The sequence below is a fragment of the Bombina bombina genome, chromosome 3 (genome assembly GCF_027579735.1).
Source record: "Bombina bombina isolate aBomBom1 chromosome 3, aBomBom1.pri, whole genome shotgun sequence".
NCBI lineage: Eukaryota > Metazoa > Chordata > Amphibia > Anura > Bombinatoridae > Bombina > Bombina bombina.
In genome coordinates this window covers 543636203-543708291 of record NC_069501.1, presented here as the reverse complement: position 1 = coordinate 543708291, position 72089 = coordinate 543636203, and positions in this window count along the sequence as shown.

Genomic DNA, 72089 nt, shown 5'->3' with positions numbered 1-72089 from the left:
TTCATTTAATCCTAATGACAGCTAAATGAATATCCCAGGTATTCTTGAAGTAGATTCCTGTTATTATCCCTACTACATCTATTGAAAGTCTATTCTATGGGGTATATTTACTAAGCAGCAGATGCTGTTTTTTCCGTGCGAGACTTCTGCCTGTCTTAAGACTGCTGCTCCTTAACTCGTTCCGCCACCTTTTAGGTGGTGGACGCCAATCATCCCGATCCGATCTCTGCTAGCGTGAATGTGCAGGGGGCGGCATTGCACAAGCATTTATTGTGACAATGGGGTTAATGCTACTGACACTGGGAACACTGTCTGCATGCCTTCAGGGCCTCTGGAACAGTATCGGCTGCTGGAATTTAAGATTGCATGAGCAATCACTCATGCAACCCCGCCCCCTGCTCTTGCGCAACCAATTGCACAAGAGCAGGGCTTGTCAGTAATGCTGGACAAATTAGTCTAGGTTGTTTGACATTTGCAACCTCTGAAGTTGCAGACATGTTAAAAAGCAAAGCAGTGGTCGTACAAGCGGGCCTGCACCAAAACAGCCCAAAGCTTCTTAAGCAGGGTTCTGTCAAAATCTAGTCACACAAATGTGTCGTGTATTCAATTTCCAGAAGATGGTTCTTCATATTCATAGAACCTACAATTCCCAAGTTTCTATTACCAGGGATCTGATATTGTGTTTATGTTCTATTTTTTTTCTTTTGAAGAAGAGATGGTGTGGTTTGCATGAACTGGGGAGAGATGTCTAGAGCACCTGATTATGCTGTGGGTTTTGCAAAGGTTCATGGGAGCTCCAGTTCCTGGCATGATTGTTGTGGTTGTTGTAACTTGTACAGCCCTGTGTTAGTTTAATAAAAAAAATATAACTGCATAATTCAGTACTCTGTTTTTCATGTTAAACAGGATAAATTCATTGTCTTTATATTCAATAGAACATTCAAACAACAAAGAGAGGTCCAGGTTCAAACCGCATCCTTTAAACCAGCACTTGATGCCAAAGAGAAGTATTTCAAGCTTTCTTGTAACAATATTGTCTGGGGACTTTCTAGTCTTTTATTTTTATCTTTTTCATGTTAGGATTTATTCACGCTAAAACTCTGTGTAATTTATTTTTCTATTACTTACACATTTGTAGATTTATTCTTGTCTATATCCACTCTGAAAAATCTCTCTTTTTTTTTTTTTTTGCTTAAGTAACCTCTGGAGCTAAACAAAAGAATAAAATGAAATAATTATTAAGGCAGGAATGGGTTTACATTATCTAGAGTAGAGACAGTGGCTTAGATAAGCTGATGGGAGGGGGCTGTAAGGAAAAATGTTACAGGAAACAAATATTTTGTAGAAAATGTTCCCAATCTAATGTGTGGAAAATATTAGATAAATGATGAAAATAGCAGGGATGCTTTCTATAGTATTGAAGCAAAATGTATATTTGTTGAATGCTGATAAACAGGTTACATAAAGTGACAACATATAAAGTGTAGTAGTTATATAATCAATATGTCATAGGCATTGCTGACAATGGTGAGAAACCTACACATTATGTCTGATTATCTAAAATTCGCTGGCATTGAGTGAAATATCACACCAACTCTTGCATGGGCATTTCTCACTCAAGTCTCTAAAAAGGCAGACTGAACCTAGAAGTCCCAACAAGTGGGCAGCTGACTCCAAATGAAAGTAAGGAATTTCTCTATAATGGACAGTCTCACAAGGGAAAAAGCAACACAAGAGCACCAAATGGCCTGGTAAGTCACCACAATAGGGGAACATAAAATGAGTGCACTCACATGAAAAATGCACCTGCAGGTGCCCAACAGGCCAGACTGTAACATAACAGTTGCCAAGCTAAGAGTCACACAGGTGTTTCAGGATCCAGTGATCTTCATCTCATAATCAAGCTCATATCAGCATTGGCATCGACATTGGCGAAGTAAAGTAAAGGATCCTTTTGGAATATATTACACTAAACCTAACAACTATAAAGGGGGTATATATGTACCCCTAAAGTGACAGAACCCACCACTTCAAACTAACCCTACACTACTTAACCCCTAAACCACCAATAGCCCACTGCAACAAACCTTCCACCCTATTAACCCCTAAACCTACAATAGCCCACCACAAGAAACCTTCTTCCCTATTAAGCCCTAAACTGCCAATAGCCCACAGCAAGAAATATTGTACCCTATTAACCCCTAAACTGTCAATAGCCCATAGCATTATCCCTTTGCTCTACTTATCCCCTATACTGCCACAATCCCCAATGCAATAAACCCCTAACCTATTAAGTCCTACTCTGCCACAACCCCCAACACAAACTACCCCTACACTACTTAACTACCAAACCCCCCACCTCTATCCTAGCATGCCCTAAGCTACAGAAACTAAAAAACACTACAATTACAAAAAATAAAAACTCTTTACCAAAAAAATAAATGCTTATTCTAAAACTAAAGCCTCCCCTTAAAAAAAAAAAAAAAAACTAAAGCAATTTAGCTCTTTTACATTAAAAAAATACAACCCTCTTTGCTGAGAATAACAAGGCAGGCCCTGAAAAAGTCCCTGAAAAAACAACACTATAAATCATTTATCCGGCAAATAACAGATGTAAATAAAAAAAACTTTCTCCCATAGCGCCTACATAGTGACTCAATTTGCTGAATTCTACACCTCTTTATACAACCTTCACCAACAAGACCCCACTAAAAAAAGCATAGATACACTTGTACCTTTCCCAGATACAACTCCCTAATCTCACACAAGATCAAAGCATAGAGTTTGAAGCACCTATATCACTCCAAGAAGTTAACATGGCCATTAAATTACTCCTATCTGGTAAAAACCCCGGCTCAGACGGATTCACGCCAAAATTCTACTAAATTTTTCAACATCTTATCATCCCGCACTTACTAAAGATGTATCATTCAATAGACCAAACATCCAAATTGTCACCATCCTTACTAAAAGCCATGATTTCAGTTATCCCAAAAACAGGAAAACCTCAAGAGCTAGTGTCAAATTACCGAGCCATATCACTACTTAATATAGATATAAAACTATATGCCAAGATATTAGCACAAAGGTTAAATAAAATATTACCAGACTTGGTCCACACAGATCAAGTAGGCTTCATCCCCGGTAGAGTGGCCAAAGATAATACGATATGAGTACTACAAACCCTATTCTCTACCAATAAGAATCGAACACCTTAAGTCTGACTTTACACTGATGCAGAGAAAGCCTTTGACAGAGTGGATTTGAAATTTATGTGGTCCACTCTGTCAAAGTTTGGCATCCCATTTTCCTCACCCGCATTCAAGCATTATATACAAATTCAACGGCCAGGGTCAGAGCCAATGGAATACTTTCCGGCTCAGACGGATTCACGCCACAATTCTACTAAATTGTTCAATATCTTATCAGCCCACACTTACTAAAGATGTATCATTCAATAGACCAAACATTCAAATTGTCACCATCCTTACTAAAAGCCATGATTTCAGTTATCCCAAAAACAGGAAAACCACAAGAGCTAATGTCAAATTACCGAGCCATATTACTACTTAATATAGATATAAAACTATATGCCAAGATATTAGCACAAAGGTTCAATAAAATATTACCAGACAAATATTTTGGGGTGCTGCAAAGGCAGTTATTAGAGGAGAAATAACAGCGTATGCCGCAAAATTATCTAAAAAATTGAAGAACAGGGAGAAGGAAGCCACTAATTTTCTCATAAATTCATATAACAGCTATCTTATCCACAAGACACCTTTTTACTGGGCCAAATATACCAAAGCTAAAAAAGAAAGGGATGATTTAGCACTGCTTATAGAAACTCAAAAAGATCTCAGATTTCAGGCAAAAATGTACCGGTTTGGGAATAAATCGGGCAAATTACTAGCCAGATTGGTTAAAGGGGAAAAAAAGCCCTCAATGATTGATAAAATACAACAGGAAGGGCATATGCTGACAAAACCCGAGCACATATCAGAGATCTTCACAAAATACTATAAAGATCTTTACTCCTCAAGAACTGCTGATTTAAAGCAGTCTAGAGAATTCTGGGAAGAGCTTAAATGCCCGGAAGTCCCAGAGGATTTAAACATTAAGTTAAATAAACCGATCACAGAGGAGGAAATTAGAAAAACAATTTCTGAATTGTCATTAAATAAAGCGGCAGGCCCAGATGGGCTCCCTAATGAACTATATAAGATTCTTGCTCCAGACATAAGCCCTTATCTGTGCAATCAGTATAATGATTTTTATATCAATGGGAAAACTATCCCACCCAGCTTTACAGCTTCATACACAACATTATTGCTAAAAGGGGGGAAAGACCCAACCCAAAAAGAGTCCTATCGGCCTATAGCTCTTTTAAATACAGAATACAAAATTTTAGCTTCAATTTTAGCAAATAGAATACAAAGCTGTCTCGACCACATTATTCACAAAGACCAAGCAGGGTTTATTAAGCATCGTAATTCTGCCTCCAAAATTAGAGAAGTATTAACAATAACAGAATATCTTTTCTTGAAGACAGGAATGGGGGAGGAGATAGGGGGTGACTCAGATCAGGCAATAGTCGCAATTGATGCCGAAAAGGCTTTTGACTCGGTTTATTTTAACCACATATTTACTTCTCTTGAAAAATTTAAATTTACAGATAATTTCCCTCGGTTCATAGAAAATTTATATAAAACCCCCTCTACAAAATTAATAATTAATAATTCTTTGTCACCAGAAATTGAAATTCGGAGGGGTACGCGGCAGGGTTGCCCCCTATCTCCTCTTCTTTTTGATATAGCCATTGAGTCACTGGCAATGAAAGTCAGGCACTCTCTCCAAGGGATTACAATAACCAAACATGAATCGAAAATTGCATTATACGCGGACAATGTACTTCTCTATTTATCAAATACACAAAGAAACATTCCTAAACTTCTTAGTATAATAGATAGGTTTGGGTCCTTTTCCGGATACAAAATAAATGCTTCTAAATCAGAGATATTATGGTTAAAGAGGAAAAAAAAAGATCCAGCATGGGAATGTCCCTTTAAGGAGGTGAAAGATTCATTTAAATATTTAGGAATTAATATCCCAGTTAATCCATCAGATCTCTATAAATTAAATGTGACACCAATCTTGTTAACTATATTAGAAAGATTAAAAGTGTGGCAGAATCTACCTATCTCACTATCTGGGAGAATAGCGTTATATAAAATGGTCCTTCTGCCAAAACTCTTATATGTTATACAGAACATTCCAATACTTTTATTTGAAAAAGATATTAGATTACTTAACTCAGCCGTCAGAAATTTTATCTGGCAAGGGAAAAGATCCAGAATATCGATACCTAAGCTTCCAGTAGGGAAAGAATTTGGAGGGCTAGCCCTCCCGGAGATTAGGTTATATAACTTAGTCTTTCTAGCACGTACAGTGACAGATTGGTTCCATGTTAAAAACTATGTGACCAACAACTTACTAGATGAAAACATTTGTTACCCATTTCTTCCCATAGGTTTGGCACACTGTGAGCCCAAAACATTGCCACCAGAAATTAAAAAGCTTAAAGCGATTTCAAATCCTATTAGAGCATGGTGGAGGATCGGGAATCTCTTGAAAATTAACTGTAATGTTTCACAATATTTGCCTATCAAGGGGAGTCCCGATTTTCCTCCGGGTCTTGAGTTGGCAATTTTTGATAAATGGCACACTAAGGACCTGAAGAGGTGTCAGCAACTCATTAATAAAGATACACAGTGTGTAAAAACGTTTGAGGAATTAAAAAATGAGTTTAAGCTAGAAAACAACAAATTTTTTGCATATCTTCAATTACGGCATTTTATCTCAGAAATGGTTAGAAAGACAGGTTGGAACTGGGACATGGGTAAGATGGAAGGGTGGTTGGCTTTGGTGAAGAGTGGTCACATGTCCATAACTTTCTGCTATATATCCTTAAACAACATTAAGGGAGCCTCTTTCCTAGATCAATTAACAGCAGAGTGGAATAGGCTAATTGCTCCATGTAGGATAGACACAAAATTTCTCCAAAAATCCATAAGAAAAGTATCCCAGGTAACACTTTCAGCAACCTGGAGAGAAGCTCATACAAAGTTACTGCATAGAGCATACTTTACGCCACAGAAGGGATATAAATTGCATAATGGCAACTTTGATAAATGCCCAAAGTGCTCTTTAGAAGCAGCTGATTTAAAACATATGTTTTGGAGCTGCCCGAAAATCGGACAATTTTGGCATAAACTTGAATATTGGTTTAGTAACACATTGAAGGCCTCCCCTCTGGGTCTTACACTCACACAAGTCATTTTTTGCATAAAGCAAAGCGAAGAGCAACACCCTCAAGAAAAACTAGTAGTACTCTCAATTTTGGCAGCCAGGTATCTAATTATCAAATGCTGGAAGAGTCATAGGGCTCCCACAATATTAGAGGTCAAAAATTGCATCAAAAAACAATGCATGCTAGAGCAAAGAGACACTAATATAAATAATGAGAAGGATATTAAAATATTCTTTAAGAAATGGTCAGTCTTCATTAAAAGTCACTCAACTAATGAAATAGAGCATATGATCTTCCCTTTTAGAAATTCAGAACTGGTACAACTTAACATTTGGTAGTAGGGGTAGAGTAGGAGGGAGAGGGAAATTTTCTTTTTCCCTTTTTCTGGTACAGGGTTTTTTTTTTTTGTTTTTTTTTCTCTCTTCTCTCGTTTTTGATAGAGTTATCGCAATTTGACCCAGATGGTCTCATATACTGAATGCCTAACTGGATTGTTTTTTATTACTTAGTAAGTAATTGGAAAAATAGGGGGAGGGGGGGGTTTTGGGGTTTTCTTTTTTTTTTAATTTTTTTTTTATTTTTTTTATTTTTTTATTTCTTTTTGGTTATATAAAATGATAAAATGGCAGATGGAAGTTAAAAGGCAAGAAATGATTGCATAAGAAAGGATAACAAACATATACGTTGTTTTGATTTATGTTCTTGACTGGATCTTTGGAATGTATTTAATTTATCTGCTTACATTATAAATAAAATTTAAAAAAAAAATAATATTACCAGACTTGGTCCACACAGATCAAGTAGGCTTCATCCCCGGTAGAGTGGCCAAAGATAATACGATACGAGTACTACAAACCCTATTCTCTACCAATAAGAATCGAACACCTTAAGTCTTACTTTCCACTGATCCAGAGAAAGCCTTTGACAGAGTGGACTTGAAATTTATGTGGTCCACTCTGTCAAAGTTTGGCATCCAAAACATTTTCCTCACCAGCATTCAAGCATTATATACAAATCCAAGGGCCAGGGTCAGAGCCAACGGAATACTTTCCCATAGTTTCCACATTAAAAATGGGACAAAACAAAGATGTCCATTGTCACCACTCTTATTAAAAAATCATCACTTTCCCAAACAATAATAGAAATGAATTACAAGTTGCTCTCTCGATGGTACTTAACAACGCAAAGACTATACATGTGTATACACTATATATATATATATATACACACACTATATATCCGCAAGCCTCCCCACTTTGTTGGAAAAAATGTGGAGCAATAGGTAACCTATCACACTTTTGGTGGACTTGCCCCCTATTCCAGCATTATTGGAACGAGATCTACATAGTAACATAGTAGATAAGGTTGAAAAAAGACCGAAGTCCATCGAGTTCAACCTATTCAAATCTAAAATATATACAAAAAGGTCCAGTTAAACTTAAATAATCCCACTAAAAGGTGACCCATTTAATACTAGCAATCATATCCATGAATTTTGTTTCTAGACAGAAATGTATCCAAACAATTTTAAAATGTATCTAGGGTATTGGCATTCACTACCTCCTTTGGTAATGAGATCCACAATTTTATTGCTCTTACAGTGAAAAAATCATTTCCGTTGCAGGAGATTTCATCTCCTTTCCTCCAATCTTAAATTGTGTCCTCCTGCAACAAACAATTTTCTTGGAATAAACAGAGCTTCTGCCATCTCTGTATATGGGCCTTGAATATATTTATTTAAGCAATCATGTCACCTCTCAAGCCCTTTTTTTCTAAAGAAAACAGACCCAGTTTGGCTAGCCTCTCATCATAGCTTAAATTCTCTATTCCCCTTATTAGCTTTGTTGCCCTTCTCTGAACTTTTTCTAGTTCTGCAATATCTTTTTTTGCGATCGGTCCCTGAACTGCACCCCATACTCAAGGTGAGGTCTTACCAGGGATTTATATAGTGACAGAATAATGCTTTCCTCCCTTGAAACAATTCCTCTTTTAAAACATGCTAATATCGTATTAGCCTTTGTAGCCGCTGCCCTGCATTGTGCACCCATCTTTAACTTGTTATCTATTACTACTCCCAAATCCCTTTCCTCCTCTGTTTGGCTTGTCCCATTTAAATATGTTGCCTGCTTATTTTTACTTCCAAAATGTAGAACCTTGCATTTTCCCGTATTAAATCTCATTTTCCATTTACCTGCCCATACTTCTAATTTTTGCAGATCCCTTTGTAACGAAAGCTTTAACAGTCGAAACCTTTGCTGCCCATGTCAGGCAAAACCCTGAAATTCAAGGGATAGCCTTTGGACCTATTCACCTAAAATGTCTATTATATGCAGATGACATCATATTTACGCTACAATCCCCCACCCTCTCCATACCCCTCCTCCTCAGTGAGCTTACATCATTCAAAAAAGTCTCAAATTTCTCTATTAATATGTATAAATCGATACTCCTACCTGTCCATCTACCAGACCAAGGCATCTAATACTTTGCAAATAAAACAGACTTTCTAATTAAAACTACAATACACATAACACCACACGTACCAGATTTACACAACCTCAACAATATTCCTTTACAAAAAGAAACTCAGAAACTATTGGACTCCTGGCATAAAAAAGGCCATCTCTCACAGATGGGCAGATGACTATACTGCCTAAATATGTCTACTTATTTCAGACATTACCCCTAGATTTATCCAAACCATACATCCACACACAACAAAAAATGATAGAAATCCCGAAAAAAACATTATACCTAGCTAAAGAAAAATGGGAAAGCGAACTTAAAGGGACAGTATACACTCATTTTCATATAACTGCATGTAATAGACACTACTATAAAGAATAAGATGCACAGATACTGATATAAAAATCCAGTATAAAAATGTTTAAAAACTTACTTAGAACCTCTTAGTTTAGCTCTGTTGAAAAGGTAGCTGGAAAGCCCACTGCAAGTGGGAAATAAGACACTCCCCCCCTCCCCCTTCTTTTGCATATGAAAAGACCCTTTACACAAACAGGAGCAAGCTGGAGAAGGTAGCTGACGGTATTCAAATAATACTTTGGGGCTTGGTTAGGAGTCTGAAAATCAGAGCAATGTTATTTAAAAATAAGCAAAACTATACATTTTTAAAAAAAAAAAACTTTATGGGCTTTATAAATAGATCATCTACAAAACATTTATGTAAAGAAAAAATGAGTGTATAATGGCCCTTTAATATAGAACTAACTGACTCATGATTGAGGAAAATTTTCAAAACAATTAAAAAATCATCACTTTCCCAAACAATAATAGAAATGAATTACAAGTTGCTCTCTCGATGGTACTTAACAACGCAAAGACTACACATATACATGTGTATACACTATATATATATATATATATACACACTATATATCCGCAAGCCTCCCCACTTTGTTGGAAAAAATGTGGAGCAATAGGTAACCTATCACACTTTTGGTGGACTTGCCCCCTATTCCAGCATTATTGGAAAGAGATCTACATAGTAACATAGTAGATAAGGTTGAAAAAAGACCGAAGTCCATCGAGTTCAACCTATTCAAATCTAAAATATATACGAAAAGGTCCAGTTAAACTTAAATAATCCCACTAAAAGGTGACCCATTTAATACTAGCAATCATATCCATGAATTTTGTTTCTAGACAGAAATGTATCCAAACAATTTTAAAATGTATCTAGGGTATTGGCATTCACTACCTCCTTTGGTAATGAGATCCACAATTTTATTGCTCTTACAGTGAAAAAATCATTTCCGTTGCAGGAGATTTCATCTCCTTTTGTCAGCCTGTGGAATTTAATCTCACCCCTGTGAAGGAGAGAAGGAATTTTAGGACCACAACTGCAGTTTAGGAGTGTTGGGAATGTACCTGCGATTCTGTATAGGTGTATGGAGGCAGCAAAGGACAGAATCATGTGATACAGTACACTTTTAATATAAGGATAGGTATGTCAATGGCTGAGACCACAGAGCGAATAGCCCCACTCAGTATTGACAAACTGGTTCCCACGACATAACATAGATGCAATTGCAAGGTAGATAACTCTAGGAGCTAGTTTCTGTAGATTATCTGTCAGCAGAAATAGTAGTACATATTACTTAGGCAAAGACATAGGAAATTGGATAAGAGCTGTTTTATGGATCAAACACTGACAACTAATGTAATTAAGGTAATTAATAAGCATTTGAATGAGAAGGCATCCTAACTAAAGGCTTGAGACATGTCAGGAAGAGAGTAACTTATACTGGTTATCGTAACTTACTGCGATATCAAAATGATGGAAGCGCAATTTGAACTTTCTACAAAAGTAATGGGTGAGCGGTGTCCCGGATAGAGAGTAGTTCCCCTGCAGACTCTGTACACAGGCAGCGTGTGCGATGGCGTGTGACGTCACCGCTTGCCGGTTTCGGTCCTGAGTGTAGCAGCGATGTGTGCGGCGTCTGTCTCTAAGATAGCAGTTGCAAAGATCTTGTGGGTGAGAAGCTGGATTCAACAATCAAGCAATTTGGTATGAGTAGGAGGGGAATTTAAACTGCCTGATGGGGAGGAGTTATGTAAGTGTGAAAAGACACATCTATACAAAGGATAGAGCAAAGAACTTAGGCAGACATGACACCTTTCCTCCAATCTTAAATTGTGTCCTCCTGCAACAAACAATTTTCTTGGAATAAACAGAGTTTCTGCCATCTCTGTATATGGGCCTTGAATATATTTATTTAAGCAATCATGTCACCTCTCAAGCCCTTTTTTTCTAAAGAAAACAGACCCAGTTTGGCTAGCCTCTCATCATAGCTTAAATTCTCTATTCCCCTTATTAGCTTTGTTGCCCTTCTCTGAACTTTTTCTAGTTCTGCAATATCTTTTTTTGCGATCGGTCCCTGAACTGCACCCCATACTCAAGGTGAGGTCTTACCAGGGATTTATATAGTGACAGAATAATGCTTTCCTCCCTTGAAACAATTCCTCTTTTAAAACATGCTAATATCGTATTAGCCTTTGTAGCCGCTGCCCTGCATTGTGCACCCATCTTTAACTTGTTATCTATTACTACTCCCAAATCCCTTTCCTCCTCTGTTTGGCTTGTCCCATTTAAATATGTTGCCTGCTTATTTTTACTTCCAAAATGTAGAACCTTGCATTTTCCCGTATTAAATCTCATTTTCCATTTACCTGCCCATACTTCTAATTTTTGCAGATCCCTTTGTAACGAAACTTCATCCTGCTCTGACTTAATGACCTTACTTAACTTAGTATCATCTGCAGAAATAGAGATGTTGCTCTTTAATCCTTGCTCCAAGTCATTTATAAAAATATTAAAAAGAACAGGGCTCCACTGATTACCTTTGTCCAATCTGAGTATGATCCATTCACTACTACTCGTTGCTCCCTATCTTTTATCCAGTTATTTATCCATGAGCTAACATTTTCAGCTATTCCCAGTCCCTTAATTTTGTGCATTAATCTCTCATGTGGCACTGTATCAAATGCCTTTGAAAAATCTAAGTATATCACATCAACTGATTCCCCTTTATCTATATTTTACTTACTTCCTCATAGAATTTAAATAGATTTAAAACCATGCTGATTTGAACTCATAATCTTGGATTGAAGTTCAATCCTATTGGCTGATTGCATCAGCCAATAGGATTTTTTCAACCTTAATTCTGATTGGCTGATAGAATTCTATCAGCCAATCAGAATCTATGGGACGCCATCTTGGATGACGTCACTTAAAGAGACATTCATTCTGGAAGAAGACTTTGTTGGAAGAGGATGCTCCGTGCTGGATGGATGAAGATAGAAGATGCCGTCTGGATGAAGACTTCTGCCTGTCTGGAGGACCACTTCTCCCGGCTTGGATGAAGACTTCTCCCGGCTTCGTTGAGGACTTCTTGCCGCTCGATGAGGACTTCTCCTGCCTTCGTTGAGGATGGATGTCGGATCTTCAAAACTGTAAGTGGATCTTCTGGGGTTAGTGTTAGGTTTTTTTAGGGTTTATTGGGTGGGGTTTTTTTTTAGGTTAGGGTTTTGGGCCGCAATAGAGCTAAATGCCCTTTTAAGGGCAATGACCATCCAAATGCCATTTTCAGGCCAATGGGGAGCTTAGGTTTTTTTAGTTAGTGTTTTATTTGGGGGGTTTGGTTGTGTGTGTGGTGGGTTTTACTGTTGGGGGGGTTGTTTTTATTTTTATTCCAGCTAAAAGAGCTGATTTCTTTTGGCAATGCCCCGCAAAAGGCCCTTTTAAGGGCTATTGGTAGTTTAGTTTAGGCTAGGGTTTTTTTTTTTATTTTGGGGGGGCTTTTTTATTTTGATAGGGCGTAATTAGTTTAAATATCTTATAATTTGTTTTTTATTTTGTGTAATTTAGTGTTTCTATTTTATAATTTAGGTAATTGTATTTAATTTATTTAATTGTATTTAATTTAGGTAATTTATTTAATTGTAGTGTAGAGTTAGGTGTTAGTGTAACTTAGGTTAGGTTTTATTTTACTGGTAAATTTATATTTATTTTAACTAGGTAGTTAGTAAATAGCTAATAACTATTTAGTAACTATTATACCTAGTTAAAATAAACACAAAGTTGCCTGTAAAATAAAAATAAACCCTAAGCTAGCTACAATGTAACTATTAGTTATATTGTAGCTAGCTTAGGGTTTATTTTACAGGTAAGTATTTAGTTTTAAATAGGAATTATTTAGTTATTAATAGTAGGTTTGATTTAGATTTATTTTAATTATATTTAAGTTAGTGGGTGTTAGGGTTAGGGTTAAACTAAGATTTAGGGGTTAATAAATTTAGTATAGTGGCGGCAACGTTGGGGGCAGCAGATTAGGGGTTAATAAATGTAGGTAGGTGGCGGCGATGTTAGGGGCAGCAGATTAGGGGTTAATATTATTTAACTAGTGTTTGCGAAGCGGGAGTGCGGGGGTTTAGGGGTTAATATGTTTATTATAGTGGCGGCGATGTCCGGAGCGGCAGATTATGGGTTAATAAGTATAATGTAGGTGTTGGCGATGTCGGGGGCAGCAGATTAGGGGTTTGTAAGATTAGGGGTGTTTAGACTCGGGTTCATGTTAGGGTGTTAGGTGTAAACATAAAATGTGTTTCCCCATAGGAATCAATGGGGCTGCGTTACTGAGCTTTACGCTGCTTTTTTGCAAGTGTTAGACTTTTTCTCAGTCGGCTCTCCCCATTGATGTCTATGGGGAAATCGTGCACGAGCACGTACAACCAGCTCACCGCTGACTTAAGCAGCGCTGGTATTGGAGTGCAGTATGGAGCTCAATTTTGCTCTACGCTCACTTCTTGTCTTTTAACGCCGGGTTTATAAAAACCTGTATTACCAGCGCTGTAGGTAAGTGAGTGGTGACAATAACGTGCAAGTCAGTACCGCACCCCTCATAACGCAAAACTCGTAATCTAGCCGTATGTTAATCCTTTAAGACACTGCTTATTAAAAGAGATTTCAAATGTGACCGTGTTATGATCACTGTTACCCAAATGTTCTTTGACTTCAATTTTTGATATTATATTTGTATTGTTTGATGGCACTAAATCCAATAAAGCTTTACTCCTAGTTTGTTCCTCTATTAATTGTGACAAGAAGTTATCCCTGAAAACATTTAAAAATCTATCCCCCTTAGCTGAATTACTAGTTTCATTGGCCAATTTATATCAGGGTAGTTAAAATCTCCCATAATTACTGCATTGTTATTAGCAGCCTTACCTATTTGCATTTGTAGTTGAGTTTCCTCCAGGTCACTAATGTTGAGGGTCTTGTAGCATGTTCCAATTAATATTTTTTTAGGATTTTTCCCCCCACTCTTTATTTCAACCCACAGGGTCTCTACATTGCCACCTGTATGATAAATATCTTCCCTTATTGTAGGTTTAAGGTTAGGTTTAATATACATGCAGATTCCTCCACCCCTTTTATTATTCCTGTCCCTCCTAAATAAAGTATACCCCTCTAATTTAACTGCCCAGTCATGTGAATCATCCCACCAAGTTTCAGTTATACTGATATCATAGTCCTCTTCTGCAACTAAGAGCTCCAGCTCTCCCATTTTACCTGTCATGCTTCTTGAATTTGTTGCCATATATTTAATTTTCATGTGCTTTCTGCTGCTACTTGGTGTGCTTTCCTCTATACTTTCTAATGTGACATTTCTTAAGTCATCCCTTTCTTGAGATATTATAGGAGTGACAGATTCACAGACTGATCTCTCTGTTCTATTGTGTTCTAACTGACCCCCTCCCCTTTGCCTAGTTTAAAAGATTCTCTAAACCTGCTACCATCCTTTCCCCCAACACACCTGCACCCATGTCATTCAGGTACAATCCATCCTTTCTTTACAATTTATACTCAAGTGAAAAGTCAGCCCACAGTGCTCTAAAAAGCCAAACCCCTCATTTTTACACCATGTTTTTAACCATGAATTAACAGACCTTAGTTCCTTCTGCCTTACTAAATTAGCACACGACCCTTCTAGTTTCTTTTGATGTTGAAGGGCTGTACTCTTCTATCCCCCATGAAGTGGGTATAGAGGCATCAAAACAATTCCTTAATAGTCGTGGCAACCATTTTAAAAAGCACACAGAATTTGTTATAAACTTTTTGAATTTGTTTTAAAAAAACAATGTGTTCCAATTTGATTCTAAAATGTACCAGCAAACTAGGGGCACAGCCATGGGGGCGGTCTGTGCCCCCACCTACGCCTGCCTTCACTTGGGAAGATGGGAACTCTTAGAGGTTTTTGATAATTTAAATCATATTGTTCAAACTTCAGTAGGGGTTTGGCTAAGATATGTGGATGATATTTTCATCCTGTGGCACAATACCAATGAAGCCCTAAAATAATGAATTGATTTATTGAACAATACTGATTATAATATTACCTTAACTTACAATGTAAACCCTAATGAGTTAGAGTTCCTGGATGTTAAAATTAAAAAAGTAGGCAACATTTTAACTACTGAGAACTATAGAAAGCCTACAGCCACTAACAGTCTTTTAGAAGCATCAAGTAATCACCCGGTGCCTTTAAAGAGAAGTATACCGTATGCCCAATTTTTGAGACTTAAAAAGAATTGTTCAACGAAAAAGAGTTTTGACAAACAATCAGCAGAAATGTCAGATAGATTTCTTAGACGAGGGTACTCCAAAAGAAATCTTAAGGGATCCCTAGCTAGGGCTAGGAAATTAACATGTGACAATTTACTATATGATGAAAAGAAAAAAGTACCAGATATGAAAATAATAATGATAACTCAATATAATAGTCATTGGTCCCATACACGTGATATTCTTTGTAATAATTGGCACTTTCTCTTAGCAGATTAAAAGGTAGCTGAAGTAGTAGGGGATCACCCTTTGCTCACTGCCCGGCGTGCTCCAAATTTAAAAGACAAATTAGTTTGCAGTGTTTTTGTTAAAAGTGAGACATCTGATTGGCTTTCAAAGAAGGCCCCTCCAAAGGGGTGTTTTCCATGTGGGAATTGTGTTTATTGCAAACATATTGTTAACACAAACAACTTTTCCACAGGTGATAAAAAATATTTCATTAATTATTTTATAAATTGTAAATCAATTGGAGTGGTCTACTTGTTGTATTGTTCATGCCCAGTGTTCTTTGTAGGAAAAAACAAGAGATTTTTCAAAGAAAGAATACAAGAACACCGGGATGACATAAAACATGGTAGAGACACAAGTGTAGCCTGCCACTTTAAAAATTGTCGCAGACAAGAATCAGATACCCTTTTTTTGGTATTGACAGAGGCATCATGCATAATCGTGGAGGTAATCTTGATAAAGTCTTACTTCAAAAAGAAGCTGCTTGGATGTATAGACTAAATACCTTATCACCTCGAGGGTTAAATGAAAAGATAGAATTCGCCCCATTTTTGTAAATATATACATATGAGGGTACACAACTCTTGAAGGGTTAACTAACTAGCTAACTTATAGTAAAGTTGCAGAATATTTTATGGTTGGATATAGGATTTCAGGTTAAGAGTTATATATATTAACATTGAATTGATGATCCAATTCAGTACAATTGTTTCACAATTATTTGTCTATATTCAATAAGCATGCCTTACAAGACATGCATCTTTATTTATTATTTTTTTTTAAAAATGTTTTCTGCCTAGTTCCAATGGCAGTGGTATAAGTATAACCTTAGGTTAAAATTCAGCTTCTAGAAAAAGCAGCTTGGAAGTACAGGCATAGAATTTTATAACCTTAATGGTTAAATACATTTTGTGAAATTACGGAACAATATTGCATATTTAAGTATTTGACTTTAAATTCAGAATTGTATGTATATAAGTATTAAATGGGAGATCTTACTTAAAGCAACTGCTTCATAATTAAGTCACTATAGTTAGTAAGCATGTCTGAGATGAAATGCCCCTTTAAAAGTTCCTGTGTTAATGTAGTTAGTAACCCTTTCATTAGATCTATCTCTACAAGTATTTTCAATATTTGACTATAATGATGTGCGCCATCTGGATTAACTGTACACCTGTGTAATGCAAACATATAATCTTTGAATAAAAATGTGCTATTGAGAATTTTAGTTAATGCAGCAAAAATTCTTCCAATTTAGGGGTGTTACAAAATCTGCTCATAAATAGAACCATATGGGTGTTTGGTAATTAGCCCTGAGGAAGTCCTGTGTAATCAAGGATGAAACACGTGTTGGCTTAATCACGTGATGTCACACACATAGTGTATGGTCTGTTGGAGAAATGCTGAATGAGCTTGAAGAGTTTTGCACAAGGCTGCACTGTTTCTTGGAAATTTCACGTGGATACAGAAGTCTTTGAGATATCCCCAGCACCTAGGTATGTGAGTGGAGAAATCCTTACCGTTGTGTGCAGCTGTTTGGGGAATAACCCTGTTCACTGGAGAATTGGTGACTGTTTCCTTTTTGAAAAAGTTACATTGTTGCTAAACTGTTGCTTACAATACACGCAGCACTTTGGAAGTAAGCTTATTGCTTTTGGGCTCCATGTACGTAGCAGCGAAAGCTGCTCCGGAGCCTTTGCGGGGCAGGTTCGCATATGCGAGCCTGCTTCCCGCAATGTAAGAAGCAGCGGTCATTAGACCGCTGCTTCCTACACCCTACGCCACCTCTTAGGTAGCGAAGCAAAATCACCTCACCCAGAGCACGCTCACTCTCGTTTATTGACAGCCCCTTCAGTCGCGTGATTGGTCACGTGATTGAATGTAATGATACATACGGGCAAGCGGATCAACAGATCTGCTGCCCGTGTGTAGCGGAGGCGGGCAGATAGCTTCGCAAGTTAAGAAGCTGTCCACCCGCCGTTTAGTACATGGCGCCCTTTGTCTGTACACAGAATTTCATATATGCACACTGGTATACTGGACTATACACCTGCTACAGCTTTAACATCGTTTGTGCATATGACAGCTATGGAAGCCTATGCTGCATTATAAAAAAAGAATGCATTCTACCATCTATTAAGCTTGCTTTGTTGCTTCAAAAGGAACTTCTGTTTCTGGATATACCATCTATCATTTGTAGTTATCATTGGATAACTTTATCTTTCCAGTGGATTGATTCATGGACAAAATTAAGTTCAAACCCTCTCTCTGATTATATTATTTAAGTACATTGTTTTGTACCCTTAGCAAATAACGTTTAATTACTAAACATATTGTTTAAATGTTGTTCAGGTATACTCTTATGCCTATTTACATATGCTGCATGCAAAGGGGCAATTAAAAAAAAACTGCATAGATCCTTTTTCTATCCATGGCAGCAATTGGCTTCCTTAAAAGTTGGGGCTGTCCTCTGGTAAGGTGTTGCAAATGTTTTTGATTATTCCTTTCTCCTATGAAAACTTAGTGACGTCACAGTACTGCTTTCAAATGAGAAGTCTGCATTTATTGTATATATGTATTGTAAACTTTAAAAAAAAAATCTGTTGGGGTGTACCAGCTCAGAACTGGCCTGTCTCTTCCGCTTACCTTTACTTTGCCCTCTAACTGTGACCCAGCTACATTCTAGAGTCTCCTCATCTGAATCCTCCCCATTCCCACTGCTAGAACCATTAACAACCAGCTCAGTCCTATCCATTTCCCTTTCAAGTGTCTGAATTTTTATGCAGTGTTGCAAATCATTCTTCCACAACTCCAATACGAGCTTCTAAAGAGACAATATGCTCACATTTGCCACAGACATTTAATCCCTGAAGTGGCTGCTCCAGTGATGCAAACACGTGGCAAGCTTTACACTGAATGAGATTCTCACACATACTAAAAGGTTTAACATAAAAATATAAAATAATTATATTTCCCCTTGGTTACTCCAAATCCTTGTTTGCCTAACTACCTTGTTTAGCTAACTGCTTACTTAAACAGACAATTTTACTTTAACAGATAATCAAGGCAGCAGACACTCCCAGAGCAGGCTCACAGAGTTACTGTGCTAGATTTATAGAGTAGGTAGGGCCACACAGTTGAAAATAATACCTCCCCTAATTACCCAAACAGGAAACAAAAAAAAAAATGAAGGGTAGACACAAACAAAAACAGTTGTTTTATTTTGTTTTGTTTTTAAATCCACCCCTTGCAAAGCAAACAATTTAAAAATGAACATGTTTAGCTAACTGCTTACTTAAACAGACAATCTTACTTTAACATATAATTAAGGCAGCAGACCCTCTCAGAGCATCAACAACACCTTAAACACTAACATAAATCTCACCCCGGCAATGATATTAGTTAACAATCTCACAAAAATACCTTGTCAGCTCCGCCAAAAACTCTTTCAATATATTCTGAATTGTGCCAAACACCTCATCCCAAGACTATGCGAAAACAACACAAATCCCCATGAATTCAGCATGGATAAAAGAAGTTGATCATGTATTAGTGCTGGAAAAAATACACTACACTTATATTGGTAAACAAGACTTTATAATAGATGTAATCTTTATATGGGAACAAAAACCTAAAATTTACAGTAAAAATCCCCTCACCGGGACCATATCAGCTATCACACCAACACCTAGAAACAACATAACAGGGTATTACATCTGCTCACCTTACACCGTACCCTGTTTAAATCGACTAAGCCCACGATAGACAAAACGTAAATGAGATTAAAATACATTCCCTACTACCCTCTCCCTTCCTCCCACACCCCCTCCTTCTCTCCCTTCCCCTCTTATTTTTCATCTTCTTATAAGGAATAACCAGAGGACAATGCAGAAGAGAGTGTAATACTGTATAGAATTTATCCACCTAACAATCTTATAAATGCATTAACTCTACAGCCTAAAATGTGTAGTAGTGTAATAGTGTACTAATGTCATAATCTTAACTGATGTTAACATTGTTGCATTGCAGATATACCCTCTATGTAATACAACCCCACTCTACAATAAAACTACTCACCCCCACTAACTTTAGGTCTCTAAACCTCTAATGTACTTCAGAAATGCTTCTATTCTGTAAGTCGACCGCTGTTACAAATGAGATCTCAAGTTGAGTTCCGTGTTCAGAAAGGTCTGCAGCATCACTTAGTGTGCAATAGGCATGCGCAAATCGCTGTGCACGAGCGTAACTCATTCTGCACGATTCTCAGCCCCTGTTCATATCCACAACCTCATGGACATAGTGATGTCGCATGTAGGAGGGATCAGGAGGCCATTTCAAAATGGCCAAAGTTCGGAAACTTACTAGATTTTACCTGAATGGGAATAAAAATGTTCCTGGGAATAATATTATACTGTGTGATCACTGGGCAAGCATTACTATAATGTAAGTACAGTTGCAGTGTAGACTGCCCCTTTAAGTAGTTAAGGGGTAGTTTGCATTAGGGAGTTTTGGGGCATGGTTAGGTGATTGGGTTAGGGCAGATTAGGGGTTTATAGTGTAGTGGATTTAGGTTGCGCGGGGGTTAGGGCACGTAAGGGGTTAATAGTTTAGTGAAGCATTGCATTTAAATTCAATGTTAGAATTATATGCATTGTCATGTATAATGCATATTATTTTAAGTATTGTATGTAAGGGTGCGGAGCTAGCTCTGGAGCCAAGTGGTCGCATCTTACTGCAGCTCCGTAATGAACATTACTTTAACCTAATAATTCGACCACTTGGCTCCATATATCTATACCTACTTGGTCTACTGTAGACACTAAGGGTTACTGTCAACAAGTCCTAACCTCTGAGGACTAATATGGGAATATAAAGAATCGGACTTTGCATGTGCCTATCACAGAAACAATTGTGGCGCAGTTATGGCGCAAAATCTACATCGGCTCAATGAGTGGCTGGATACCTTTAGTACAGCACTTGTGGAGGCAGTGGCCGCAGCTTTCAACTCGCCTACTATATGTAGTGCTTCTTCAGAGGATCAAGTTGATTTTGAGGAGGCACGCGACAGTGAGGGAGAGCAAGAAGCGCTTGGACAGCCGCCATCTTTATTGGCAAGAACGCAGCATAGTAAAACATGTGCCGAAATACAACAGACCTGGGCGATCAGCGGACCAGATGTCGGTGCGAGCACGAAAAATAACAATAAGGTGGACACTGCACTATTAGAAGCTTTCTCTGCAGCTTCAGGAGTGGGGTCACTGGCTGCTCCACCTCAGATTGCCGGAGGGCAGAAGTTGCTGCTAGGATCGCTTACAACCTTCTCAGGTCAGCCAATCCACTGGAGCCCCTCTGGGCTACAAGTCTTGTCATGTAACAGTAGGGCAAGGTTTGATGAACTGGACACTAGCTCTAGACGGGACATATCGCAGCCTTATAAAAAATTGCCAATTTACAAAAATGTGGTCGCCACGGACTGGCAGACTTTCCCTGAGTCTAATGATAGTGGAAATCTGGTGAGAGCAGCAATATTCGACATAGGCCCCAAGTTTCTGAGACTTGGTAAAGCCTCACAGATATTTTATGACATTGCTAGAGGGATTCACTTGCATTGGCCCTCCGGTATAGGATGAGTAATGAGCTGACGGCAGTTCCTAGATGTGTGCAGAGCCATGCTGGCTGGGACATTCCTTCATTTGGTTTTTCTGTGTCACTGTTTTATATGTCGATTTTTACTTTAACACATCTGGCTTTATGGACATACATTAGAATCTTGCTCCAAGTTAATACTCCTGTTGTCCCTTAAATAGTTAACAAATTGTTTTTTTATATCGACCAAAATGGATATTAGTGTTAGCTCTACTATATTACTAGGTTACTGGTTATGTTTTTGTTATATGCTAGGAATCCATTACTTGGGCTGACAACTGGTCTCCTCCATTATACTTTTGATTAATATCTTTTCTTTTAATACTCAAAGTTAGAAATCTATTATTGTAGACCTGAAAGTAAAATAAGGTTATATATTGTACTATGTATTGTATGTAGGGTATATAACATACACTATTTTACCTCTAGGCTATTAGATAGGAACCTAAGACTTAACCTACCTACACAATAATATAATAACAAGGATGACTTTATATTGTTAACTATGGAGCTGCCGGCGGCCGAGGCAGCAGATCCCTTATAACATCCTTTCTGTTGTTAATTTTTATGCGCTAAGTTTAGGGAAAGCTGTATGCATCTATTTCCATTCCTAGTATTGGTTCATATCCAACCCTAATATTTGTTGTTTCTAGAACATTTCTATATCTATAGGTTCTACCCCCCCTCAAGGGGCTTATTTCCTAAGCAACTCCTTGGATGCCTTATAAGGGTCAGGTAGTTAGTTTGATGTGTTATTTATTGGTATGAGGAGTATATATAAGATCGTAGAAGGGGCAATTCTTACCCCTTATGGTTTATTTTGTATCTCATACTTTAGTTCTCTACCTTTTAGTTATAAAGTAATACATCCTAAGATGGTATGAATCATTATAAAACCAGATAGTTGTACACGGGAAGGGCTGCTTTTTTTTTCTTTTTTTCTAAAAATATACGATTCTCCTACCAACTTTTTCTTTTCTACTAGCAGGAGGTTAAAGATCATGTGTGTTTACTCTCCATAGCTAGTAAGATGCCTACATTAATATGGCCATACTCATTGTTAATTGGCTCAGGCCAACCCTAGTTTCAATGACAATAGTAACTTCTTATGTATACCTGGTATGGGATCATAAAGGAGTAAGCTTTATCCCTGATAGTTATACAGTAACCTAACTCCTACACACCACTTATTATTATCTATTTATCTCCTCCCCCCACGCTTCCTTCGGCTTATTAGATAAACATGAGAAAATATTTCTTATGGAAGAGTTCAAAGTTACCTTTATAGATTTACATATTAAACTACAGAAATAAGAGCAGGCTCTATATTACATAAAAAATTAAACTTAAGATTCATAATTTGAGATCCAAAAGTGGTCTCCTACTGTCCTTGAGTTACCACACTTTTCCCCTACATTATGCTCCCCCCCCCATACTCCCATCGCTTATTAGTTAAGCATAAAGAAAATGTATCTTATAGAAACTTTATATTATTGTCTCTATATCCCCTTTAAATCCTTCCCATGCCAAAGGTACTATTTTGAGGGTCCACAGGTGACCCTAGCTTACTATAAAAGGATTAAGATTTATGAGCGACGGGGCGGAGCCTAGCCATGAACTGAGATGGCCGCTATTCCTTAGAGCTCTGTAGTCCCTTGTAGAAATTGCTTAAACTCAGAATGATTAAACAGGTTATTTATCTCTAAAAAACTTGGCAACCCCTAATATAATCCCTGGAACCCTGCGGCGCATCACTTGGGGACGTCTGTGAGGCACACGCATACATTTTGCAGAGGACCGGGAATCTCCCGGCCACAGGAGAAGCACGCACCTGTTAAATAGCTGCTACAGGGCTCCGGACCTACGATCCACTACATCGGAGACCGGGGTGAGCAGACTTCCCAACAACCCAAGAGCCGGTGACATCCGCAACCACCCCCGACCGCTCAGACAGCACCCACGTGGCCTACTAACATACAGAGGCAGAGGAGGCCCTGAGGCCTAGCGGCAGCACACGGAGCGCTACGGGCTTCACACGCTTCGGGCAGAGCTGAGGAGAGACTGATTCTAAGAGGCCCCAAGCGGGGCTCCCTCTGCCCCACCACGGACCACATCCACATAACCCGCCGGAGATACCGTTGGCGAGAGCCCTGCAACTAAAGGCCAAAAACGGACACCACTCTGAGGAGCAGGCCACAACTTGATATACTCATCCCCCTAGAAGCTTGAGAGATATACCCCGGAGGGATCCGGGAGCAGAGAGCAACAACCAAAGAGGCCGGTGAGTTCCGGGAGAAACTGGGGCAGTGGGAATCACAGAGGGGTCAAATCAGACACACTTGCCCTCAAGAACACTCTGGGAAAACTCTAGTGCAGCTCTACAAAACCCACTACCTCACTAGGTCACTCTATAACCCATACCCTTGGGCAGGGGGCTATACATCGTGAGTCCACTCACAAGAACAGGCCGCAGCCTTCTCATAAAAGAGGAGAGGTGAAAAATATAACAAAAAGGGGAGAGAGAGGAATAAAAAACAGCAAACAGAGCTGTAGATACCTAGTGTATATAGGTAAACATTGGGGACTATTATAACAATCGACTATGGCCAGTAGAAGGAACCTCAAACCACAAAAAAGCACACAATCCTCTATTATGGAAAACTATTTGATCTCAGCAGACACAACCCTGCCCCCCAATAAAACCATACATGCAGCAGAAGAGCCGTCTATTTCAGTACATATGCAAGATCAAGACCTCAGCACACCAATACATCACTATCTCACAAAGAGCGACATCACTCACCTGTCATCTAAAGATGATATAAAGAACGCTATGCAGGACTTTAAGAACATGTTCGGGGAACTTAAAAAAAATATTATGGCTGTTGATAGTCGCGTAACTCAGGTTGAGGAGAAACAGGAAACTCTAAACACGGACGTGCAACAACAGTCCAGTCTCATACAGGCTCAAGAGGGCAATGTACGGGCCCTAATGGATCGTGTCGAGGACCTTGAAAATCGGAGCAGGAGGAACAACCTACGGTTGAGGGGCATCCCCGAGTCTGTAGACCCGCCTGCTTTACTACAATTTATCCAGGATTTTGTCAGATACCTCAAAGGCAACGACTCTGCGCAAGAATTGCAGATAGAAAGAGCCCACAGGGCCTTACGCCCAAAACCCCCGAATAGAGCACCACCAAGAGATGTTATACTGAAAATTCTCTCATTCAGAGACAAAGAAGAGGTCCTAAAATTGGCCAGAACTAAACACCCCATCACTTTCAGAGGAACAGAGATCCAGGTGTATTCAGATCTTTGCCCCACAACACTACAGAAGAGGAGAGACATGCGACACATCACCATGGCACTGAGAGAGCGAAGGATTCCTTACCGGTGGGGGGTTCCCCACCTGTCTTATAGCAACTAAAGACAACTCTACCCACATCCTCAGAACCCCGGGGGACCTTCCAGGATTTGCACAAGCACTTGGCCTTGATATTGGTCCCCTCCCGGACGAAGTAGCTGCCCCACGGAATAATCAGGGTGGGAGACTAAGAGAAAATCAATAAACCAAAGAGTGACTCTTTTTACTTCCCGGACCGCACCTTCTTTTTTCTTTTTTTTTTTGTGTGGTCATGCTTTCTTTTTCTTCTTGCCACCGGGACAGAGTAATGGACCTTTCTGCTGAACCCTCAGGTCGTATGTTACTGTGAATACCAAAGCTTAATATACTATGCATATGTGTAGCTGTTGTTCCCATTTATTCGCTAATGCATCTTACCCCTTATTGTAGAATCTGTATGTATCTACCCCCTAAAAAGGGTATATGTCCTAGCAGAGAATGAGAGAAATCACTGTTTGTAAATGTTTTATGATGTTCTGATGTACCAGGATATGCAATGTGTACACTTTGATAGGTTATTAGCTAGGCACACATAGATAAGAAAACACAACTCACAACATACAGGGGAGCCTAACCCATTAGAAGTATCGACAGAATAAGGGCCACTCATCTGCGGCACTAGGCTTGTGTGCCCTCCTAGAATTCCCTAGCAATACATTCCATATAAATCAACCATCTGATATTACTCCTGACCCTAGCAGATGGTGGTGTGATATGCCGTTAACTTAAACCCTTTACTACCCGGGGGGAATGGCTGGCAGAATGCATATCTCCCACTAAGTAATAATAGGCTTCATCCAGGCTGGGAGCATCACTCTACTGACAAAGATGAGACTAACCCATCAGGAACCAAGAGAGAATGAAAAAGGGGGGCTACCCATCCACAGCCTTAATTTAATGTAATGCCGCAAAATCAGATTTTGTTGTGTAGGAGAAGCGGGGTATAGATCTCACTGTTCAATACTTAGCATAGGACATACCTATACCTGAGAGCAGGAGCGCTATAACATTCAAGGCCCTCTGTCCCGGCCCTAAAATTTATAGGGGACCGCCCAAGTTCCACAGTTAGTTAACACGGATCATTCTAAGTTACAAAGATTATAGTACTAAGTTATATATAATGCAATTCATACAGGGACAACTACCCCTGCTTGACAAAGTAGTTGAGATTGTTTATTGTTCTAACAGAACCGTTTTGTTTATTGTTATAACTACAGTTTAATTGCATTGATTTACTTGTGTATAACACAATTTGCTACTAAGCTTGTCCTTCTCTTGAGAGGACACTTTCTTTCTCCCTCTCTTGTCTCTCCCATAGTCTGTTCTGTTTCTTTCTTCTCCCTCTCTCTCCTCTCCCCTCTCTTACACTTAACTTTCCCCCTTCCCATTCACATACCCCCTCCTTAGCAGACACAGAACTCTTTTATCTTTCGCCCTCCCCTCCCTTTTTTTTTTTTTTTTTTTTTTCTCTCCTTTCTCTCTCCCCTCTCTCCCTCTACTCATCCCTAGTGAGAACCCCCCTGACTCCCCCTCGGCCCCCGAACCAAAATGGCGCCTCAACGGATGAGACACAGGTCACATCCAATTGAGCTTATCACTATAAACACAAAAGGACTCAATAGCCCTAATAAACGCTCCATTGTATTAAAAGACATGCAAAGAATGGGTGGAGATGTAATATTTCTTCAAGAGACCCACTTCTCGGCTACATGTGAACCAAGATGGTTCAACCGCCAATATCCAACGGCATACTTCGCATCCGGCCCAGTGAAAAAAAACGGGGTAGGTATACTCTTTAGCGAGAAAATGCCCTTTCAATTGTCGCAAGCCCACAGGGACCCAGAAGGCAGGTATCTAATACTCACCGGCTCCTTATTTGGGAGGCCAATAACGCTTGCAAATGTATACAGCCCCAATGTGTCCCAGCACCTCTTCTTACAGAAGGTTACACGTAAAATCCTTGAGAACCAGATAGGTGTTCTCTTCTTGGGGGGGGACCTCAATGCCCCTCTCGATCCCTCCCTTGACACCTCCAATGGCGTCTCCAGCGCCCCTCAGAAAACCCTGAAGCGCATGGCAGCTTCATTAACGCAGATCGCGGTTCATGACATATGGCGCACACACCACCCTCTTGATAAAAATTATACTTTCTATTCGCACCCACACAGAAAGTATTCTAGAATTGATTACCTGTTCACTGACTCAACGGGTTTAATAATCACTAAAAGCAGTAATATCTCTGCTATCACCTGGTCAGATCATGCTCCAGTGGGATGTTCTATACAATGGCCCAGCACCCCACTTACTCCCTTTATGTGGAGACTAGAGGACACATTACTGGATAATCCGGTATTCAACTCTGACATCCGGAAATCCCTGATCGAATTCTTCCGCATCAACTCTGACGACCAAATGAAAGATACCACCATCTGGGAGGCACACAAATGCACTATCAGAGGCCTATTGATTAAGCGGAAAGCAAGGCTTAAAAGACTGCGAAAAGAGCGTTATTCCGCTCTTTTATCTCAAATTGAAAACTCAGAACTTTTACACAAGGCGAACCCGCATGACGAGATCGAATTGGCCCGACTGACCAAAGCCAGGGAAACTTTACTGCAGTTCTTGCAAGAAGAATACCAGAAACAGGCTCTCATGATGAGACAACTGTTTTTTGAGCAAGGGGACAAGCCCGGTAAGCTCCTTGCCAGGGCACTGGCGAGGAAGAGACTAAAGGCTTATGTGCGTCATGTGAAGGATAAAGAGGGAAGGGAAAGAGTGGACGGAGAGTCCATAGCAGAGGTCTTCAGGGTATATTACAATTCCTTATACAACCTACAAGACTCCGACCGGCAGGGAGGGGACAACTCCTCTCAAAGCCGGGAAAAAGAAGACATTCTTCAATATCTTGAGGAACTTGAGCTTCCCAAACTTACAAATGAGGATATGAACTCTCTGGAATCCCCATTCACAAAAGAGGAAGTCCAAAAGGCCATTAAGGATCTTCCCTCGGGTAAGGCCCCGGGACCAGATGGCTTTGGCTTAAAATACTATAAACACTATATAGATATTCTTGTCCCGGAACTAACCAATATGTTCAATTCATTGACGGAGGACCCGGTTCTTCCGGGCTCCATGTTAGAGGCCTACATTACGGTTCTCCCCAAGCCAGGAAAGTCCCCGGATAGACCGGAGAATTTCAGGCCCATATCTTTACTTAATTCAGATGTAAAGATCCTCGCGAAGGTCTTGGCCACACGTCTGAACAAATTCCTCCCATACCTAATTTCAACCGAACAAGTCGGATTCATACCCGCACGAGAAGCCAGAGATAACACCCTCAAAGTCCTACAGTTAATAACCTACGCACATGCTCATGACAAACCGCTCACTCTGGTCACAACAGACGCAGAAAAAGCGTTCGACCGAGTCAGCTGGTCATTTATCCGGTTAACCCTACAAAAATTCGGCTTCGGACCTAGTTTCACGAACAAAATAATGTCCCTCTACTCAGCCCCAAATGCAAGGGTGAGAGTAAACGGCATTCTCTCAGAAGCCTTCTTCATCAAGAATGGAACGCGACAGGGGTGCCCCCTCTCGCCGCTTCTGTTCGCCCTCACCCTTGAAACACTGGCAAGTAAAATCAGAGCTAACGCGGCGGTGAAAGGGATTACGGTGGGCAACGTTGAGCACAAACTATCCATGTATGCCGACGATGTCCTCCTTACAATATCAGACTCGTCTGACTCCTTAAAAGCAGCGCTAGCGGAGTTTACGGCATACGGGAAAGTTTCAAACTTTCTCCTTAACCCTCTAAAATCCGAGATTTTAAATATAACTGAACCGACAGAAGCCTTTGCCGCTCTAGGCTCTAATTGCCCAATCCAGATTGCCACACATAAAATCAAATATTTAGGAATTACACTCACGTCCAACATAGCAGAAATAATAAGCCTGAATTATAAAAATATCTGCAATGAGATATGTAGGGATCTCTCCAACTGGAAAAAAAAAACAATTTCTTGGATGGGCCGCATAGGGGTGGTCAAGATGAATATCTTACCAAGGGTGCTATATATTATGCAAACGATCCCTGCTGCGGCGGCATCCCCCTATATCCAGCAAATCCAATCAGCTATGGAGGCTTATATATGGAACGGGACAAAACCACGTATCAGAAAACAAACACTATATCTGCCTAGAAACAGTGGAGGTCTCGGGATCCCCCTACTGAGGGAATACCAAAGAGCTATCTCCCTCCAGAGGATTGTGGAATGGTGCAGAAACTCCAACAACAAGAGGTGGATACAACTGGACAATGAGATCCTCAAACGTGGAAATGTGGGATCTCTTGCGTGGGTCTCGGCGGGGAAGCGACCGGACCCAGTTATAACACACCCCATGATAGCTGATACTCTCAAAGCCTGGGATAAAATACTGGCTGAGGGCAAGTATGTGTCCACCCTTGAATCACCAAATATCCCGATAAGGGAAAACCCAGATCTGGGCATGGAAATTAAACCACATACTCAGGGGAGCTCCTATAAACTGGCAGACATAACCATTTCCAATATCTTACAACAAGGCAAACTTAAACCACAGGCCAAGTTGGAGGAATGGGATAGGACCATATTTACATCATGGTTCAGAGTAGCACAGATGGCTCACTATCTTGAAACACGCAAGGAAAAAGGAGCGCTGATTAGAGACAGAACTCTATTTGAACTACTGTGCACTCTACAACAAACACCTACCCACCTCATATCACGACTCTACAAAATCTTACTGACAAAGGGAGGATCCTCACTCCCATCATACACCACTACCTGGCAGACCGAGTTCGAAATAGAGATCTCACCCAAAGAATGGACGAAGATCTTTGAGAGAACCAAAAGGGCCTCTATATCCGCGAAAATACAAGAAATGCATTATAAATACCTTAGCAGGTGGTACTTAACCCCTCAAAGGTTACACAAAATCTACCCTCACTCAAGTGGGGAGTGCTGGAGAGGCTGTGGAGAGGAGGGATCTCTCCAGCATATCTGGTGGACGTGTCCACACATACGACCTTTCTGGGAGGAGGTGCTGGGAGAAATGAGCAAAATTCTGAATGTTATACTTCCCCCAAAACCAACATACTTAATCTACCACGAGCTACCTAAGATCACGAGGGCAGATAAATACTCATTACTCATTCTGATGCTAAATGGAGCAAAAGCGCTCATCCCAGCTCACTGGAAAAGCCCACAAGTCCCTAGCGTTCAGGAGTGGAGAGCTAGAGTGGGGGATCTACTAAGACTGGAACGCTACCACTACCTAAAAACCGGTAAACTAACTACACACGAGATGATGGTACTAACATGGGAAGGTAGGGGATTGTAGATTCCTAGCCCCCAGAAGTAACCCGCGCTGACTCACATCTGCTAGCTGAACCCAGTAGACCTCCCTCCCCCCTTTCTCCCCCCTCCCCTTTTTTTTTTTTTTTTTTTTTTTTTTTTTCTTTCCTCTTCTCTCTCCTTCTCCACCCCCCCTCTACCCCCCTCTCTTTCACCCCACTACCACTTCTTCACCCCTGCACTCATCTGAGTGCAATCATCAGGATTTCAGATATACCCAGCTCTGTGTAAAATTTCTGCTGGGAATCTTCAGTGACATTAAAACGAGAATACCTGATGTATAAATTGTTAGTATATAACTTGTTTGTATTGCTGGATGTTTTGTTTTTTCCTTCTTCTTTTATTTATTTTTAGCAGCTCACTTTAATTAGTGAGAGAACAAGCTCAAAATCAATGGACCAAAGTAATACACTCGCTGACAAGAGTGATACCTTCAATAAAAATACTCAAAGACTGCCACCCTTCACCCTAACCCCATATGACCACAGCAGAATGTAATGACTTTCGGGGAGGGTTGGAACTTTCACAACATATTTTAAATCTGTTTATATTGATCTGGCATAACCACTTTGTACTGTTCAACTCTGTATAACTCATATCAATGAATAAAGCTTGTTTGGAAAAAAAAAAAAAAAAAAAAAAAAAAAAAAAGATTTATGAGTGACTTTATTATGTGTCTCAGGGGAAATTTGTTCATATTTTGTTTATATTGCATAGACAAGCTTTGTATATTGTTTATATTATAAAACCTTTATATATTGTTATCTATTCTATGGGAAAAAAAAAGGTTCATCATTTGAGACCCATAAGAGGTCCCCTTTTGTCTCAGTTTACCAACTGTAACGACTCATTATGTATATATAGTTGAGAGGTCCAAGAGTGGCCTCATTTGACTTGTAGTTGGTATACAGATTGTATGGCAAATATTTTTTTTTTTTTCTTTTCTGCAAAGAATGTAGAAAGGAAAAAATTCATGTCATATATATCTATCCTGATATGTTTCAGATGGAAGACATGTAACCATCTATTTCTGTATTGCCTGATATGTCTTGACATTTAATACTTGTAAGCCTGAATTGAACCTCAATAAAAAGTTTAAAAAAAAAAAAAAAAAAGTATTGTATGTAATTTAAAAGTTAGATATTTTTGCTTGTTCATTTTATTATTTTAAATATAAATATAAAATTTAAAATATGTATTTATGTTTAAAATATTAAAATAAACATGCAAAAATAACATTTTAAATTATATAAAATACTTAAAATAATTTTTAACAGTGTATATAAATGTAGTGACATAGCTCCTATAGTTATAACAGGGAGTTGTTTTTTTTGTATACTTTATTAGTCAGGTAGATTGCAAACATGACGTATGTGTAGGTGTTCAGGGGGAGTATAGGGAAGACATGACATAGCTGGGCTTTCCAGGGGGGAGTATAGCTAAAATATGATGTAGGCGTAGGCGTTCTGTAGTTTAGCCGGGCACTGCAGGGGAGTAACCTACAATTTGATGGGGATACATCGCCAGTCGTGAGATATATTTCAATCTCAGAAGTACAGGTTACGTTTAGGGTGTCAGCCATGTTTATCTCACCACAAGACTTTACAGTGTGAGGCAGGTAGTTTAGGTTTAGTGACAGGTCACACATGCATTATTTGAAGTATTCCTACAAAGAAACCGCTTTTGATTTAAGTGAGCGCACTGTCTGTGCTGTGTAGGAAATCTTTGAATACGGCCCCCCTCCCACTGAATGTGCTGACAAATGGCGATGTGGGGGTGGACTTTTTCAGAAGTCGCAATCCCTATTATGTCCTATGGGAGACAGATTGCCACTCGCCACATAAGGAAGTTTTTTGTGTGTGCATAGAGTGATAATGTAATGAGCATTGATCTCACTGCAGGCTCAACTAATTTTAATGGGTTGTGGTTTCAAAGTGCAAAACCAGCTGCTTCATATTCAAAAATAAATCTAAAGGAACAGTTTATTATTCATTTTAAACTATGAAGCTGGTATAACAAGTAATTGGAAACCTTTAAGGGGAATCATGTTTTACAGTACACTGTCTTTTTAAGAATTTTATGGCATAATATAAATTTGAATTTTTATTTGTAGTATTATTAATATAACTTTTAATGTGTATTTTATATTGTACTTTCAATCACCTAGATTACAAGTTTGTGGGTTCGTCTTTTAACGCTGAAAATATGGTCATTTCAGCGTTAAAACAGCACCGCAGCCATTACAAGTCTTGTCGGTATAGGTGTACCGCAAGCCTTTTAGCCTGTAACGCCACATCAGTACCGCACTCCTAAAAATGAAGATTTTTCATGGGATTCCCATAGTGCCGGTATTACGAGTTTCGCTGTGAGGCTAAAAAGCGAGCGTTACAGCCTAAAATGACAAGATCCGTAACCGCCATCTAAAGCTGTAGCATAAAACTCATAACTAAAGTGTTAAAAAGTACACTAACACCCATAAACTACCTATCAACCCCTAAACAGAGGCCCTCCCGCATCGCAAACACTATTTCAAAGTTTTTAACCCCTAATCTGCCGCTCCCGACATCGCCACCACTAAAAAAAAACATTAACCCCTATTCCGCCGCTCCCCGACATCGTCACCACTATAATAAACTTATTAACCACTAAACCACCGCCCTCCCGCATCACAAACACTATTTAAATATTATTAACCCCTAATCTGCCGTCCACCCACATCGCCCCCACTATACTAAAAGTTATTAAGCCACTATAATAAACCTATTAACCCCTAAACCAAAAGCCCCCCCACATTGAAATATATTAAACTATTAACCCCTAAACTGAAAGCTCCCACATCACAATAAACTAATTTATACTAACACCCTCCTAACTTTATATTAAAATTACAATTTCCCTATCTTAAATTAAATTAAAATTTACCTGTCAAATTAAAAAAAACTAAGTTTAAACTAACAATGAAACTAACTACCAATAAAATTAAACTAAACTACACGTTAAAAAAATTCTAACACTACTCTAAAAATTACAAACTATCTAATTACAAAAAAATACTAAGTTACAAAAAATAACAAACACTAAATTACAAAAATAAAAAACGAAATTATTCAAAATAAAAAATAATTACACCTAATCTAATAGCCCTATCAAAATAAAAAAGCCCACCCAAAATAAAAAAAAACCCTAGCCTACAATAAACTACCAATGGCCCTTAAAAGGGCCTTTTGTGGGGCATTGCCCCAAAGATATCAGCTCTTTTACCTGTATAAAAAACCCACAAAGACCACCCAAACAGTAAAACCCACCACCCAACCAACCCCCCCCAAAATAAAAAAACCTAATTCTAAAAAAACCTAAGCTACCCATTTCCCTTAAAAGGGCATTTAGCTCTTTTACTGCCCAGACCCTAAACTAAAAAATAAAACCCACCCAATAAACCCTTAAAAAAGCCTAACACTAACTCCCTGACGATCCAATTACAGTTTTTGAAGTCCCGCTTGAACGATCTTCATCCCGGCGGCGAAGTCCTGATCCAAGCGGCAAGAAGTCTTCATCCTGGCGGCCTCTTCAATCTTCATCCAGGCGGCATCTTCTATCTTGATCCCGGAGGCGCGGAATGGGTCCATCCTGAAGAAATCCGGCGCAGAGCATCTTCTTCATACGGTCGCCGCCGTACACTAAATCTTCAATGCAAGGGACGTGATTCAAGATGGCGTCCCTTGCATTCCTATTGACTGAAAAATTTGAATCAGCCAATAGGAATTAGGGCTGCTAAAATCCTATTGGCTATTCAAATCAGCCAATAGGATTTAAGCAGCTCTCATTCTATTGGCTAATTCGAATTAGCCGATAGAATGAGAGCTGCTTAAATCCTATTGGCTGATTTGAATAGCCAATAGGATTTTAGCAGCCCTAATTTCTACTGGCTGATTCAAATTTTTTAGCTAGGTAGTTAGTAAATAGTTAATAACTTTTTACTAACTAATCTACCTAGCTAAAATAAATACAAATTTACCTGTGAAATAAAAATAAAACCTAAGCTAGCTACAATGTAACTATAAGTTATATTGTAGCTAGCTTAGGTTTTATTTTACAGGTAAGTAAGTCATTAGTTTTAAATAGGTATTATTTAGTTAATTAATGTAAATTTAATTTAGATCTAATTTTATTATGTTAAAGTTAGGGGGTGTAAAGGTTAGGTTTAGGGTTAGTATTAGGGTTACGTTAGGGTTAGGTTTAGGGGTTAATAGTTTAATTTAGGTTGTTGCGATGTGGGGGGCTGGTGGTTTAGGGGTTAATAGGTTTATTTAATGGTAGTGATGGGGGAGGCCAGAGGTTTACGGGTTAATACATTTATTTAGTTGTGGCGATGTTGGGGAGCGCCAGAATAGGGGTTAATAAATTTAATATAGCTGCGGTGATGTTGGGGTGCGGCAGAATAGGGGTTAATAACTTTAGTATAGTGGCGGTGATATCGGGGTTAATAATTTTATTTAGGTGGCGGCGATATCGGGAGCGTCAGATTAGGGGTTAATAACTGTAGGCAGGCGTGGGCGATGTCTGGGGCAGCAGATTAGGGGTGTTTAGACTGGGGTTTTATGTTAGGGTGTTAGGTTTAAACTGTATTTTCTTTTTCCCCATAGACATCAATGGGGCTGCATTACGGAGCTTTTGTTTCCGCAATCGCAGGTGTTAGACTTTTTTTGCCGGCTCTCCCCATTGATGTCTATGGGGACAGTATGCATGAGCACGTCCAAACACTGCTTGTTTTGTGTGCGGTATGGAGCTTAAAATCTCCATATCGCACGTGCAAGCCGGGTTTTTCAAAACTTGGAATGGCAGCGCTATAGGGGGTTAAATAATGCCACTTTTGTTGCGTTCTTTACTTTCCCTATAGTGCTCAAAACTCGTAATCTAGGCGAAAATGTTTTAAAGTATTTTATTGAGCACTACACTAATATGTGTCTGTCTCTCCTTTGCATACAGAAATGTAGTTTATGCCCTGCAGGGAGACACACAGTTATGAAGGTAAAATTTACATCTATCAAATAATTATCACACTACTGAGTGCCTCTAGCTAAGTGATCATCCCCTGCAGAGATTAAACACAAAGTTAAAAGAAACATGAAAGTCAGAATTAAAACTTTCATGATTCAGATAGAGCTGGTGATTGGTGGCTACACAAAAGTGCCTCTTGTCATTGGTTTACTATACTGGAGCTAACTTTAAAGGGACATTAAAGTCAAAATTAAAATACAGCAAGCAGTTTTAAGAAATATTCCAATTCACTTCTATTATCAACTTGAGCACAATATTTGTATATGCACACATTCTGAGGAAAAATAAAAGGAAATTATGACATCTATTTATAATTCCCAATAAGTGCTATTGCATTGTCTTGCATTATGCGCTTGTTAATTATGCAGTTCTACTGCATTTAATGGGCCTTCTTTAACTGTGGCATCAACTCCAATTTTTCCAATTGCAAACGATAATGGGCTAGATTACAAGTAGTTTGCTAACTGTTGCGCATGCGTGAGCGATATTGTCTTTTTTTGGCTTTTTGCGCACAACAGAAATAGTGCTCATATTAAAAGTTGAAAATAAACGTGAGAGCGCAATCGCATTTTTCGCTTGTCAGTTAATGTGACTATAGACCTTGCATAGAGGGTAGTGCATTAAAAAAAGGTTGCATTAAACACAACATAACTACATATAATTTGATTAGACAACTTAAAGGGACAGTCTAGTATAAATTAAACTTTCATTATTCAGATAGGACTTTTAATTTTAATCAACTTTCCAATTTACTTTTATCATCAAATTTGCTTTTTTTCTCTTGGTTTTCTTAGTTTAAACTAAACATAGGTAGGCTCATATGCTAATTTCTAAGCCCTTGAGGGCTGCCTCTTATCACATGCTTTTTAAATCTCTTTTCAACACAAAGAGACAGAAAGTACACATGGGCCATATAGATAACACTGTGTTCAGGCACAGGGGGTTATTTAAGATTTAGCACAAAACAATGCTAAATTTAAGACAATAGATAATAAACAGTCACAGTCATGTGATCAGGGGGCTGGAAGAAGGTTCCTAGATACAAGGTAATCACAGAGGTAAAAAGTATATTTATATAACTGTGTTGGTTATGCAAAACTGGGGAATTGGTAATAAAGGGATTATCTATCCTTTAAAACAATAACAGTTCTATGGTAGACTGTCCCTTTAAGAAAGCTTTATAAAGAACAGTGAAACGTACGTCGGAGGATTGTGGCTTGTCAAGGAGAAGGGTGAGTTAACATACACAATGGAAAAATGGAGAACAGAACTGTAAACATTAAAGGGACAGTACACTGTAAAAAAAAAAATATTAATCTATTTTCAATTACTTATACCAGCTGCAGAGTGTAAAGTGCATGAAAAATGCATTTTTAGGTTTATTTGTGTATATGAAGTAGCTGGTTTTGTGCTTTTAAACCACAGCCTCTTACAATGGGTTGAGCTTCAGGTAATATTATATCTCATTATGTTATCACTTTTTGTACACACACTTGCTTCCTTATCTTATATTTGTCTAGAAAACTAAAGCTCAGTACAAAGAGAGAACAATGGAAAATTATCATGTTATTACTAAACTATCCTGCACCCCACTGGGGGTGTCATTTCTTCTTCAGGCTGTGTTATTCAATAGCTGAGACTCCAGTATCAAAAGTTTCCGTATAGGTTGGGATGCCACAAGCTAAATCAGCTATTTCAAAGGCCAAAATAGGGGTAAAATAGCTACTTATAAAAAATTGAATACACTCCAGCAGATAAAATGGATCTCTGGGAACAATTTAAATGGGAGAAAATATTTGGGTCAACTATCCCTTTAAGGACACTGGTTGTCTATGTTTGTTCCCTTGATCTCATCTACCTGTGCTAAACCTGGAGTGACTATAAAGCCTTGTTGTTTTTGTTTTTAATTTGCTTTTAAGTGAATACATTGTTTCAGTGTACACTTTTTTTTAATAAATCATTTAGAAACTGATCCTGTGGTGCCATTGAGTTAGTAACAACGCAAGTAAATCTCAGAGCTGGAATTAAGCTCTAGAGTATGTGAGTATCACATGGCAATTATTGAATGCATATATCAGCTGTGCAGTATCACACATAGGGGTCAATTCAACATGGTGCGGACAGACATGATCCGCTATAGCGAATCATGTCCGCTGCACATCGATAAATGCCGACAGCATACGCTCTCTGCATTTATCATTGCACCAGCAGTTCTTGTGAACTGCTGGTGCAATACCGCCCCCTGCAGATTCGCGGGCAAACGGCCGCTAGCAGGGAGTGTCAATCAACCCGATGGTATTTGATCAGGCTGATTGCTGTCCGCCACCTCAGAGGTGGCAGACGAGTTAAGGAGCAGCGGTCTTAGGACAGCTGCTTCTTAACTTCCGATTCAGTCTGAACTGAAGCGGAGAGGGTCGGAAGCAGCATCGGCTGCTTCATAAATCGTCCCCTATTATATCTCTTTTCTTTTGAGGACAACAATTTGAAGACTGCTTTTTAATCTCTCAGGCCAATTTAACAAATGTCTTGCGGACCTGATCCGACAGTGCGGATCAGGTCCGCAAGACATAGCTGAATGCGGAGAGCAATCCGCACTCCGTATTTAGCATTGCACCAGCAGCTCACAAGAGCTGCTGGTGCAACGCCCAGGGCCGCCATCAGGGGGTGACAGGGGTGACTCCTGTCAGGGGCCCAATGGGCTAGGGGGGGCCCCATGAGGCAAGAACTAAAAAAAAAAAAAAAAAAAAAAAAATTTTTTTTTTTTTTACATTTTGGCAGCCACCAGTGGGTACTACAGCAGAGTGCTAATTGAGCATGGGAAATGTTATTACAAGGAGTAAAGTATTAGCATTTGAGAGGATTTCTGAGTGTGCACTAAACCACTATGCACAGTGTGAGACAGACTGGCACTTTGTAGAGTGTGTGCCTGAGTCAGGCGGCTGATCACTTTCATTTGCAGAGGAGGTAGGAATTACTTAGCAAATGTTTTTTATTTCTTTGTGCAATTTAAGATTGTAACTTCAGTGTGGTAGTAGTTGTATGGTGGGGCCAGGGGTCCATAAAAACACTTTTTTTTAGCAGCAGTGTATTTATGATTATTTGACAATGCTGTAGAAATTCTATATTTAAAACCATGCAGAAATGTTTCCTCCTCAATACACAAATGATATATATTACATTCCAGTTTACTGCCCCTTTATGCAAGGACTTTCCAGATACAAGGAGGCATTTTATCTAAGATTTTTACATCTGCATAACATGTTATACTCTCAGACTAAGATTGCTCAGTGTTGGAAATGAGACAGGTTAATTTAAAACTGTTCAGTTTACTCTACAGCTGACTTAATTTTGAAATGCATACCAACAAGCATTTAACCAGATCTATTGGTATGAGTACCAAAGCTTATGGTTCCACCAAGACCATATAGAGTACAGCATTTTCAAAATCCACAAGTATAGCTGCATTTAACCAGATCTAATGGTATGAGTACCACAGCTTATGGTTCCACCAAGACCATATAGAGTACAGCATTTTCAAAATCTACAAGTATAGCTGACAGATGGAAACATTGTGGTGCTCTTGGTTGGGGAAAATGTGGAAAATATCAAACAAACATATGTCAACCTTTTAAAAGTAGTTTTCTTCATCTAGCCATCTACCCAGATCATTAATGTACAATTTTGAATTCACAGAATTATTTTTATTTGCACATTTACAAATATGATTCTTTAAAAAGTGATCTCTTAATTTCTGCATTTTTTTTTTTATCATGCATGTCACACACTGTTGATTTAGGGGATGCAAGGTGCATAAATGTTTCCTCCTGTGAGTGTTTCTGTGGGTGTCTGTGTTTATGTCTTTGTGCTTTGGTTTGTGTCTCTATGAGTGTGTATGTATTTTTTTTCTGTTGGTATCTCTGTGAGGGTGGGTGTGTATGTCTTTGTGCATTTTCTGTGGATGTCTGTGAGGGTGTGTGCATATGTCTTTGAGCTTTTTCTATGGGTGTCTATGTGAGGGTGGGCGTGTGTTTGTCTTTGTGTATTTTCTCAGGATGTCTCTGTGAGGGTGGGTGTGTATGTCTGTGTTTTCTGTGGATGTCTCTGTGAGGGTGTGTGCATGTATGTCTGTGTTTTCTGTGGATGTCTCTGTGAGGGTGTGTATTTTCTGTGGGTGTCTCTGTGAGGGTGGGTGTGTATGTCTGTGTTATCTGTGGATGTCTCTGTGAGGGTGTGTGTGTGTATGTATGTGTTTTCTGTGGCTGTCTCTGTGAGGGTGTGTATTTTCTGTGGGTGTCTCTGTGAGGGTGTGTGTATGTCTTTGTGCGTTTACTGTGGATGTCTCAGTGAGGGTGTATGTATGTCTTTCTGTGTTTTCTGTGGGTGTCTCTGTGTGTGTGTGTGTATGTCTTTGTGTGTTTTCTGAGGCTGTCTCTGTCGGTGTTTCCTTGGGTGTATGTGCAAGTTTGAGTTTGTGTGTGTGTGTGTGTGTCCATTGTCTGTTCCTTTTTAGGACATTTTGACCTTACTACTGATTATTCACATCTTTCTACAGACTTTGAGACTAATGAGACCTTTCCGGAAGTCACCAATCTACCATTTAACCTTTAAATTATTGTTCAGGCAGTTCAGGGCCCTTCCTTTCAGCCAATGCATGCTGTTGTCATAATTTAGTTGGCATCATCCTTTACAAAAAGATAATCAGAACTCCATATTTTGTTTTCTAAATCTCCTTTTTTTACAAAACTGTAGTTTACCTCATTACTTGTCAGGTCAATGTAAACAAGTGCTAAGTGTCTGTTTGGGTGTCTGTGTCTGAGTTTCTTTGCGTGTTTGCTAGAGTGTCTATATGTGAATCCTTATGTGTGAGTGTGTGTTTCAGTGTATGAGTGTGTCTGTGTGTTTACATGTTACTACCTTTACAACATTTCCAAGTTTAAATAGACACTTAAGAATAAAGTGCATATACGTTTTAGTCACTTGGTCAAAAATTGCACATGTCAAACGAGGGGGGGGGGGCCCTGATCAATGGTTAAGTCAGGGGCCCCAAAATTTCTAGTGGCGGCCCTGGCAACGCCGCCCCCTGCAGACTCGCAGGGAGGTGTCAATCAATCAGTCTGAAGACTCGACAGAAACACGGGCCGTCAAGCTCCGTTCAGAGCTTGATAGATAGGCCCCTTTTTCTCTTTAAACCCTTATTGGATTTGTTGCCTTTTTGGAGATTGCTTCTTTTGATATAAGTATTTTAATTTAAAGGTGTTTGTTTGTTCACTTTTTATTTCACATAATTGCATTTAAAATTACAGTTATACTTATATAAACACTATCTGATATAAATAAGTCACATAAATATTAATTTAAAAAGTTATAAGTGGTTAAAAGGTATATGGTATGTGACAAGGTGTTTGACTACAAAGGGTTATTAATGTATATATACATACATATGCATGTCAAATATGTGTATGTATATATATATATATATATATATATATATATGTGTGTGTGTGTATGTGTAAAGATGTATTTATGTGTTTTACTGTATATATAATGTACATATTTCACATTACAATGTTCTTAAATTACAGAAATAGGTTATTTTTATTGTAAGGACATTCACCTAGATTACGAGTTTTGTGCTAAACAGGGTGGGAAAATAACATCCAAAAATTTGCGTTTGTAATGCTCGTGGGATATTCCACTATCAGACCGAACTCGGCCAGTAGTCTTCTTATCCCAGCGTCGAGCCGGAATGATAGGGAATATCCCAGAGCAGAGAAAGTTTGCAAGATGAGGTAAGCGGCACTCACCACAGGCAGGATAGTCTTCGGTGGCAACAGGCAGTGAATCAGAGAGAGGCAGTTCAGAGGTAAACCACAAGAAGAGTCAGGCAGGCAAGGTTTTGCAACAGTAAGGCAGTCCAAAGGTAAACCACTAGAATGGTGACCTATCCCCCACACAAGGGTTCCCTCTGGGAACCAGAGTCGGCTTAAAAGGGTGAGCAGTATGGAATCTGAAGACCAAAGATGGAGCATGCACATCACGGGCAGGAACCCAGGAATGATCTGCCACGGAGTAACCCTTCCAATGTACAAGATATTGCAATTGTCTGCACCTGTATCTGGAGTCCAGGATCTTAGCAACCTCATATTCAGGGTTGCCATGGACCAGGAGCGGAGGAGGAGGAGCTCTGAGTCGGGTATATCTATTCTTGATTTAAGGCTTGATTAATGAGATATGGAAGACTGGGTGTATCCGCAGGGTTCTTGGCAAAGTCAGTCTGTAGGCGACAGGAGACAGTCTTTTTAGGACTTTGTAAGAAATGATAAACCTAGGCCCTGAGACGGTTGACATAGACGAATGTGTCGAGTAGAGACCCAAACACGTTCACCTACCGAGATGGCCCATACAGAGGCTCTATGATGATCAGCAAACTTCTTGTATCTAGAGACAGCTGAATGTAACTGAGAGTGAATACGTTGCCAATGAGTGGTGAGTTCAGTAACATGTCGGTCTTCAGCAGAAACCCCTGTGGACTGAGCAGAAAGAGAGAAGGCACGAGGTTGATACCCTGCTGTGGCTTAAAATGGAGAACAACGTAGAGAAGAGTGTCAATGAGTGTTTCTCGCCAGCTCAACAAGGGGTAACAACTCAGACCAGTTGGTATGGAGAGAATTGACAAAGGCTCTAATGTAGTCCTCGAGATCTTGGTTTACTCCCTCAGTTAGTCTATTGGTCTGAGGGTGGTAGCCAGAAGACAAGGAAACAGTGGTTCCAATCAATTTACAAAAGGCTCTCCAAAAGGTAGAAATTAATTGTGGGCCTCTGTCGGAAACAATATTCACGGAAATTCCATGAAGTCGTACCACATGCAAGAGAAAAAAAGAGACGATAGGTATTGAGCAGAAGGCAGTTTCTTAAAGGGTACAAAATGATCCAGTCTGGAAAACCGATCCACCACAACCCAAATAACTGTATGGTGGTCAGAAGGTGGAAGGTCCACAATGAAGTCCATGGTTTTGTGTGTCCATGGTTGTTTGGGAATGGACAATGGTTGGAGCAGGCTCTCACATCAGACTTCATAGTAGGCCACCATACGTGTTGGAAAAGACACTTAAAAGTCCTTTGTCAAGCCAGGATGTCCTGAGAGTTTACTATCATGAGCCCAGGACAGCGCAGGAGTGCGTAGGTTCAGAGGTACAAAGAGGATATCAGAAGCCACGGGAGGTTCAGGAGGTTTTCTAGACTGGGCACGTTGCAGTCTTTGAAGAAGGGTGCAGAGGCGTATTAAGGCATAGGCCAACAAGGCCGGTGCCTAGGGAGGCAGATTTTTAAGGGGCAGCAGAATTTTGAGTCCCTAGGGCCACTCTACTGCACTCAGGGCCGGGTGGCTAAATCAACCAATTACAAATGACTTAAATGGCTGGCCTAGCTATTGCTGTCTTATGGGATTGTATGTGGGTGCGCATGTCGTGGTGACAGTGAAGGCGGAGCTCACTTGCGCAGCCTGGCCTGGACTGAGAGGGAATGTGGTATTCTTCCTGGCTCCACCGCGTGATTGAGACTCACACAGACTACACAGTGCAGTGTGCACTACAACGTGACCACTGTGAAACAGCATATGCCTTTCTCCCTTCAATACATCTTCATTAGGCACTAAAATACTTAAACGGATTAGTCACTAAATACTTGTACATTTACTGTTTGTCTATCTGTCATACATGCAAAGAATAAGTATTTATTGCTGAATCTATACAACTGAAAATATGTTGTATGCATTTAATACATTCAGAAACAATACAAGTATATACTTTATTATGATTGTATCATGTGACTTTATCCCCTAGGATACAATTCCTAAACCTATCATAACTACTGTTGTATTTTTTAAGTAATTTTAAAGGCCAGATTGTATATTCATTACATATTTATCCAAGCAGATATTTTGCTTAAATAACTGTCAGTCACCAAAGAAGATGTTTAAGGTTAAACAACTACCTACTGACAAACTATCATACAGTGAAGGATATTTTTTCTGATATAAACGCTTTAATCATCTGACTTGCAAAATAATGTCTTAATAAATATATATATATATATATATATATATATATATATATATATATATATATATATATATATATATGTGTGTGTGTGTGACCAGAGTGAATGCAAGCCCTAATGAACATCTACTTAAAAAGACATTATTTTTTTAATTTTTTTTACACCCTGCCCCAAAAATATTATGTCTTAAAAAAAGGCCTTAAACCTGGGGTGGGGGGGGGGCAGCAGAATTTTGAGTGCCTAGGGCAGCACAAAACCTAAATACGCCCCTGGAAGGGTGGTATTCAGTTGAGCAACCACACAGGAGGGAGGTATTATGTGTTCAATAGGTACTTCAGAGGAATCACTTGAGTGAGGAAACTGATGGGAAAGGACGTCCGCCTTCTTGTTTTTGGTCCCGGAAACATATGAGACTACAAAGTTAAAATGGGAAAAGAACAAGGCCCACCTGGCCTGTCAAGGATTGCATCGATGAGCAGTCTCTAGGTAAGTTAGATTCTTGTGGTCGGTGAGAATCTGAATGGGATTGGCGGTGCCCTCTAACCAATGACGCCATTCAGTCAAGGCCATCTTAATGGCTAAGAGTTCACCATTACCTACATCGTAATTCCTCTCTGCAGGAGTAAAGCGTTTAGAGAAAAAGGCTACAGGGTGCGACTTGGAGGGTTAGAACTGCTTGTAATGTCAAAGTTACTATGTTGTAGTATGAAATAATTTAGATGAATCACAACTGCTGAGATCATAGGATTTGTAGCAAGGTTTAAACTAGATAATAACATGGATTACTAAAAGAAGTAATGTCAGAATCCGAGTGTAAACTTTGCAATTTGTTATATGGATAAATAGCATTAGATATTTCTATAGCTGTATCGAGTAAATGAATACTGGAGGAACAACAGAAAAACCGTGTCTATAACCAGAGAAAAAATGAAACAGTGTTAACACGAAAAAAATAGCTACTATGTCAAAATAAAGCTCTGCCACAATATATCAGGAATTATGAGTAAATATACGTAGCATATATTGTATCAAAGTTAGTAGCTTGAAAATATGTAAGCGGTTACAGACTGTACCTGGAAGGTAAAACAAAGTTTTTAGATAGTTGAAGAGAAATCTCACAGCTTGAATCGGAGAAGCGGTTGCAGCGCTGATGCCGAAGAAGTTGGCGTGTGACGTCACAGCTCCACGATGCAGGGCGGAAGATTCGGCTGAATGGAGTAAGCTGACAGCAACGGCTGGGAAAAGTGTCAATCCGGTAACAGGAGATGTAGGCTGGTTTCAGCAAGAGAAGTTGGTGAATCCGGAATGATAGATATTAGGATGAAATCCAAAGAGGTAACTAAATACTAGAGCTCAGTTTGAATCACACTATGGTTAGTGGAAAACAATAACAAGCAAAGTGGAGAGGGGGGAGGAGGCTTAAATAGCATAGCAGGTGAATTGATCAGACAATTAAAGGCATATTCTCAGTAAAAGTAACAGGTTGTTATTAAGCAATATGTAATCGTGACACTGCTCCAGCCTCTATCTCGGAGGCATCAACCTCTAAAGTGAACTGTAGGTCAGGATCAGGATGGCGGAGCACGGGAGCAGAACAGAAAGCCTTTTTTAGACGAGAGAAGGCATTCATGGCTTCAGGTGGCCAATGTTTACAGTCTTTGTTCCGTTTTGTCAATTCAGTGAATGGAGCGACTGTTTGAGAAAGGTTCTTTAGAAACTTGCGGTAATAATTGGAGAACCCCAAGAATCTCTGTAATTCCTTTAATGAAGTGGGTTGAGGCCATTCTAAAACTGCGGTGAGTTTAGCAGGATCCATGTCAAAACCCTCCTTCGAAATGACATAACCAAGGAACTGGATCTGAACTTGATCAAACTCACATTTTTCTAGCTTGGCTACCAAAGAATTGTCTCTGAGACATTGAAGTACCTGTCTCACATGCTTATGATGCTCCTCCAGAGTGGAAGAGAAAATAAGGATGTCATCCAGGTAGACGATGACAGTGCGATTTAGGAGGTCACGGAAGACATTGTTGACAAATGCCTGGAAGACTGCAGGGGCGTTACACAGCCCAAAGGGCATTACAAGGTATTTGTAATGCCCTGATCTTGTGTTGAAGGCGCTCTTCCATGCGTGGCCTGGGAAGATACGAATCAGATTGTATGTCCCACATAGGTCCCGCTTGGTGAAGAAGCGAGCATCCTGGAGTGAGTCATACAGTTCAGTGATTAAAGGAATAGGATAGCAATTCGTGATAGTTATGTTGTTCAAGGCCCAGTAGTCGATACAGGGTCTGAGCCCACCATCCTTCTTACTGATGAAAAAGAAGTCTGCCCCAGCAGGAGAGGAGGAAGGGCGAATTAAACCTTTAGCAAGATTCTCTTGGATGTATTCCTCCATGGACTTGCTTTCAGCTTTGGAGAGTTGATAAATCCTCCCTTTAGGAAGTGGGGCTCCTGGAAAGAGGTCAATTTTACAGTCATAAGGACGGTGGGGTGGCAGCACATCGGCTGCTTTCTTCTCAAACACATCTGCGAAGTCTGCGTATACTGAGGGAAGGCTTGAAGGAGTCTGAAGACTGGCTATGGGGATGCGAAACAGAGGACAGACTTTAGCAAGGCAGGAGTGGAAACAGGAGGTACCCCAGGAGGCCAGTTGTCCTTCAGCCCAGTCGAACTGCAGATTATGTATACAAAGCCAAGGAAGACCAAGGAGGACAGGTTGTGCTGGGAAATGAATGACCTCGAACTGCAGCTGTTCCATATGAAGAACTCCCACAGTCAGGGTCAGGGGTGCTGACTCAAAATGGATCAACCCTGAACCAATGGGGTTGCCATCCAGAGTAGCTATTTTTAGACAATGTCTTTTCTGCAAAAGAGGTAAGCCAGCTTGAATCATAAAACGGTGATCCAAAAGGTTTCCAGTTGCCCCCTAGTCAATGAAGGCTTAAGTGTAGACAGAATTCTGAAGAAAGGTAAGAGTAACAGGTACCAGAATCTGCGAGGAATGAGGGGATTTAGTAGTGATCATGCTTAGAGGTACCCCAGTGTTATCCCCTAAGCATTGGCTTTTCACGGCCGAATGTCACAGTTCTTTAGTTGGTTGGAGTTAGAACCACAATAAAAGCATAGTCTCAATCTCCTTCTTCTATGTCTTTCAGACTCTGAGGGTTTGAAGGAGGAAGGATGCATGGGTTCTTCTACTGGGGTGACTGGAGAAGTTGAAGGGGTAGAGGATACTGCAGAGACTGGACAAATAGAAGGACGGGAGTGAAGGATAAGTTCTGTCTCTCTAGGCTTGTCTCTCCTGGAAGCAAGAGTCTAGACTGATGCAAAGTGATATAAAGTCATTAAAAGAAGAGGGAATATCACGATAAGTGAGTTCATCTTTAATGCGTTCATGCAGACCCCTCCTAAAGGCTGCCTTGAGGGCACTGCCATCCCAACTGGTCTCTAGTGCGAAGGTGCGAAACTCGATGGTAAATTGTGCCACAGTTCTATTGGCAGAGATCTAGGAGAGAAAATTCTGCAGCAGAAGTACGGCCAGAAGTCCCAAACACAGAAGTGCAGAAATGAACGCATCAGCATTGTTCAGGAGTGGAGCGTTCTGTTCCAAAAGGGGAGAGGCCCAGGCTAGGGCCTTGTCTTTTAGTAAGGAAATGACAAAGGTGACCCTTGACTGGTGAGACTGAAAGGTGTGAGGATCATTGCGGAAGTACAGCCTGCATTGGTTAAGAAAACCCCTACAGTCAATAGTACCTTCATACTTGTCAGGCAATGGTATCTGGGGAAGAAGCCGCAGCAGTAGGAGCAGAGACTGGCCGTACAACAACAGGAGCGGTATTCCTCGCTGCAACTAGTGAAGAGAGTTGAGCAGTTATAGCCTCTAGTATGGAATCCATACTCTGCAACTGTGTGGTATGGGTTCCCAACATCTGTCCCTGAATATAAACCGCTCTTGCCACCTCATCTGGCTCCATGGATCAAGTATAATGTAATGCTCGTGGGATATTCCACTATCAGACCGAACTCGGTCAGTAGTCTTCTTATCCCGGCGTCAAGCCGGAATGATAGGGAATATCCCAAAGCAGAGAAAGTTTGCAAAGATGAGTCAGGCAGGCAAGGTTTGTCAACAGTAAGGCAATCCAAAGGTAAACCACTAGAATGGTCAGGCAGGCAGGTTTTGGCAATGGTAAAGCAGTCCAAAGGTAAACCACTACAATGGGCAGACAGGCAGGGTTTGGCAACAAAGAGGCAATCCAGAACAATAGGGGTTATTCAAGCAGAGAGGTCAGACAAGCAGAGTTCAGCAACAGTATATCAATCCAGCAATTTAGGGGTTAACAGGCAGAGTGGTCAGACAAGCAGAGTTCAGCAGTAGTATATCAATCCAGTAGTTATGGGGTTAACACGCAGATAGGTCAGACAAGCAGAAGTCAGCAACAGAATATCAATCCAGAAATCAGCAATCTATCACACCCAGGAGCACACAAAGTAACACCTATACTTGGGCAGTGATAGATTGCCGAATGGCAACTTACATAGGTGCAGGATTCGCGCCACAGGGAATCCCAACCGGCATTAGAGCGGAGAGCACATGGCTACGACGTCAGCGCCGCACGTAACAGGAGCCGACACTGCCCCTGACAATGAGCAGGGAAGGAGGCGTCGCGTCCCTAGCAACGGCTAGTGCGGCGCAGCGTGACAGCGTTATGGCACTCTCCATAGCGCAGCCATTAGGACTTACTGAAAAACCTCCTTGTGCTGTGCGTTACGGTGCGTTAAGCTCCATACCGTGCAAAAGCCAAGGGCTGAGTTTACGTGCTCGTGCACGCTTTCCCCCATAGACATCAATGGGGAGAGAGTATTAGAAAAAACTAACACCTGCGATCGTGGAATGAAGATCGCCTTAACGCAACCCCATTGATGTCTATGGGGAAGTTACGTTTAAACCTAACACCCTAACATAAACCCCTAGTCTAAACACCCCTAATCCGCCGCCTCCGACATCGCCGACACTTAATAAAGTTATTAACCCCTATTCTGCCGCTCCCCGACATCGCCGACACTAATAACAGTTATTAACCCCTATTCCGCCGCTCCCCGACACTAATAAAAGTTATTAACCCTATTCTGCCACCCCCCGACATCGCTGACACTAATAAAAGTTATTAACCCCTATTCTGCCGCTCCCACTACATCGCCAACACTAATAAAAGTTATTAACCCCTAATCTGCCACCCCCCGACATCGCTGACACCTAAATATACCTATTAACCCCTAAACTGCCGGCCCCCCACATCGCTAACACTATAATAAAGTATTAACCACTAAACCTCCAGCCCCTTACATCATAACTACTAAAATAAACCTATTAACCCCTAAACCTCCGACCCCCACATAGCAAAACTCTAAATTAAACTATTAACCCCTAAACCTAACACCCCCCTAACATTAAATTAAAATTAATATCGTTTAACCTAACCTAACTATTCTAATAAAATAACTACCAATTAAAAACCTAAATTAAAAATTTTAAAAAACATAACACTATGGAAAAAAATAATGAACACTAAATTACGAAAAATAAAAAACTCTAAGATTACAGAAAATAATAAACAAAATTATCAAAAATAAAAACAATTACACCTAATCTAATAACTCTATATAAATAAAAAAAAGCCCCCCAAAATAAAAAAAACCTAACCTACAATAAACTAACAATAGCCCTTAAATGATCTTTTGTAGGGCATTGTCCTAAGTTAAACAGCTCTTTTACCTTAAAAATGACTAAATTCCCCCCTAAAAGTAAACCGTCCACCCAACCAACCCCCCAAAATAAAAAAACTAACTCTAAAAAATCCTAAGATACCCATTGCCTCTAAAGGGGCCTTTGTATAGGCATTGCCCTTAAAAGGGTATTCAGCTCTTTTACTGCCCTTAAAAGGGCATTCAGCTCTTTTATAAGTGCCCATCTCTAATCTAAAAAAAAAAAAACACCCCAAAAAAACAAAAACCTAACACTAAACCCATAGAATCTACTCACAGTTCCTGAAGTCTGGACATCCATCTTAATCCAGGCGGCGAGAAGTCTTCATCCAGGCAGTGAGTCGGTGAAGAGCTATCCTTAACGTCTAAAACATCCTGCGCGGAGAGTCCTCTTCATAAGGTCACCGCTGTACACTGAAGTTGAATGCAAGGTAGCCATTTCAAAATGGCATACCTTGCATTCCTATTGGCTGATTTGATTTTACAAATTCAAATCAGCCAATAGGATGAGAGCTTCTGAAATCCCATTGGCTGTTCAAATCAGTATGTAATAATGTTAATGTAAGATTGACATCTATATCTATATATCTAAAGCAATACAGGTATATATATATATATATATATATATATATACAGGGAGTGCAGAATTATTAGGCAAGTTGTATTTTTGAGGATTCATTTTATTATTGAACAACAACCATGTTCTCAATGAACCCAAAAAACTCATTAATATCAAAGCTGAATATTTTTGGAAGTAGTTTTTAGTTTGTTTTTAGTTTTAGCTATTTTAGGGGGATATCTGTGTGTGCAGGTGACTATTACTGTGGATAATTATTAGGCAACTTAACAAAAAACAAATATATACCCATTTCAATTATTTATTTTTACCAGTGAAACCAATATAACATCTCAACATTCACAAATATACATTTCTGACATTCAAAAACAAAACAAAAACAAATCAGTGACCAATATAGCCACCTTTCTTTGCAAGGACACTCAAAAGCCTGCCATCTATGGATTCTGTCAGTGTTTTGATCTGTTCACCATCAACATTGCGTGCAGCAGCAACCACAGCCTCCCAGACACTGTTCAGAGAGGTGTACTGTTTTCCCTCCTTGTAAATCTCACATTTGATGATGGACCACAGGTTCTCAATGGAGTTCAGATCAGGTGAACAAGGAGGCCATGTCATTAGATTTTCTTCTTTTATACCCTTTCTTGCCAGCCACGCTGTGGAGTACTTGGACGCGTGTGATGGAGCATTGTCCTGCATGAAAATCATGTTTTTCTTGAAGGATGTAGACTTCTTCCTGTACCACTGCTTGAAGAAGGTGTCTTCCAGAAACTGGCAGTAGGACTGGGAGTTGAGCTTGACTCCATCCTCAACCCGAAAAGGCCCCACAAGCTCATCTTTGATGATACCAGCCCAAACCAGTACTCCACCTCCACCTTGCTGGCGTCTGAGTCGGACTGGAGCTCTCTGCCCTTTACCAATCCAGCCACGGGCCCATCCATCTGGCCCATCAAGACTCACTCTCATTTCATCAGTCCATAAAACCTTAGAAAAATCAGTCTTGAGATATTTCTTGGCCCAGTCTTGACGTTTCAGCTTGTGTGTCTTGTTCAGTGGTGGTCGTCTTTCAGCCTTTCTTACCTTGGCCATGTCTCTGAGTATTGCACACCTTGTGCTTTTGGGCACTCCAGTGATGTTGCAGCTCTGAAATATGGCCAAACTGGTGGCAAGTGGCATCTTGGCAGCTGCACGCTTGACTTTTCTCAGTTCATGGGCAGTTATTTTGCGCCTTGGTTTTTCCACATGCTTCTTGCGACCCTGTTGACTATTTTGAATGAAACGCTTGATTGTTCGATGATCACGCTTCAGAAGCTTTGCAATTTTAAGAGTGCTGCATCCCTCTGCAAGATATCTCACTATTTTTGACTTTTCTGAGCCTGTCAAGTCCTTCTTTTGACCCATTTTGCCAAAGGAAAGGAAGTTGCCTAATAATTATGCACACCTGATATAGGGTGTTGATGTCATTAGACCACACCCCTTCTCATTACAGAGATGCACATCACCTAATATGCTTAATTGGTAGTAGGCTTTCGAGCCTATACAGCTTGGAGTAAGACAACATGCATAAAGAGGATGATGTGGTCAAAATACTCATTTGCCTAATAATTCTGCACTCCCTGTATATATATATATATATATATATATATATATATATATATATATATATATATATATATATATTAAAAAAAATATGTAATTACAATAAAAATAACAATGTTCTGTAAGTGAAGAACATTGTAGTGTGAAATATTCATAACTCCTGTCGGGTTAGCGTGTGAGCAATTGGTGCTAGATTTTTTTCTTCTCCATTGACTTCTATGGAAAGAATACATTAACGCGGTCACAATAACATCTGGAAGTTAGTGCACATCGCATTTTGCTTGCGTGCAAACTTTTTACTTTCAACTTGTAATACGAGCTCAATGTACACAAAAAGATTACTTCTAGCGAAGTTTACGCTTGAGCGGGAGTGCTAAATAGCATGTCACTGGTAACCTAACACAACATAATTTCTGTACTGGAAAAAGATTGGATCCAAGCAGATAGCGGAAAAGTCACCCATACCATGCTTGAACAGCAATTACTTTGGCAGTCAAACGGATTTTGCACTGTATAGATCGATAACAAAATGGTCTCCTTAAATTCAAGCGCTAAAGGCACTCAATAAAGTAGAAAAATTGCCTTTTTGAAATGCTTTTAAATATTACAGGGCAATTTAAAATAATTCTATTATGTTACATGCAATATAAGGTGACGTGGCTACATATAGAATTTTAGATGTATATATGAGTATATGGTCTAGATTCAATAAACCTACTGTATATTCATCCCTATAGTATAGTCTGTTAGTAATAGGTGGGGCAGACATGTACATATGTGTATGTATTTAATGGAGATATAAGTGATATCTTGCACAGCAAACAAGTTTAGCAAGAAACATGAGAATACAGAAATTACAAGTGCAACATCTAGAAATGGTGTTTAGAGACCGTGATCATAAAATGTTTGTTTTTATTTTATAGTTGCATTTTGGTCATAGTAAGTTACAGTAGTTTTGTCTTTTTAAACAGGATTTCTATCAGCAATCACACATTTGTGATTAGGATTTAAAGGGACAGTCTAGTCCAAAATAAACTTTCATGATTTAGATAGAGAATGTAATTTTAAACAATTTTCCAATTTACTTTAATCACCAGTTTTGCTTTGTTCTCTTGGTATTCTTAGTTGAAAGCTAAACCTAGGAGGTTCATATGCTAATTTCTAAGCCCTTGAAGGCCGCCTCTTATTTCAGGGCATTTTGACAGTTTTTCACCAGTAGAGGGTGTTAGTTCATGTGTGTCATATAGATAACACTGTGCTCATGCACGTGGAGTTCAGGTGAGCCAGCTCTGATTGGCTAAAATGGATGTCTGTCAAAAGAACTGAAATAAGGGGGCAGTTTGCAGAGGCTTAGATACAAGGTAATCACAGAGGTAAAAAGTGTATTTATATAACTGTGTTGGTAATGCAAAACTAGGGAATGGGCAATAAAGGGATTATCTTTTTAAACAATAAAAAATCTAGTGTAGATTGTCCCTTTAAGGTCTTTTGCATGGGTTTTTAAAGAATCCAGAAGACCCCAAAAATTGTGTTATTAAAAAAAATCATGATTTATTGTATTTAGAATTGTGTGTCACCATACAGTAGTAGCTGTAGCGGATCTACTCAACAAAGGGCCCTGGTGCCACATTTTTTTGGGACCCCCAAAGGTAACTCAGAAGTAAGCAGTAGTAATAAAAATGCATGCTGCTCTGTCTAATGATGTTGAGGATCGATAGATGGATATGTTAGATAGATAGACAGACAGACAGATAGACCTGCAACCTGCACTAATAAAAGGCGCTGCTGCATTAGGATTGAACATATTCTGCACACACCTATGTATAGACTGGCTGCTATGGACCCCTCAGCTCTTGAGCCCCGGTGCCCTCTCACCTGCTGCACCAATGGTAGTTTCACTCCTTGAGTTGTAGAAAATAAGTCATAGACAAACCTCATTCTGTACAGTGAGATTTGGAACTTTTGGCAATATTTTAAACATAGTCACTTAGTGGTTTCACATTTGACAGAATGAGAATTGTTACCTTCGCTTTTTTAGAAAATGCCTCCTTTCTTTTTCTGGAAATTAATTTTCTTGATTTTAAATAAAGATCTTGCCAAATCAGAAAACAAAGTTTTCTCAACCATTTACTGAAATATATACAGTATATACTAGCTGTTGCCCGCGGATTCGCTCGCGTGGATTTTGTGATTTGTGAAAAATAGCGAAAAAACCCGACCACTCGCAACGACATGTGCCCTCACGTGTGTGCCCGTTTGGGTTGCACACTTGCTGACATAAACATGATACGATGTAGCGTATCATGTCCGCCGTACGGAGCTTGATAAATTGGCCCCACAGTGACTAAAGCTAAGTGCATTTACATCTCAGTGATTTTATCAACTTTTTTTACAACTGTATAAAGTGCTTCAGGTTAGGGCGCATGATACAAAGCAGGAGCAATATAGAGCTGCATTGCTCTATATTATTGCTGAGTGCTTCTTTAAATATATTTTGCGTAACTGTAAAACTGTGGAAAAAATGCAAAAATGTAAAGCTCACATGATGTATCGTGCACACTAATCCCAAGCAAATGATACAGTTGTCAATAAGCCTCAACATCACTGATCTGTGAGTATGCACTGTTTCTGTCACACGCTGTGCAAATACCTAAGCTCCAAGATGGCAGTGCCCAGTATGAAGAGGCAGAGCTTCAGCATATGGCACATTTAAGCTATTAAAACAGAACAGATTTTAAAAAAAGAGCTGCATGAACAGAATGAAATGCAATAACATGGTGAATAGTTACTATTATTTTGTAGTTGTGCTCAGAAGTTTAATGTCTCTTTAACACCTATCAGAAACCCTGTTCTTACCAATTGCATAACACAACCATGGACTCTATTAATCCCATTAACTTCATCTCATTTTTTTTGTGATCAACAGGCTGTTAATCGTGCCATGGTTGGAAAATAGGAATTGAACCTAGTGCCAGTTTTCAATCTCGGCCATGTTTGACTGTGATTGTGATCACTTTGATTAAAAAAAAACAGTATTGAAAGAGAAAACACATAGTTAAACACATAGTTATATGCAAAGCAACAGTGCAATATTAAATGGTCAGTTTTGGAGCTGTAATTAGGGTTACCACCCAGTCGACAAGAGGCTAGATTACAGGGGGCGCGCCAACTTTTTGCACGCAACAGAAATAGCACTAGTATTCCAAGTTGAAAGTAAATGCGATCTCAAGAGCGCAATCATATTATTTTTTTTTTCATGTGACAAAACTAAAAAAAATGACACTTTGCCACAATGTAAAGTAGTGAGTGTACAGCCTGTATATTATTGTAAATTTGCTGTCCCCTCAAAATAACTCAACACACAGCCATTAATGTCTAAACCGTTGGCAACAAAAGTGAGTACACCCCTAAGTGGAAATGTCCAAACTGGGCCCAATAAGCGATTTTCCCTCCCCGGTGTCATGTGACTCGTTAGTGTTAAAAGGTCTCAGGTGTGAATGGGGAGCAGGTGTGTTTAATTTGGTGTTATTGCTCTCACACTCTCTCATACTGGTCAGAGGAAGTTCAACATGGCACCTCATGGCAAAGAACTCTCTGAGGATCTGAAAAAAAGAATTGTTGCTCTACATAAAGATGGCCTAGGCTATAAGAAGATTGCCAAGAGCCTGAAACTGAGCTGCAGCACGGTGGGCAAGACCATACAGCGGTTTCACAGGACTGGTTCCACTCAGAACAGGCCTTGCCATGGTCGACCAAAGAAGTTGAGTGCACGTGCTCAGTGTCATATCCAGAGGTTGTCTTTAGGAAATAGACATACGAGTGCTGCCAGCATTGCTGCAGAGGTTGAAGGGGTGGGGGGTCAGCCTGTCAGTGCCAGCGACATGCAGTAATAGGAGGCAGGGGAGGCACCGCCTCCCCTGTCAAATCAGAAAAAAAGGTTTTAATGATTAATAAAAAAATAAAGGTTGAGTGTTTTTCTTTCTTAATTTTTTTGACCACGCCCCCCCCAGGTACACCCCCACCCCCCTTTCTCCCTCTGCCGGCACCACGAGATGCAATCCCAATGATTCACAATGCATATACATAATGTTCTTAGCTCACTATGAGCTAGTGCCACCCAGTGGTGTCATGCCAGGCCCATACCATGCTTCAATAGAAGCTGTTCTCAAAACCACCTCTATGATGGAGCTAATCCGGACAGCCAATCAGCTATCAGAGCTGCCGGGGAAGCGTACCGTGCTTGGACTTAAGAGTGAAGTTGGCCGCTTGGCAGGAACAGTTAGTAAAGGCGGGAGCTGCTGGCAATTCCTCACATGTCACAGTGAGTGTGTCTGACTGACTCTGTCCTGTTACTCATGTGTCATTGTTGCCTGTCAGACTAGTGAGAGAGAGACCTGGGCGTCACCCGCAGTGTTGTGTTGAATACAGTTGCAGCATGAGAGAGCTCAGAGCTGACAGAGAAAGCGAGAGGGTGCCACACCAGTTGCGGATTTGTGGTGGTGTTTGTTGGACTCCTAATTGTACCCGCTGCTGCCATAGAGCGCTGACGTATGTCCTGCTGTAGATCCGCAGGGAGAGGCTGAAGAAGATCACTTTGTCTTCAATTGAGTTGTACTAAACTGGGGCTCTCGTTGCGCTCACACAGGAATATCTCTCTACCGAGAAAGTAAGTTCTTTAATCTTATGCGAGATCCTTGTGTTTCTCAAATAGCAGGAGTTCTTCCAGAAATCAGCCAGAAAGTGATTAAATTGGTCAGGAAGGGGTTAAACCCATTTTCTTTGAGGCTGAGTAAATGATCTGTGATGATAATAAACCCTTTTGTTTGAGTATTTATTGTGGTTTTTTTTTATGATTTTGCTCAGCACAAGGGGACAGCATCAAACAGTAGGAGAATAGACATGGGAACTTACAGCTTGGCTATAGGCACTGAAAGTTATGTTATTAAAGGGGCCATATACTGGGATGTTATAGCCACAGTAATTTTTTATTTTTTTTTCTATTTAAGGGAATATTTTAAAGAACTCATTCCCAAACTACCACATTTAGTTTAGGCAAATTGGGGTTATTCACTAAATTACTTTGTTAACTGTGTTTTACATACAGACTTTCACATTTCTACGTTTTAAAATGTTCTTGGGCTTGGCTCATTGTGTATGCTGAATGTTGTGCAGTTAGGATATTTGAATGTAGTTCTGTAAGCTGCTCAGTAAAGAAGGATTTACTACCTTTACACATTAATAGTATCTTAATGTAGTGTTTGCGCATGTCTTTTTCTTTTTTTGATGAGCACTTTTTGTGGGTAGAGAAGCCTTTGTATCATACAGAGTGTAAAGCAAAACAAAGGACAATTATCATTTTTTTCTTCTAAATTATTTCTTTATTTTTTCAAAAGCAGATGTAATGCCCTTGCTTATTACAAAATGCACGTGTTTGTGTTGGTGTCCTTGCCCACCAATAGAATTCTGGGGGTTGCCAGCCAGTGTGTTTCTTGGAATCAGTTGTGCAGAGATAAACTTCTTGTTACTTTCAGTATCAATTCAAGCTGCTTTGTTTCTATAATATAAACAGTTGTGTACACTTATTTGCCCTTGTTTCTTATGCATACCAGTATTCAGACCTGGGGTACAGCCTATCTGTGATTTTATAACCAGTTGCATATAATTTAGTAGTCAGAGAGATTGCGTTTATGTAGAGAGGTGTCTGTGCATATGACCACCTGACCCTGAGACATAGACTAATGATTCTTCACAGCTTTCAAAGAAGCAATTAGAGATGGTACCTCACATTTTGTACACATGACATGACTGACTCAAGTTTCCAGTGACCTGTAAAATATTATGGAGGAAAACTAGATATTGCAAAGTAAAATAAAATTATTCTAAGATATATATATATATATATACAATGTGGCACATCGGTGGGCCACCTCCATGGCAGTGGCGTGCTGGCTGCTTAGGGAAGAAACTACAGTGGGAAGGGAAGAGGCCACGTGGGGTGATGGCATGCTGCTGTGCTAGTGTGTGAGTGCATGTGTTTATGTATGTCATTGTGCAACCTGCTAATTTTATAATTTAAGATAACCTCTATTGGGTTCATATATGTGCTTCTTGGGCGTATCATAACCAGCACCACACCAACCTCTGACCTCACTGCACGTCACTGGTCAGTGCACAGACCATACGCCGCACATTGCATCAAATTGGTCTACATGGCTGCCGTCCCAGAAAGAAGCCTCTTCTGAAAATGATGCACAAGAAAGCCTGCAAACAGTTTTCTGAAGACAAGCAGACTAAGGACATGGATTACTGGAACCATGTCCTGTGGTCCGATGAGACCAAGATAAACTTATTTGATTCAGAATCTCAGATGGTATCAAGCATGTGTGGCGGCAACCAGGTGAGGAGTACAAAGACAAGTGTGTCTTACCTACAGTCAAGCATGGTGGTGGGAGCATCATGGTCTGGGCCTGCATGAGTGCTACCGGCACTGGGGAGCTACAGTTCATTGAGGGAACCATGAATGCCAACATGTACTGTGACATACTGAAGCAGAACCTGATCCTCTCCCTTCGGAGACTGGGCCGCAGGGCAGTATTCCAACAGGATAACGACCCCAAACACACCTCCAAGACGAACACTGCCTTGCTAAAGAAGCTGAGGGTAAAGGTGATGGACTGACCAAGCATGTCTCCAGACCTAAACCCTATTGAGCATCTGTGGGTCATCCTCAAATGGAAGGTGGGGGAGTGCAAGGTCTCTAACATCCACCAGCTCTGTGATGTCGTCATGGAGGAGTGGAAGAGGACTTCAGTGGCAACCTGTGAAGCTCTGGTGAACTCCATGTCCAAGAGGGTTAATGCAGTGCTGGAGAATAATGGTGGCCACACAAAATATTGACACTTTGGGCCCAATTTGGACATTTCCACTTAGGGGTGTACTCACTTTTGTTGCCAACGGTTTAGACATTAATGGCTGTGTGTTGAGTTATTTTGAGGGGACAGCAAATTTACACTGTTATACAGGCTGTACACTCACTACTTTACATTGTAGCAAAGTGTTATTTCTTCAGTGATGTCACATGAAAAGATATAATAAAATATTTACAAAAATGTGAGAGGTGTACTTACTTTTGTGGGATACTGTATATATATATATATATATATATATATATATATATATATATTTATACCTATATATGTATTCCTATAGATATATAGGTATTGATATCTATTTTACATTAACATTTTCAGATGATAGCCTTGTGCTTATGCCAGGCATTCTTGAAGTCCCTCACAGTATTTGTCTCTACCATCTCTCATTCCATGAACCAACCCCCCTTTCTGTGAAAAAGTGCTTCCTCACATTACTCCTGATTCTACTGCCTTTCAACTTCAGCTAATAATGGTGATGCATAACAATATTATTAATTACTGTATGTGTATTTTTAGGCAGGGCCATCTTTAACACAGGGCAAAAGGGGCAGCTGCCCAGGGCCCAGTTTCTGTAGAGGGGCTCAAGAGTCCTAAAAAAAAAAAAAAAAAAAAAAATATTTTTTTTAATGGTTAATACCATGTGACATGGGGAACACACACATTCAGTCCTAATACTGTCACAGTCAAAAGTACTCTGTTTATATATATATATATATATATATATATTTATTTTTTTTAAACTGTGCCAGACCGTGCCGGTGTCATGTGACATGCCAAGCTATTGCCATGTGCTGTTTTAGATGTGCACTGTGCAGCACTGAATGCAATGCCCTAACTTGGCATCCAGCCATTCCCAGTGCATCAGAAAAGGTCCTACTGGGGTTACCACTGTTAACAGGTCACTGCTCTGGTGGTGGGGATTTTTTCTGTGTAGGGCTGATTGTAGGCGCATGCAGCAGAAAGCTGGAGCGGCAAGGACATGAGGATTTGAGCATCTGTGCAGCTGCATACACTGCTCTCTTCAGTCTTGAGGCTGTGTGACTCATCTCACACTGTATCCATGCAGCCTTGGACAGACAGCATCCAGTCTGCTGGTCCCCTTAGCCCTGCTCTTTCTGCTGTGGCCCTAAGATCAACTAACTGAAGTTTGTTAGGGGAACAGTGCTTTGAAGAAAGGTGTCAGTGGGAAGAATAAGTGAGTGGACACACACCCCTCCCCATGCAACATTGTCTAGTGCAGGGTGAGAGGGAACTTGTTCCTAGCAAAGAAGTGACATGTACTGCTGTGGCTGATGTATAGTGTCATGCTGATAGTTCACACATTAATGTAAGGTTTATTTTTATAGTTTTTGTTTTCTCTCTGTCTCAGATTTTACAGTTTAGTAGTTCTGCTGTTCCAGTCACTAAACTTATATTTGTCTGCACCTCTATGCTTCCTCCTCAGTCTTTACCTTGCTTTGCTCCTGTTGGCTGCCCTAAATCTCTTAACCAGCTAACCTCACACCAGATTCACATTCAAAAGAATATTAAATTAATCCACAGTGGAGGAATTTATATATTTATTTACTTATTAGTACTGCTTAGGTCCAGTTTCACATATTGCAATTTATTTCATTTTTTTTAAATGTTTAGCCTAGCAGTGGATGATCCACTGCTGGGCTAATAATGAAAAAAAAAATGATTTAGTTGTTTTTTGGGATGTTGGGGTGGAGAGCGAAATTGCATGGGGGGGGGCCCAAGAAAAATTTTGACCAGGGTCCAGTCAATATTAAAGACAGCCCTGTTTTTAGCATTGCTGTAGACATTCTTTGTTGGAATAAAGTTGTGTTTGGCATTTTATCTGTCATTTTATACAGCCAATAAAGGGATGTAATAGTGTGATAGACAATGATCTAACTATTTGATTATTATGTGTCTTTGTGTGTTTAATCTCTGCAAAGTGGTTGAAGTTTGAAGTAGATAACTGAAGTTCCCTCTGGAGCAACACAACACTTTTGCTCCTGAGCGGGACTAAAGTATCTGGCAGACACACACATATACAGCTCCTAACTGCAAGTTTCCAGGCCATGAAAGTGTATTGCATCTAGGGTTGCCACCTTTTCTGGAAAAAAAAAAATACTGCCATGCTCATTAGCATAAATAAACAGCATAATTTAGTAACTAAAGCTGTTAGGACTAATATTAAATAGTCAACTGATTTACAATCAGATTCTAAAACACTTAGAAGAAGTTTCCCCATGATATCATCTTTATTTCTATATTTAATCTTAATTTTTAACTTTGACCCGAGCATTAAAGATACTGACTGTGGGTTAGATTACAAGTGGAGCGGTATATAGCAATACCGCACGAGCGTAATTTTTAATAGTTATTATCAATATTTTTTAATATTTAATTTTTCAAGAATGCACTTTAAGATTACTAATTCTTTATGTGCGCTACCCCAACACCGAGTTAGCCGTAAAGCGGAAAACACAAATTGCATTATGTGCATTATGCATATTTTACATTCCTATGTTCTTCACATAGATTTTTTTTTTATTTTTTATTATTAAATATATATTTCAATATATATCTGATAATGTTAATGTAAAATAAATATCTATACCTATATATCTATAGAATATATATATATACATATATATATATATATATATATATATACAGGTATAGGTATATATATATATAGATAGATAGATAGATAGATAGATAGATAGATAGATAGATAGATGTGTGTGTGTGTATTTACAATAAAAAAAAATTCTGTATGTGAAGAGCATTGGAGTGTGAAATATGCACAGTAAACATACAGTAAAACACATAAATACATATTTACACACACATATATATATATATATACATTTATATATACTTACATCCACATATATAGACATGTTTATGTGTCTATATATACAATATAGCCCTTGCAGTCAAACACCTTGTCAGTGATGTCATATACCATATACCTTTTAACCCTTATAATGTTTTTTTTTAATTAATTTTCATCAAATATTGTTTATATAAGTGTAACTTTAATTTTCAACATATTTATGCTGTGTTTAGCGCAACTTTTTTTAATGTGCTGAACTTCAGTCGCGCTAACCTGACGAGCATAAAATGCGATTGCTCTCTCGAGATTGCATCTACTTTCAACTTGGAATACTAGTGCTATTTCTGTCATGTACAAAAAGTTGACGTGCCACTTGTAATCTAGCTCGTGTCGGCTGGGTGGTAATCCTAATTACAGTGCCAAAATTGACCTTTTAATATTGCACTGTTGCTTTGCACACACACACACACACACAACAAAATCAGGAAGAGATGTGCTTGTAGTATAATGAATTGGTTAAAGAAAATGTCACACATTAATAAAATTAACATTTCACATAGATTTCAAGCATGAGTCTGCCAATATGAATAAATACAATAAGATCCATGGTTAATTTTCTTATATGAATTACTATTCATAAAACAAACGAGTGAAAAGATACACAACTAAGCAGCGATAGCTGCTCTGGAGCCCTTGCGGGCATATGCGAGCCTGCTTCTCACAATGTAAGAAGCAGCGGTCATTAGACCACTGCTTCTTACACTCTACGCCCCCTCTGAGGGAAAATCACTAAGAGCTTGCTCGCTCTCAGTGATTGACAATCCCTTCTCTCACACGATTGGTTACGTGAGAGAAGGGGCGGGCATTACGAGCTCACTTGAGCATATAATGATACATACGTGCAGCGGATCCTGTTTGTTCACTGCGGTATGTAGCGAAGGTGAGCGGACAACTTCTAGAGTTGAAAAGTTTGTCCACTCGCTTCTTCGTACATGGGGCCCACAGTGTCAAAATCATGGTTTTAAAAACCTAAACATGAATAACTAGTATAAAGGCAAAATATCACAATGAAAACAAACATAAAATAATATTACAAAATGGACGTTATACAAATTAAATAAAACCACTATATGCTAACAAAGTTAATACATTAGACCAAATACTATAACAACAAAACCATTATTGACTAATAGAATTACTGGGTCTACGTCTGCATATAAGTATCCCACCAAATCCATTAAAATATTGCACAGAAGTCTAAAAGTCCAAAACAACTGTCTGAAGTTGCCATGTTCTTTGTTCAGTGGAGGATTGTTTGGTATTTTGGTATTTTTTTGGTATTGGTAGTATCCTGATTTACACACACATTTGGTGCCTCTCTGCTTTATTGATGTTGTTTTAGAATTTTATTGTTGTGAGTGAAAGGAGAAGAACAGCCTGGAAGCCACTAGAACTACCAGTGGTTTATTACACGATTGGAGAGACTGTTTTGCTTTTGTTGGGGACATTAACTTTCCTTCCCTTTAGGATTGTCTCTGGGATACTAATATCCTTTTTGAGTGAGACACATATATGTATCCTATATTATAAAAGACCAAATATGTTTGTCCGACGCAGTCATGTGCAGTAGAGACTGCGCAAGACAAACATACCTGGCCTTAACAAGTGGGGCAGTGCAAAAATAGTCTTGCAGAGGTACCGAAACAGAGAGGGACACTCTGCTTCGGTACAGGAGGGAAGAAGGATGAGGAAGAGGGGATCCGAGTGGATGGGGGGATCTGAGGGTAGGAAATGATTAATGAAGGGAGAAGTGGGTAAATGAGGGAGGGGGAGGGCGTAGAAGACATTTTGGCCCATGTACACGGGCTTTAAGACTAGTATTTGTACATTTAGATACATTTATGACTGTGTTCTCTGTTATCTTATCTAAAGCAAAGGAATATAGAGGGCGCTAAAAGCTAAGTTCTCCACCACATTTAGTCAATTATGGAAATAAACACAATGGATTTAGGGTAACAACTTTACTATTGGATAAAATTAAAATGCAAATTTATTACAATACAATACATAAGAAAAAATAAAGGGACGTCTCCCTGATTTTAAAAAATATTAAAAAAGGACTGGAGTACCACCTTAAAAATATTTAAAAAAGGTATTTTTCATATGTTTGATTCGATACAATATAAATAAAGGTATCAGTCAAACTAAAAAACAGTCTGTCCCAATTTAGGATATATGGTTACAAAGTATCTTATAATAGCTGTTCACCAAATGTAGCAACTGTGACAGATAGGGTCGGCGTGAAAATCTTTAGAATATAGCCCCCTTTAGACGATGGAAGACACCTTAGTATCAGATCTTTTTTTTCCTCTTACTCACACTTTCTTTTCAGAGTAGCTTGCTGACGATTTTTTGGCTCACGGCTTTGGAGATTGGACACAGGCAAACAGCGTCTCCCAATGTTGATCACCTTTGCTGGTGTCGGCTGAACCCGGTCAGCGTGAATGAAGACTGCTCGTTACTCCAGCGTTTGTAGTGCGCCAAATTGATCCCAATACAAAGGGGATAAAAGAGATTCACACACCCGCACTTAGCGTGATACACGCGCGGGCAAGGATATAGAAAGCTAGGTACCTAGATTTTCAAATTGTGATTAAAGTCCTTAGCAGGATACAACACAGATACAATCTACGCGTTTCACCCGTTAGATAGGGCTTTTTCAAACGGGTGAAACGCGTAGATTTGGTGAACAGCTATTATAAGATACTTTGTAACCATATATCCTAAATTGGGACAGACTGTTTTTTAGTTTGACTGATACCTTTATTTATATTGTATCGAATCAAACATATGAAAAATACCTTTTTTAAATATTTTTAAGGTGGTACTCCAGTCCTTTTTTAATATTTTTTAAAATCAGGGAGACGTCCCTTTATTTTTTCTTATGTATTGTATTGTAATAAATTTGCATTTTAATTTTATCCAATAGTAAAGTTGTTACCCTAAATCCATTGTGTTTATTTCCATAATTGACTAAATGTGGTGGAGAACTTAGCTTTTAGCGCCCTCTATATTCCTTTGCTTTAGATTTAATTGTCACAGTCCCGGGGTGACTGTTCTAGAGTGGTTAAGGTTTTTCCTTTAGGAATTAGCGCCATATTTCTTTGTTTATCTCTGTTATCTTATGCACTATTATTCTTAGCGCCCCCTAATTGTTACTAGTTGTATTTAAATATACTGAAAATAAATGAGAGAAAATAACATGTTAAAGGGTCATTATAGTGTTGAAATTGCATGCTCTAATCCATAATTTTAATACTAGCAACACTGTAATGCTATATGCTTAACGCCCCCCTTTGCGGGATTAAACACATAGCATTACAGCATCACTAGTGTTAAAACCACATGCTCTATGTCATTTTAACACCATAGTGTCCCTTTAATGTATTCAGAAAATAAAATAAACAGAAACTTGAGAGGTTTTTTTAAGGAGCATGTCCCTGGACTAAAAACAATGCAAATGTTGCTAAAGAAATCTAGATCTATATTAGAAATATTGGGTGCTGGATCTGTTTTACTGATTTTTTTTACACATAATAATAAATACCAGTTAGAATGATACAGTGTTCCCAAGGGATTTTTTTTTGTGGTGACCTTTGTCAGGGTTATATGCCAATTAAAGATACTGGTATTGTCATGGAAAGGATTGTGCATCTAAATGACTGACACTTCTGCTGTGTGCAGCTTATTGCTCCTTTTCTTTCCCTCCCCCTTCTGCTTCCCTCTTGCAGTAGCAAGAGATAAGATGGTGCATTCAGGTCACAGGCTATGGAGAAATCACAGCTGTATATGTATTACAGGCAATCAAGAAGTTAAATCACTGCTGCAAAAATGGTTTACCAGCACCAGCAGTAATAGGTGACAAAACATTTCTTTCTCCCTGACAGCCAAGTGACTTGCACATCTAAACTCCTCTACCAGATTTCAACTGAATATAAGAACACCACTCTAAATATATAAATAAATACTTTTACCCTAATTAAAGATACAAACAAGATGCCAACTTGTGTTGGGAAATGTGCATGGTGACTAATATACCCAGAGCACTGAGAGAATCTTAGGTGTCCCAGGTGTATTTCTGTGACTAATAAAGCTTGGATCTCTCTAATAGCCCTATCCTGCCTAAAGTTACCAAACATAAATGTTGAGAGTATGACAGCACTAACTTGGCTGGATAGCTTTGAAGGCACAAATGATGTGAATGTGACTCCAAAGTAAACAGATAGCAAGCTATATAAAAATCTATATAAACCAGGAGTGCTTATTTTTATTTCCTTTGCAATTTTTGACATAAGGCTATTTTTGGTTGCTGGTATTTTTATTGACATTTTTTCATTATAATGAGTCAAGTTTAGTGTTAGTTTTAGTATCCTGCAATTTTTCTATTGGGCAGCGACTGCCCATTGATGATTCTCTTGATCCTGTGACCACTTTATACTCATTTGGTACAATCCATCTCTTATTAGCTCTACGAGATGTCTGACCTTCTGTTGTTTCCTAGGGCATTCATAGCTTGGAAACTGCCAAATGTAAAAAGTTATTAGGGACATGGTTCAGAAATCATTGAAGAAATGATAACTTTGAAGTTAGGCACTTTTGTTGACGCTCAAAGGCAAATATTCATGAAAAACAGATTTCATCGATCTGCTCTGAATGAGTCTCACATTATCGTATGGAAACTAAAATGTAAGGCTTTGGGGATGACAGCTTCATAACTTTGTATTATTTTTTTGGGGTTATCTTTGACACACAAATGGAGACAAACAGAAGGTTGATATCTTCATATATCAGGGTTTTAGACTGTGGTTTGCTTTGCAATGAACAGTCAACTTTTATTTCTAGAGGCACTAAAACTATCCTGAAAAATATGGGATAGTTGGTAGCTCTGTGGTACTTTTAATTATTCTTCTAAGTATATTAAAATATCACACAATATTTTTCAATTGAATTATTTATTACATTTCTTCTTTTGCTTCTTGTTTTTGTTGCTGTTTGCAGAATTCAGTAGCCCTACCATATAAGCCTCATTAATTAATGAGGCTTGATGAAAACTTCGATAAAAAATATAGGTCAAGATTACAAGTTACATGTCAAATCTAAATTTACTGTTAGCGAAAACACCGCTAGCGATATGCTTTTGCAATTCTCGGAATACGCTTGTATTACAAGTTGACAAAAAAAGTTGAAAAAAAACTAACACCCTACTCACGAAAACGACAATAAAAGTGAAAAAACCTAACACCCTACCATAAGCACCTAGTCTAATAAACCCTAATCCGCCATCACCCCACAACGCAAACACTAAATAAAACTATTAACCCCTAAACCACAATCCTCCCACATCGCAAAGTAATAAACAACAACTAAACCCACTAACCTAACCCCAATTCAGTGGCGTATTTAGGTTTTGTGCTGCCCTAGGCACTAAATATTCTGCACCCCCCTAATGGTTTTAGGCCTTTTCTTCCCTTCATATTATTTTTGGTCAGTGTGTAAAAAAAAAATAATTTCAAAGAAAATGGGATAGCAAAACACTTGCATACAGGTGGGTTGAATTGCATGCATCTCATACCATTTTCTCCCTGATAGAAGGGAGAGAAAAGAAAAGGAGGGGAGAAAAGGGAGGGAAAGAAAAGAAGGAAGGAAGGAAGGGAGGGAGGGAGGAAGGGAGAGAGAGAGAGAGAGAGAGAGAGAGAGAGAGAGAGAGAGGGAAGAGAAAAGTGTGGAGGAAGAGGAGAAAAGGGGGGAGGGAAAAAAGGGAGGGAAACAAAGGAGTGAAAGAAGGGAGCAAGGGGGGAGTTGAGAGAATGAAGGAAGAGAGGGAAAGAAGGGAGGGAGGAGAATAAAGAAGGGAGAGAGTTGAGGGAGGGAGTAAGGGAGTTGAGGGAAAAAGGGAAAGAAGGGAGAGAGGAAGGGAGGGAAAGAAGAATACACTTTGAAACAATCACCGCCCTTCACATGCAACATACATACAGTAATTACCATAATTCAAGTAATGAAAATGTAAGTGTCTGTTTACTATTTACTCCGTGGGTTTATGAATGCAGAGAAAGCTAGCTATTAGTAGCTAACATACATTAGTGTGAGAGTTTATGGTTAGACATCACAAGCTGATCTAAGCAGAGCCCAGAGACATCTAGTCTGTTAGTTACTAAGACCTGCAATAAGCACTGTGCTCGCAGACCCACCACAGCTGACAAGGGGAGGCAGCATATCGGTACAAGGTCTTCTCCTCCAGTCTCACCTTGTAAACATATCCCTGGACAAGTTTCTCACCAAGAATGCTTCCACTGCAAAAATGCCGCTGGCTCTAAATGAAGGAGCATTGCCTGTGAAGAGTGACCTTAATCAGCGCACGTGCCTTGTCTTCTCTTTAAAAGCCTGCACTTTATCACTCACTGTACTGTGTGCTGGCTTTTAGAGAGAGGATAGGGCAGATGTGCTGCCTCCCCCAAATCTGCTGCCCTAGGCACCGGCCTTGTTGGCCTAGGCCATAATATACCCCTTCCCCAATTTAAATACCCACAAATGAAATAAAAACTATACTAACTACCTTGAAAAAATAAAAACTTACCTGTAAAATTAAATTTAAAAAAAACACCTACCCTTTACAAAAAAATAAAAAAAGCTACCCTTACAAAAATGAAATTACCAAAAATAAAAAATAAATTATTCCTATTCTAATACCCCCCCCCCAAAAAAAAACCAAAATAAAAAAAACCCTATCCTACAAATAAACTACCAATAGTCCTTAAAGGGGCCTTTTGTAGGGCAATCCCCTACAGCTAACAGCTCTTTTGCATACAATAAAACATTTACCCCCTAACATTACAGCCCCCAACATAAAAAAACTAAACTACCTATTGCCCTGAAAAGGGCATTTGGATGGGCATTGCCCTTAAAAGAGCATTCAGCTCTTTTTTCTGACAATAATAAAAAAAATCTAATCTAAAAAAAAAACACCCAAAAAAATAAAAAAATAAAAAATAAGTCTAACCCTAAAATTGGTACTCACTCCATCTTCATTCATCGTGGGTCCATCTTCTTCCTGGCTGTACTCCATCTTCTATCTTCATCCCGATGGCGGGGCGAGATCAGCGGCAATGGCAGCAGCGACGTCAGTGGTCTTCTTCATCCGATCGACACAGAGCTCCCTCTTCATGCGGTCTCCAGTCGCACACTGAGTACCAATTTTGGAGTTAGACAGGTTTTTTTTTTATTTGTTGGGGTGTTTTTTTTATAAGATTAGGTTTTTTTAATTTTTATGGTCAGAAAAAGCGCTGAATGCCCTTTTAAGGGCAGTGGACATCCAAATACCCTTTTCAGGGCAATGGGTAGTTTAGGTTTTTTTAGTTAGTTTTTTTTATTTTGGGGGGGTGGGGGTTATAATGTTAGGGGGTAATTGTTTTATTTTATGCAAAATAACTGTTAGCTTTAGGGCAATGCTCTACAAAAGGCTCTTTTAATGGCTATTGGAAGTTTATTTGTAGAATAGGGTTTTTTTTTATTTTGGGGTGGTTTTTTTGGGGGGTATTAGAATAGGATTCTTTTTTTTTCCAATTTCATTTATAATTTTTTGTAAGGATAGCTTTTTTATGTAAATGTTATTTTTTTATTTTTTTGTAAAGGGTAGATTTTTTTGGTAATGTTAGGTTTTGTATTTTTTGTAATGTTAGTTTTTTTTAGGGTAAGAGGTTTCAGTTTAATTTTACAGGTAGTTTTTTTTTAAGGTAGTTAGTATAGTTTTTATTTAATTTATGGGTATTTTAATTGGGTTTAAGTTAGGGGTTGTTAGGTTAGGAGGTTTAGTTGTTAGTTTACTACTTTGCAATGTGGGGGATGGCGGTTTAGGGGTTAACAGTTTATTTAGATAGTTTGTGGTGTGGGGGATGGCAGTTTAGGGGTTAACAGTTTATTTAGATAGTTTGCGATGTGGGGGGTGGCAGTTTAGGAGTTAACAGTTTATTTAGATAGTTTGCAATGTGGGGTGATGACGGTTTAGGGGTTAATAATTTATTCATGTACTTTGCGATGTGGGGGGATGTTGGTTTAGGGATTAATACTTTTATTTAGTGTTTGCGATGTGGGGGATGGCGGTTTAGGGGTTAATAGTGTAGTTTATAGGTGTAAGTTTACTTTGTAATGTATTTTTGTTGTGTTTTGTACAACTTTTTTATTACGGAAAACACTTTACCAGATTGCGGTATGGATAAATATACAAGATCAGCATGACTTTCAAAATCAATGTACACTCCAGATCAACATAACCTGATAATAACATTGCACCCTTGCATCGTCACAAAATTTAGTTTTGACTATTTTTCTAATGGCCATGTGCAAACAATATCAATATATCTTCTTTTTAAAAATTTACATATCCAAGTCTACTGCTCAATTTTTCTTCAAACAAAGAGGCAGACTGCAATCTTGCGGATCGTGTTTTTCAGCTGTTTACTGAATACCGATATGCGTTTTCCAACTCTGGAGTGATCAGAATCCAAACAATAACACCATTTCCGTATTGGAAAAATATCAGGATCCATAGACAGAATTGGCTTAAAGGGACATTATACACTCATTTTTTCTTTGCATAAATGTTTTGTAGATAATCTATTTATATAGCCCATAAAGTTTTTTTTTTAAATTAATGTATAGTTTTGCTTATTTTTAAATAACATTGCTCTGATTTTCAGACTCCTAACCAAGCCCCAAAGTTTTATGTGAATACGCTCGACTACCTACTCCAGCTTGCTCCTGTTTGTGTAAAGGGTCTTTTCATATGCAAAAGAAGGGGGAGGGGGGGAGTGTCTTATTTGTCACTTGCAGTGGGCTTTCCATCTACCTTTTCAACAGAGCCAAACTGACAGCTTCTAAGTAAGTTTTTAAACAGTTTTATACTGGATTTTTATATCAGTATCTGTGCATATTATTCTTTATAGTAGTGTCTATTACATGCAGTTATATGAAAATGAGTGTATACTGTCCCTTTAAATAAGCACAATCTTTCAGACCATTTTTTATCATTTTGATAACAAAATAGCCACATTGAATTCAACAGACAAAAGGCACTTGATAAAGGATCAACACCAGTGTTCCCTCTAAGGCAAGTTTTGTGATCAGACCAGCAGTGAAACAGTTAATAAGGGAACCACACTTTGCAGTCTGCATTGTGTAGTGTTTGCTAGTTGCTCTAATTAACTGTTTCACTGCTGGGCCGCTCACAAAACTGGCCTTAGAGGGAACACTGATCAACACCCACAGACTTAGCGACATCACTCATCCAATAAACAATAATGATATCGGTCACAGATCTCCACATGCTTGGACATGAAAACCAAGATGGCATTACCCATGGCAATAACAGCAACAATCAATTTGTGCAAAATATCAAACAATTCCAAATACATTATCATCAATTAAATGTTAATATATATATATATATATATATATATATATATATATATATATATGCAAGATATTTACATAATAAAAATATTTTGGTATTAAAAAAAATACACAACGCTATCCAATTGTAACACAAACACATAGGAGTCAATTTATTAAGCAGCGTATGCTGCATCGAAGCCCCATCGTTTCAGATCCGCCTGAAAAGGAAGTTAAGCAGATGTCTTTCAAATATCAAAGATGAATATCAGGAAAAAATGGAATCAACCCCAAAGCTAGAAAACCATTAACTTAAAGTGAATGTAAATTTTAATGCTAAAGTGCCCGGTTTTTAAAAATTCGATTAAAAACAGGGGCACTTTAATTCATCAAAATTTACATTTCACTCATGTTATTATTATTATACTTTATTTATGAAGCGCCAACATATTCCGCAGCGCTGTCCATGGATACAATTATTTTAAATAAAACAATACAAGACTTGTAAGAGACAGGACAAAATTTACAAACACATACAGGTGGGAATGAGGGCCCTATTTGCGTGGGAACTTACAATCTAGAATGGTAGGAGGTTTAGAAACAAGAGGTGAGATTTGCAAGATTTGGAAAGATGTTAATACAGAGTTAGATGAGGGAAATGTTAGGTAAGTGAAGTTAATTTATTATTGAGTTGAGTGGTAGGCTTCTCTGAACAGAAAAGTCTTCAGGGAAAATTTAAAGGAAGACAGATTAGGGCAAAGCCTCACAGCATGAGGGAGAGTGTTCCAGAGGGTAGGTGCTGCACGACAGAAGTCCTGTAGTCTAGCATGAGAGGAGGTGATAGTTGCGGATGCAAGGAGCAGGTCATTGTTGGATCTTAGTGGACGGGCTGGAGTATACTTGTGTATTAGAGAGGATAGGTAGAGGGGAGTGGCGTTGGTGAGAGCTTTGTATGTAAGGGTGAGAATTTTGAATTTAATTCTGCTGTGAATGGGGAGCCAATGAAGGGACTCGCAGAGAGATGCAGCAGATGCAGATCGACGGGAAAGGTGGATCAGCCTGGCAGAGGCATTTAGGATGGATTGAAGGGGAGAGAGGCGGGATAGAGGAAGGCCAGTGAGTAGGTTATTACAGTAGTCAAGTCGGGAGATAACAAGAGAGTGGATTATTTGCTTTGTGGTGTCAGCACTCAGAAAAGGGCGAATTTTGGAAATATTGCATAGATGGTTACGGCAGGATGTAGAAGGCGATTGGATATGGGGGACGAAGGATAGATTTGAGTCAAGTGTGACCCCGAGGCAGAGATGGTGATGCCGTCAACAGGGATAGAGAAGTCAGAAGTCGGTGTAGAGCTTGAGGGGGGGATAAGAAGGAGCTCAGTCTTGGACATGTTAATCTTTAGGTGGTGAGAGGCCATCCTGGAAGAAATACCAGATAAGCCGTCGCTGACATGAGAAAGGACAGAGGGAGAGAGAGCAGGGGTGGAGAGGTAGAACTGGGTGTCATCAACATAGAGGTGATATTTGAAGCCATAACTGTTGATAAGTTTACCCAGCGAAGAAGTATAGATGGAGAAGAGTAGAGGACCCAGAACAGATCCTTGAGGTACTCCAACAGACAGAGGCATAGGAGAGGAGGAGTCGACGGCAAATGACACAGAAAAAGACCTGTTGGAAAGATAGGAGTGAATCCAGGAAAGA